Here is a 60,948-nt window from a genome sequence, read left to right as displayed (position 1 = left end):
AAATTTATCTTATAAAATTAAAAAAATTTTAGATCTAAGATCCTATTATATGATTATTACATGGCATTAGATCAGAAATTAAAATATAAAAAGTAAGAACTACATGTTGATCATATCAACATGTTTCTATACTACATCTAATGTATGTAAAATATAATAGATCAGATCTATTACCTTGCAAGTTAGACGTTCTAATTTTGCTGATCCAGACTTGAGGATGATGTTACGAGCCGCACATGCGTCCGGCCTCTAGGAGTCATCCACATGAGCCCACGAAGTCCTGATCAGAAGTCCTGATCCAAAAAATCAACACAGTATGCTAGTACTGCGCTAATCCTTCTTCGATGGTCGATCAGATGCCTCCTTCTTCTTGATTTGGACTCTTCCAAAGATGAGAAGTAGGAGAAGGATTTTTAGATGTGAGACACTCTCAGAAAACTCACAGATGGAGGAAGCGAAGAGATGAACCCAGCAACTCTAGAAGAAGACCCTCTTCTTCTTCTCTTTGCTCTAACCCAGACACCTAATTTTGTGTCTATTAGATCTTCATGCCCCAAGACTCTTTCTCCTTGATTTTTGGACGCCCCGAAGGTCTCTCAATGCTCTATAATCCACAAAAATTTCATAAAAAAATTTATTTTAAATAGAGAGATATGAAGAGTCCTTGTCTAGGTCAAATACCTAGTCAAGGATTATCCAAACAAGGCAAGACAAGGGGCGCCCAACTCTTGGGCGTCCCCTCCTTCTTTTTCTGCCGTGGACCACCAGCAAAGGGCACATATTATGTGCCATAAAAGTCACAAAAATCTCAAAAAAAATCTTAATAAAATCAGTGTCATAAGGAAAGAATTTTGGTTTTCTAAAACTCTATCTCATAGAATTTGAAATCCAAACTAATTCCTACTTTGACTTGGTCCACAACCACATTCCATGTAAGAGAGAAAAAGAGAAAAGTTTTGGACGTGCGTGAAGACCTGGAAGAGAGAGTTTTGTCGCACAAAATAAGAGAGAGTGGGCATGGGATAAGAGAGAGTGGACGTGGGGGGCTAAGGTGGCGCAAGGTGGAATCCTAGTCTTATTAGGATTCAATCTATGACTTGTTCAAATTTGGTTTCTCAAACCAAATCAAACTAAAACTAAATCAATCTAATTAAAATAGATCCTACCTCAGGAGAAAGAGAAAGCTTGCTGGTGTCGTCAGAAAGGAGATGGAAGGTCGTCGATCGGGCCGATCGATGTGGCAACTAGGGCTCACCAGAACGGCGAGCGGTGGCTAGGGTTCGGGAGAATGGGAGCGGTGGCTAGGGTTCGAAAAAAGGAAAGCTTGCTGATGTCACCAGGGAGGGGAGGGAAGGTTGTCGACTAGACCGATCGGTGCGGTGGCTAGGGCTCGACAGAACGGCGAACGGTGGCTAAGGTTTGGGAGAACGAGAGAAGGGGCTAGGGTTTGAGAGAATAATAATATTGTCTGGTGTTGCCGGGGAGGGGAGAGAAGGCTATCGATCGGGCCAATCAATGTAGCGGCAAGGGCTCGAGAGATCGACGAGCGACGGTAAGGGTTTGGGAGAACGAGAGAGGCGGCTAACATTCGAGATAAGGAGAATCGATTCGTGATGGCCTTAAATACTTCGATATAGCAATTGATATTTCGATCGCTAAAAACTAATTTTTTCGATCGAAATTTTGGTTGTTAAATACCAACCGTTATTTCAATTGAAAAAATAAAAAAATATATATATTTTAAAATAAATCATTTACAATATAATTAAAATTTATTTTTTTGAATTTAAAAATTATTTTTTAAAAATTAAGTTAAAATCAAAGTGGTAATTTTTTTAAAAATTTTAAATTTAAAATCGAAAAATCAGTTGCAAATATATAAAAAATTTTACAACCAAAAAATCGATTGCAAATATTTCTTCAAATTCAAAAAATAATTAAAATATTTTACGATCTATTTTTTTGTTGTAAAATATCAATTATAATTAAAAAATTGGTTACAAATATATTTAAAAAAAATGAAAATCTTGTGACCAATTTTTTGGTTGCAAAATAATAAATCATTTTGTAATCGAAAAATTGATAGTAAAATTATTTAAAAAATAATTAAATAATTAAAAATATTTACAACTGAATTTGCAATTTGTAAAAAATTAATATTTTATAAATTTATTTTTTTTATTCATCTTTTCGGTTGCAAAATCGATCGCAAAATGTTATGGTAGAAAATTTTACAGCTGATTTTGTGACTGATATTTTTTTGATCGCGACATTAATATTTATTCAATAATCGGATGCTAAATCGATCGCAAATTTGACGAAAAAATTTGATTGCAAAATCGATTGCAAACTCACTGTTTTCTTATAGTGACTTCAGCCTTTCCTCCCTTAAGAGGATCTTTGCCTTCATCCCTTGCGGATCTTCCCACCGCCCCTCTCTCTCTCTCTCTCCTTCCTCTTCTTTTCTTCCCCGAAGATGGTGTAGAGGCCCTACCCACTTCTTTTCTCTCCTCACATTGGGGTCGGGGTCTTCTCTCTCCCCTTCTTTCCGGCATTGTTAGAGTCGTTACTGGCACCCACCTCCTCTTTTTTTGTCTTTTTCTAGTGTAGGGCAACTGATCTACTCCTCGAACAGTTGATCTGACCAGCCGGTTCAGTCACCAGCCCCCCATCCCTAGGGCCGAGTTTCCCACCGACCATGGAGATCTCTACCTTCCTAAGGGGATCTTCCCATCCCCTTCTCTCTCCCCCTAGATAGTGCAGCCCTCTTTGCTTCTCTTCTCTCCACATACTGGGATTGGGATCTTCTCTCTCCTTTTTTTCTCTAACTTTGTTGGTGTCATAGCCGGTGTCTCCTTCATCTTCTCTCTTTCCTTTCCCGATGTTGGATGGTCGACGGACATCTTTTCTTCCTCTCGAATGGTTACTTTTTTCTCTTCAGCGGCAAGATGGAAGCTTTCCCTCTCCTCTCTTGGCCATTGAGATAGATACATGACTTTTTCTTCTCTCTTCCCTCTCATGATAGTGGACGGTTGATGAGCATCTTTTCTCCCTCCCTTTCTTTTGATGGAGTCTAGGTACATGATTCGATAAGTTGTTTTTTTTCCCACACATGCTCTTCTTCGGTGGCAAGATGGAAGTGCCTCAGTTTTAAAATTCAAAATTCAAATGACAATTGATAGAAATTTGGAGAGAATTGAATTTCAAATTTATGTTGAGAGAAATTTGAATTTGAAATTCAAATGTTGTTGGGATGTTGGGGTATTTTTTCTTCTTTTCACACCCTCTTTTGTACTTAATTTTTTTTTATTAATAAATTTGGATGGATTTTTTTCTCTCTTTATATCAAAAAAAATATTTTTCTATTTATATAATAGATTTTTAAATCATCATGAAATTTTTTTTGACTTTATTACAAATCTGTTAAGAAGGTGGCAGTGCCTGAGAAAGCAAAAATCGTACGTTGGCATGCTCTTAAAAACAGACTTTTTATGGGCATGGGAGAGGGCCAGAGGCCCAGCGAAAAAGAATTATTAGGGAGTCAGCACTGGATTTTCCTTGTGTGGTGCAAATGTTAAGTCCGCCATACATCCATTCATAAAATGTTCATGTGTGAAAATCATGAGGTCATCCTTGAAGACACACCTTAAGTTCTCTAGGTTGCCGACTAATCTTCCGGATCTCTACCCCTTTTGGAACCGTACAGAAAGTAAAGCTCCTTTGAGAAGAGCCTGGGATCAGGTTGCCATGGCGATGTGTCGGCAGGTTTGTTCGATACGAAATTCTACAATCTTTCTTGACAAAATATCTTCTCCTTCTGCGGTCCTCCATAAGCCAATTCTTGCTTTCAAACACTAGGGGAATCTTTACATTAATGGCAAAACAAAAGAGAGTCATGATCGGCTTATGAGTGCTCCTCTTTCTGTGGTCCTCCATAAGTAAATTCTTGCTTTCAAACACTTGGGGGAATCTTTGTAATGGCAAAGCAAAAGAGTCTTGATCAGCTTTTGACTGCTCTTGCTCCTTTCTACTCTGACTCATCCAAAACTTGGTAGATTTTGCTCTTTTACCCCTTGGACAGACTTTTTAATGCTTAAAAGTTGAGGGGAAAATATTAACGTAAATCTTTTACTGTATGAATTGAAAGGCAAGGCAATTTCTACCCGATGGGATCTGTTTCGACCGGTAGAGTGGAGGCATTAAATACGATGGGGAGCGAGTGCTGTTCGTCCTTCTCTCCGCACATGTGGGCTAAAGGAACCTGCACTCCTAATCTTTACGTGCAGTAAGAAAATTTACTGATCAGCCGATGTGGTGTATTATTAGTACCGTGAAATATGCCATTTAATGAAGAAATGATTGGTAGAAATATATATCTGGCGATTTTATTGCATGATTTTGCTAACTTACCGTGGCATTGCATTCCATAAAAAACCTCCATGACACAGCTAGCACGGGGAGACTGATGGAAACCAAGGGGTTTGGTGAGATACCATGCATGGGTCATAGCTAATAGCCTCTTTGAAGGAAAAAAATTATTAGCTGCGTGCAGCTAGCTACATGGCCATGCACGCAGCCAATAATTATAATGACCGCTGATTTCTATAGACTTCATGAATCATATCAAATGCATTTCTCAGTATATCATCATAAAAATAAAAATCAGTGACTATGATTAGTGAGGGCAATAATTCCTTGTTTGGAGGGCCGATCCCCTGCAGCTTTGGCCCAAAAGGGCGAAAGGCATGCATCAACATTAAATGACAGTCATTTCCCGGCCCCTTCCCTGGCTTTCTGTACCACGGGCATCTTTTATGTTTGCAGATAAACAGCGTGAACATGCCGTGGCCGAGGACATCAAGCAGAACCCTGTTCCAAATGAAACAAATCCACCGGTGGGGTATCATGGAAGTCCCGAGCCACTCTTGTTGGAGCTTTCCAGGGAGTCGATGTCGGCATAACTGGGGGTGATCAGACGACACTCTCCGGTCATGGATGGCTGATCACTGGTACGCGAAGTGGACCTGAAACGCTGGCCACCCATTACATCACAAAAAGCTGTGTCCACTACTTCCTCGCCAGAGGCTTCTTGAGACTCTTTAACCAAAAAGAAAAAAGAATAATAATAAAAAGAAAAGAAAAGGCTTCTTGAGACTTGCGTGGAAACCATGCCCAACAACAATGACACCTCTTCATTCTACTGCAGGTTATGGATCTCTGTCTGTCCATTGGATCCATGGAAGCCGAGAACTGTTGGAGTTTGGTTAGTATCAAGGCGCCAGCCTTCAATTTTTTTGTTCCCAGGTCTCTGTCTACCGTCTAAATCATTACCCTTATGACAGCCTTCGTGTCCCCCACAAAACGATGTCACGACAAAGCTGAGAGGCGTCCCTGCATGCTGGAAGGGAATGGAATTAAGGAGCAGTGCACAAATGCATGGATATTAAAGCAAGCGTGTGGAGGATATGTTCGCAAGGGTTTGGATATTTTTATTTAACCATGAAGAAGATAGTATCGTTACATCATCATGATTATGGCGATAAGCAATTAAAACACCATAGCATACATTCTCAAAAGCTCTGGATTTTCTCATGTACAAATGGTATATATTTCCCTAATCATGATCGTGGCAACCAACCTACAGAACGGTGTGAATACCCCATTATCATGCCATAACCATCTACTCTTTTTCTTAGCTATTTAAGATCCGTTCTATACATTCTTATTCAGCAAGTATTTTTATTTAAGATCATCTTTGATGTTATTTCAAATTTCTCGCATTCTTCCTTAAAATCATCATCCATATTATTTCTGGTCTCCTATTTTTCGTTCTACTATCTTCAATACAAATCAAAATATCTTCTTTCACTTGCACCTTCATAGATTTTCGTTGTGCATCTTCATACTGACTCGATTAATTTTTCACCATTTTATTCTTATTTTATGCAACTTCCACGGCTCTTCTAATATATTATTTTTTATTTTTAAATTATATCCATCTTAACATTTTCATTTCTGTAACACTCTACTTATTTTTATGTGCTTTTCAATGAACTTCAATTTCATGCAGGAAACTTGTTAGTCCTCCTCCCGATCGTTTTCAATGTTAAAGTCAATGCGGTCATGCATCCAAAAAAGTTTTGCTGTAGTTCCAATCCGATCATTTAAGAGAGAGCTCAGCACCGGGTATCCTAAACTATGAGATGCACAACAATGACGACAATAATTTACTTTAACCATCCACTCCTTCCTTGCACCACGAGTAAATAATTTACTTGTTACATTTCCATTTCAAAAATCATAGCACTGTTACGTCAAGGTTAAACGCCACCAACAACAAATATTCGTTGCACCTCGCAAGTTTGTCATATGGACACATATTCGCGGTGGGGCCGTTAGAATACCACGTGTCCACGAACCGTAGGACAGAGTGGATCATGGACGCGTTCCATTGGATTCCCAGCTGCTAGCTTCGCTTGGAGGTCCCTCCTTGACAGATGGCCCTTGGGAATGGCCCCCACGAAGAATACCCTGTGCATCCTCTTGCAGAAAACCACCTGAGAAAGATGATATGGATAATGCGAGCTTTTACCTAAAATTCTCTATGATAATATATAACAGCCGCACATTTGACATGAACATAAGCATTTGGACGATATTATGGGTCCAGACTGTTACGCGATTGAGTCCTCATGACATATGTTCGATTGCTGTCCATCAACGAATAGAATATTTTGCAATAAGGCATCATTTGCGATTTCTTATTATCTTGGGCAAATGTCATTGGGCTGGATTTGCTACAAGTGTTATAAAAGAGGAACAAATCCGGCCCATTGTCCATTGGGACGGGTTGTGTCTGTTGCACCAAAGAATGATTCAGCTTCCTTCGCACCAATCCATGATTTTTGTTTTTTTTTTTGGTAGAAAAAAAAAATCCAATTCATGCTTTAATGGTGTAATGGTCGCTTCGGATGGTAAAAATCAATCCGACCCACCAATCCGATCCGTATTTGATCCGTGTTAAACAGGTTCGGGTTTGGATTAAACGGGTTCGGATCGTAAATGGATCGACCTGTTTAACCCATTTAATAATCGAATCGAGTTCAGATTTTAGGTTACTGACCCGTTTAACTCGTTTAATAAATGGATTGAATCGGATCGGATCGGATTATAACCTGTTATTTATAACCTTAAGGTCTCCTGGTCCTGGGTCCTGAACTTAACCCGTTAACTAGCTTAACTCTTATTTTCTTTCATTCGATCGGACGAAACGTCTTCGCTCTTCCCATCTCAAGCTCGTCGCTCGTATCTATTCCCATTTTCCCTTCCTCCTCTAGGATTTCCATTCCATCCCCTCAAGGGTTTCCATTCCAACCCTCCTCAGTCCTCTCGGCCGACAATCCCCTACCGTCTTCCCCACCATCAGCAATAGGTGGCTGTCTACTACCGGCTCCTCTCCGTTCGCAGTCGTGCTAAAGGAAACTCAGACTCAGAGAAAGTTTAGGTATTCTCCTCCTCCTCTTCCTCAACCTCCTCCCTTAGATGGTGCTCCTCTAGTCCTCCCTGGTCTCCCCTCATCATGGGAGCGCGGTTGGGACCTGGCCTCCATCTTTTCTTTAGCTTCGGGATACCCGACATCACGATGACGGCAAACTCGAAGAAATCACGAGGATTTTTGCTTCGATCTCTGGGGTTGTATTCCCCTCCGATCTCTGTGGTTGGTGTTCGATCTAAATCTGAAGATTTTTTTCTTAGATTTACATTAGGGTTTCTAGGATTTCATAGTAATTTGATGATTCTGATCTATTATTCTGAGATTTCATAGTCATTTATGTATTGTCTTATTTATGCAATCGATTTACTGATTTTTTTTTTCTTGGATTTATATTAGGGTTCTTGGGAGGTTTGTCACAACTCGACTGGTTTAAATGTTTGTATAATTGTCTCATTTAAATCATTTATGTATTGTCTTATTTATGCAAACTGTTTGTGTGATCTGATCTTTACTTGGCTAGTTTAAATCAGTAATTTTTGTCTAGCTATTTTTGCTCTAATCTATGGGTTCTTGGCTCTCTGATGATCATTATTTACCTGATTAGATTTTTTTCTTGATTTACGTTAGGGTTCCTGGCAGGTTTGTATGATCTGATCTTTGCTCGGCTGGTTTAAATCAAAATTTTTGTTTAACTATTTTTGCTCTGATTTATGGATTCCTGACTCTCTGATGATCATTATTTACCTGCGATTTATTTAATGAATAGTATCTTGCATGTGTCATTTATGTATTGTCTCATTTATGCAATCTTGATTTTTTCTTGGATTTACGTTGGGTTCTTGGGAGGTTTGTATGATCTGATCTTTGCTCGGCTGGTTTAAATCAGAAAATTTTGTCTAACTATTTTTGCTCTGATTTATGGGTTTGTGGCTCTCTGATGATCATTGTTTACTTGATTGATTTATGGGTTTGTAGCTCATATAATCTTGTTTTTTAGGCCGCTACTATCTATTTAATTTAAACATATTATTGTTGATGGGATTTGGTTTCGATTTGATGTTGTATCCTATTTGAATCTTCTATATATATTATTGTTGCAGTATTCCTATCTTCTTTATTGTTATTAGGTTGCTATTTGAGAATATGTTCTGAATTCGGATATTATTTACAGTAAATATTAACTTAATATTATAATATATGTATTTTACGTTCTATAATACGATATTGCAGTTTTATGTTTGTCTTGTTTATATTTTTGGACATATATGTATTGCGGAGGCTATGATGATTTCTGGATATATATTTGATGACTCAACTATTTCTAACGGCAACAATCTTGGATGACCTTCTTCTATAGGCAACCGATTATGCTAATTTTGATTTACCCATGGATTAATTATCACTTTATCAGATCTGAGCCTCGTCTTCTTTTCTAGATATGCATGGATCTTTCTTTTTCATTCTTTTCGATGGCTAGTTGGCTACAACGTGGTGCAGGTGATGGAGAAGGCGAAGACAATGCTCATCAGTGATACCGGATGAGAGCCCCATCCTCTCTTAGGTCCTCTTGAGAATCTACCAGTGGTTCAGATTGCTGCTGGCCGTTGCTATCTTGCAGCACTTGCTTTTCACTTGCTGGCCATTCTTTCACACTTATCTTTCTATTTGGTATGCTTGTAAAGAGCTGATATATTTCTTCTATGTTATTATATAAGAACTTTGATACTGAAATTCTTCAATCAGCAAGCATTTGAATGTTTGACATTGGTAAATTAATTTTTATTGGCAGTAAGTTGATTGCTCATTGTTATCAATTTTTTCCTCTCAAAAATGGACAAACAGTTAATGTAAGTCTCATTCTTATTGTAATTATTATTATTATTGTAATTATTCTCACTCTTGTTGGTGCAAGTCTCAAGGTAAACATTTTGCAGAAATCAATTGCCTAAATTTTTGTTCATTTAGTGTTTGTAAATATCAATTAATTGATGTATTAATAGTCCAGGTATGGAAGATTAATTAGCTTCCCTATTTCTATTAATTATCTGAATTTTGTGGTGTTTGTTTATCTGTGTGTGCATATAATTTTCTGTCTGTATCTATGTTAATTTTGATTGTCTCTATATCTAAACAGGTTAAACGGATTGGATCGGGTCGGATAAAAAGGTTAGCTGTTTATTACGTAGATTGAATGATAAACGGGTTAAACCGGTCGGATCGAGTCGGATGAACAGGTTAACTGTTTAATAAATAGGTTAAATGGGTCGGGTCGGATGATTTGTTTATTAATGGGTCAGGTTCAGGTTTGAAAATCTGACCTGTTTAATAAACAGGTCGGGTTCAGGTTTGATATTTTCTAACCCGATCCGTATCTGATTCGATCCGTATCCGATCCGATCCGACTCAATTGCCACCCCTACTTTGAGATCTATGCACGCAGATGAATGAAAAGGGTTTGGAGTGTTTTGCGGTGGGCTTATGTGGTGTCTTGAAAGAATGATTGGTCTTCTCTCACAAAGTCAATCATTGGATTGTGCTCCACATAGATCTCAAAACACTCTAGATCCTTTCAGTCATCTGTCTGTACGGATCTCAAAGCAAGCATCGCATGATCCAATCATGGATTTGCAGGAAGGAAGCTGAATCTCCTGCACTAAAGATACAACCCGAGACCCTGTCCTTTAACATACCAAACCTCGATGTTAATCCAGTTGTCTTTCGGTCTGGTGGATATAAAATATCAATCGTATAGCCTGATTTAAAACAATTGGTCATAATCGAGAAAACATATTGGCAAAGTTGAGTAGGAAAATGTTAACATGATTTTGGCCGGATTGGTGCGAACGATTGCAAGATATGATCGTACTTACAAGAAAGCTCCCAAACGAACCCATTCTAAACTATTATCTTGATTCTAAACTATTAGCCCATCAAGCTACTTTGATTGTAATGATAGCATTCCGCATGGGTATATGGTCACAACTCAAGCTAGGCTGCTCAAAGGTTTGATTGTAGTTAGATCCTTCAGAAGAAGCCGCCCAATTGCGGTCAAAACTCAAGGAGGGAATCTTTATGGAGGAAAATAGCAAGTGGTAAGGACTCAAGCATGCCAGCAAAAGTGATGCAGATTTGCAGGAGTTGAGGCGGGGAGCTCTAAATAAATCCATTGCTTGTGCACGTTTTGATTAACACTTTAAATGCCATATGTTTCAAAAACGATGCAGACGACACCGAGTAAAAGTCATAATGTATCATTAAAAATGGAAAATATCCTTTCCTGAATATAATCCATACGTACCTTCCGAGAAACTTTTGTAGGAAAAACTTCCGAGCTTTTGTAGGAAAACCAGGGCTTTTGTAACAAGCACTTCGCTTAAATATGTTATCCAGTAGCCTTTTTTTTTCCCCTTCAAAAATGTTGTCCAGCGGCTCTGAATGATGAGATAGACGGAGAGAATGGGCTGCCATTGCAGCTCCACCAACTGAACTTCATTTTTTTTTTTTTTTCCTTCTTCATTTATTTATTTTTTTAGATGTGGAATGACAGCATGTATATGCCACATAATTATTTTTAAGGTCAGATTCAATTTATGCCTGATCTTGAGCTATTGTCTTTTGCTTTCTCTGGGTTTTTGGCCGCTTACTTTAGCTGAACAAATTACATCATCTGACAAAATTTAGATGAGACTAAGTATCATAATTTTGCTAGCTGCCGTAAATTGCACTCAATCTGATTTGGGAAGCATCTGGATGACTGATACGTCTCTTGAATTTTTGGTTGCCCATTCCTTAATCCATTTACTAGAATTTGATGAAAACATGTTTACAATCTTGTCTGATGTATGCCAGGTTAGCAGCTGATGCTTGGGCATAGCAGCGTGTGCTCTACTGCTATTGCCAGGAAGCTTGCCACAGAAGCTTATTATTTTTTTCCAAAAATATACATTTCAATATAAATTTAGAAACACCGCTAAAAGAGTGAGAACACCTCCGACAACTTGAAGGAACAAATGAAATTTCAACTCTAATGGCAGACCATTTCTCTACAATGTCATGGATATTCTCTTGAGTTTCTTGCTTGTCTCCGCATTGCTTTGTCTAAGCATTATATCATGGTCATGCATTTTTTTCCCTTTTTTGTTAAATCGAATATATTGTATCGTTCATGATAATCAGAAAATAAAATATTTAAAAATTCAGGAAAATATTTGTTGTAGAGTTCCATAATGTAATTACCATGTATTGACTGTACAAACTACTATTCAATCAGCTATACTATTGACTTCTTTGTAGATATTTGTTGCTTCAAGAAAAAACAAAAGTATACGAATCACTGGCAATCTACAAATGTTGAATCTGAAAGCTACCTAATATCTATCAATAAGTCTATGAATCTGAAAGCTGCCTAATATCTATCAATAAGTCTATGTTAAAAAATGTTGCTTATTTTTTCCTTGATGTCCAACACCAGTTTCGTCTCATCTATTTGCCCCACATCTAATTCCCAATCTGAGAATCCTGGTCGAGCGGACAAGGCCATCGGGTCGGGCTTGATCAATCCAGCTCAAACCAGGCCACGGTTTAAGACCAAGACCAACATCTAATAAGCGCGTGGACATATTTATCCTTACCATGTGAAGAACGGTCGGAAATCCTTCGGGCCCCTTCTAACTTTGACCATTGACCAATCCATTTCCCATAGAACGTCATCATGGGCATCTTTATCCGATAGAGCGTCATCACAAGCATTTTTATCCCGTCAATCAGACCGCCAAAAATCTAAATCAAAACATCCAGCTCCATCTTAACTTGCCCTCAAAGCTATGGTACATCATCACCTCCTTGGCTTACGTGGCAAGATTTGACTCCGTACAATTTTCCTTTACTCCTCTCAGCCATCTAACACGGAAGACCTCTCCCCCACGTCTCTTTCCCTAGCGGTCAAAAAAAAAAAGCCGGGTAGCTTCTTATTTCTGCCAATCAGACCTTTCCACCTCTCTTATATATGCCACGGACCAACCCTCCAATTCCCCTCATATCATTCAAAGAACTCTTTCATACTTCTCCGTTGGCACTCACCATCACCAATCATGGCCGTTAAGAAATCACGATTCCTTGGTCGGCTAAGAAGGGCAATTCAGAAGGTGAAGTTCTTGTTATCCTTCAACACCAGTAGATGGTTCTTGTCTTCTCTCCTGGGTTCCCCTGCGGGGCCTCGCCGGCTTAGCTTGAAGGGCCAGCCGGGACTTCTGGACTGCGCCGAGGATTACTACGAAGTCGGCTCTTCTTTCGGTCTCTCGAGAACGACGAGCTCAGCCTCAGGGGTGTCGAGGACTACCAGCTCGGCTTCGGAGATCTCGAGGACTCTAAGTGATGCATCGACAGGCGATGATATTGATAAGAGGGCGGAGATCTTTATCGCTAATTTCTATCGGCACATCCAGATGGAGAGGCAAGTTTCGCTGGAGCTGCGGTACTGCAAAGAGAGAAGAAGCTTGGAGAGGACCAGGTCAGATTGATGAAAGTTAGAGGTCTGATTGAATGGAAAAGTGATAAGGGATTCCTTCCATTATTACTTCTCTCTCGCTCAATTTTTTTTTTAAAAAAAAATTCATTCTTTATTTTGGTTTTGGGTTTCTATGTTTTGGCGTGCATATTTCTTGTTTTGGACTCTTTTATTGGGAGGGTGGTGGTGGTGAGGGCATGAATTTTAATGGCTTTTGCCACATGCTTCCTTTGACATACTCTTTTTCTTGTGGTTTTCTTGGATTTCAGTTTGGTTGTATGTGGTATACCATTTGGTGAATGAAAAAGCTTCAATCTTTATGCATATTTCAGTATAATATGATATATAAACTTATGGAGTATTTATTTATTTTTCTATCTCATCTAAGCTACTTTTCATAAGATTTCATCCCTGTTTATGTCTAAATTTGAGAGAGAAAGGAATGAAATTAAGATTTGGGAAAGCTGGATGGATTAAGCTATCGGCCCATTCCAGCAATGGGTCGAGTTAGTCTAAGTTTTATTAGTACATTTAAAAGATAATCTAGAAAATAGAAATTCTGGTTTGCCCGAGATCTTTGGTCCAGATTCAGGCAAGTGTGGCATTTAGTAGGGAAAAAAATTTAAAAAAAAAAATTTAGTTGGAGCCTAAGACCTTCATGACTCTCCGAGGTCTGTGAGAAGCTTGTATAGCAAGGTCACCAATGGGGAATTATTCATAAGGTCCATAGCTTAGTTATCCTACTGATGTAAGTGGGACTCTAGCCTGAAGGCAATATTGTACCACGGCTCATCTCCTGTCCATTGCGACATCATCAGAGAATAGAGCGTATGGGATACTCGTATGGCGTAGCCACTCTATATCTACAGAAATATTATCATGCACTACGTGCACCATGCCAATCATCAAGCTGTATTTTTATGGGACAATCATCAAGAAGAGTGCATGATAAATGGGATCCATTGGAATACATCTGGATGATTAGGGTGGTGCACAATCACATGGTACAAGATATAATTTACCCCATATCCCGGCACCTCAACAATGTATTTAGATATTCTGGCGCATAAACAGCAAGCCTTATCCAACAATTTGCCATTGGAATTGTTGTGTGCACTTTGACCCGGGCTCCCATTGGAAGCCAAGTCCGAAAAGAATTAAAGTATGACCCTCCACTGATTATAAATTATGGATATTGTCAGACTAACTTTGGCATCTGGCTTGAGTCCGCATCAGGCATTCATTTATGAGAAATTCTTTGTGCACTATCCGTGACGTAGAAAATCTGATAAATTATGAATATTGTCAGACTAACTTTGCATCTGGCTTGAGTCCGCATCAGCATTCATTTATGAAAAATACTTTGTGCACTGTTGCGGTGTAGAAAATCTCATGTGAAATATATTATTTTATTCAATTGATCATATAATCGATATTTTATAACACGTATTTAATATTTATAAATCATTTTTTCGTTTAAAAATTTTGTATGACGAAAATATTTTTACTTTTTAAAAAAATTTAAACATCCTGTGACATAATATTGTCCAAATATCATAATATGATCTAAGATATCATAATATGAAAGAGATATTTTTGTCCAATATTTTTCAATGCGTATTTAATATCTGCAGATCAGTTTTTTCGTTTGAAAATTTTGAATACGAAAATACTCTATTCTTTGAAAAAAATTATGATATTTTATGCATATTATGATATCTTGCATTATATTATGATATTTTATAGATAAAAATTATAATTTCTGGACGTAGGATGTCAAAATATGACATCGAATGTCATAATTTTTTCAAAAATAAGAAATTTTCGTCGTATAAAATTTTTAAATGAAAAATTGATTTTAGATATTAAATGTATATTGAAAAATGATGAGTATATGAATCAATCGGACAAGATGATGTACTTCACATCAGATTTTCTATGTTACCTGGTGTACAAAAATTTTGGTTTATTTATCAATGGAGATAATGTGAGATTGTACCACACAGTTTTTACAGCTTACCGATAGTGATCTTGTTGGGCCAAACTGACGGGCAAACTCCAGGCTTGGCCCCTCTTAGATTGAGCTCATGGAATGTCTGCCTAGTGCATGCACCTGAGAGAAGGGTGCCAACTGGCAGATTAAACCCTTTTGGCTGTTAGCCTATGAAATTGTGAGCAAATGAGAATTCTATACTCACGGCAAATAGGAGCAGGCTCTTGAAGAAGGCGAACACTTCCATTAGGGAGGCCAGGGATGTCCTCTTTGGTTTCTGGCTTTTTCTTCATTGGGGCTTGTTTTGATTGCAGTGGAGGAGATTTTTGATACGAGGGTAAAGGGAGGAAAGTTGAGAGTTCGACTTTGTTTAGGGGAAGAAAGGATGGGTTTAGACTATGGGATAGGAAAAAAGCTAAACCCTTTTGTGTTGGCCGAATGTTCTGGTTTTGCTCTCTTTCTTCTTTTTCTTAGAATATTTCTCTGGTGGTGTAGAGAGAAGAAGGAAAAGGAAGACGAATGATCGACGTAGAGCAGAGGAAGACAGCGGAAGAGAACAAACATAACAGAGAAAGGGTACCCTCTTCGAGAGGTAAACCTCAGAAGGGCCTTCAAAGAAGAGATGGGTCTCTTCCTTCTTTTGAAGAGGAATTTAGAGGAGCCTCCCCTCTTCTCCTTTATCAAGAGATTTTGAATGATTTCAACGATCTGGAGAAAAAATCTCTTTCAAAAGCCTGGTGATTTAGCAGGCCATACCTGTCAGCAGGAAGTAAAAAAAAAAGTGAAAAATCTCTTTTGCAGAAAAAGAGGGCTCTGAGGTTGGAGCTTTGTAGAGATGGATGAATATAAGCATGCTGAGGAGGTGCAGTACTGTGGCCGAGGTCCTTCTCAATCTCGTTGTCCTTTGAAATATTCGATGAGCTGCAAGCAAGATAGCGTCTATTTCCCTCATTTGTCCGTGTCGCTGGCAACAGCCCCCGTTTTATATTTTACTACATGCCAGGCCACCTTTCGATGTTTTTCTGGGAGAAAAACTATTTGACCCCCATGGACTGGCAGGTGATTCATACGAAGGAATTGTTTCAACCATGTCATCTGATTCAAGAGGAAAGTGTTTAGTTTGCCATCGAAATCGAAATCAAAATTAAATTAAAATAAAAATTTAAATTTATAAAGAAGAGTAGAGATTGAGTTCTATATATATTGAATCATTTTCGTTCCACTTCAGAATCGAAATTGAAGTGAAATTCCTCCCAACAAAACAGTTGGAACAAGAATAGTCCATTTCGATTTCGATTTCATACCTCATTTTTCTCAACCAAACACTCTCTTAGGTTGTTTTATCATGCAAATAAGCTACAATAATTATTCAAGTCTTGAAAATTTTATTTTTTATTTTTTATTTTTATTTTTTATTTTGATTTTTATTTTGATTTTTTTTTATTTGGCTGGGGTGAGGGTGGGTGGGTTCCAACTTTCAACTATTTAGTTTGACTCCTATATATTTAATGATATGGTTAGTATTTTTGCACCATAGAATGACTGACCTTCTTTCTTAATATGAACCATTGGATCGCATTCCCTTTAGATCTCAAAAATCTTTGAACACCATTCATCCATCTGCACAGATCTGAAAGTTGCCATTGCATGATCCAACGGTGGACTTGTGCAAAAGAAAGTCAATCCTTCTTTCATGCAAAGATACAACTCCTGTTCCCTGTCTTCCCTGCATTCTTACTCCATAGCCCTTCAGAATGCTGTCTTCCTCTCTATCACTAGTATCTCTTGGGCTTTTGGGTTCTTTCCCCTTGGGGGCATCACCTCATCGGAAGTAGAGAGGTTTTGTGCTGTCCACTAAACAACGTCCCAACAGTTAAGCCCAGAAAAGTTCTGAAATTAAGGAAAAGAATGTGCGCGCTCCGCAAACAAAAGGCTTAGAGATAAGCATAACAAAAGTTGAAACCATTGAAACAACCTCCATCCATTAATTTCAGTTCTAGCCTGCCTTCATACAAAAAGCTTAGGGGGTGAACAATGGAAGGAATAGGAAAAGGATGATGACCCAGTGATCTAACCGTATTGATGATTCTATAAAATCCCTAGCGATCAATTGGATCCTGAAGTATTGTCTAAGCAAAACCATGGTTCACTGGGCCTATTATAATATTTTAGGAAGCAATACTTCAGTGTTTAATTGCTTCCTAAAATATTATAATAGGCCCAGTGAACCATGGTTTTGCTTAGACAATACTTCAGTGTTTCTTTTTAAAAAGAATCTATAAAGAGTGAAAAGGTCTGTAAGCTGAAGGCCACAAAGGTTAAAAGGCTCCAAAACATCACATATGGGCCTCAAGTTTTTGGGAGAGAAGGCATATACTCCCTCGGACGCGTAACAACAGAAATACGTACACAATCTAACTAGTCTTTAACTAATTTCAAAGCAACAAACTAGAATGTACAGTTACAATCTCAACCTACCGTTCAAAATACCTGCAAATGGTAGTTCTTTCCAAGCCTTCAAATGGCTTTTCTTTGCTGCAGTTTATTGTTATATCTGGAAGCATCCTCTATTATAAAATTCACAAAACAGATACCGACGGCTTGACAATTTTAAGCCCAAGAGGTCATCATGTTCTCTAATCTGACAAAAAATGAACGAATATGATCAAAAAGAAAGAAGTGACACGGCAGTGACCATCTATATCTGTATGTGACTATATTTTGATCAAAGAGAGGACACCAAAGAGCATAAATTGTGAGGCTCCCAGAAGCGATCAGCAACTTGTTGCCTCAATCAACAGCAATGATCAGACAGCCAATAGAGATATACATGAGGAAAACCGGGTACAGGGCCAACGCTTTCCGTCGTGATGACACAGCTGTGCTCATGAAAGGGTACGCAGCCCAGGAACTCCATGAAAATGTTACCAACACAACCATCATCTTGATGATGACATTGCTTCCCAGCAAGCAGATTAGAGCTCCAATGTCCAGAGGAAACAGGCAATATCCCAGAAGACTGAGACTCTGAAAGAAGATGATGTGCCCACCCTGTCAAAAACAGTAGTGAGGTAATTTAGATGTCTGCTGATAAACAAATTGTAGTCATAAAAGAAAAGATGCTTACCAGCAGCAAAACATTCAACGTCAGAATTATGGCACCCGCTGCAAGTACTGCAAATGCAACAGCAAACACCTCCGACTAGAATTATCAAAGAAAATAATCAAAGATGTAAGCAAATGCAATATATATCACATAGAACTTGACATACAGTAAGTGAATTTAGATTGAGAAGAAACTCCTGATTTTGGCAGCATAAAAGGGAAATTGTATAGCCTTTAACCATCATTCCATATAAGAAAGCATACATATCTAGAAGTTCTACCTCTTGTCTGGATAATTACATTGCAGCCAACAAAGTGGTCCCTGCAAGATGGCTGCAAAAACTATGATATAAAACGTTAATGATAAAAAAGCAACCTTGTCAACTTCATTTTCTTGATAAAGAAATGGGCAGCTACTCTTAGTTGAAAAATTACTGTGAATTCTCTTAAACTCTGCTCCTCGTGGATATAGCATAACTTGTGTAACCCCTACCTGCACAAAGCTAAAGATGTGTACTTCCCCTAACCAACATTTCACTTGCAGCTCCACTACCAATACAATATCTTTAACCTTGTTACCTGCCAACACATCACTCTGTACTCCAAACTACCAACCTCATCACATTCAAACCTTTGCCCAGAATTTTCTTCTTAAAGGGAAACAGATAGAAAATGGATAACGAGATGATGATCAGTGGTGGCAATCAAGAAAAGAGTCAGGCCCAAGAGCAAAAGGGAACACCAGCAGAGGTGTGCACCATGCAGACAGAAGGGAAAGTAAAGAAACAGAAGGTACAAGATGATATCTGAGCATGAAAATGACCATGAGACCAAAACTTGAGACATAAGGGACTGATGCAGTTAAAATTGATATACAGATTGAACAAATGGAAAGTTGGTAAATTGTCACTTGAAATCCTACCAAAATGGCATTGTCCTTGCAAATGCTTTTATCGCAATGGCAACCACTATTTACTGTTTTTCATCTAACCCTTTTCAAAAACAAGCAATTATGCGGCTCCTGTACGTCAACTTTCTAATAATTTTCTAACCAGAAACACAAGTTTACCATCAATGTAAATTGCATAACAAAAGCAGCTCATAAAACAATAGCTTCAACTTTAAGACTATTAGATATGACTTCAACAATTTCATACAGAGAAACAAATTGATAAAAATTAGAAGAAATGCACAATTGAACACCTGAAGAATATTCTTCTGAAGCACTAGAAGAAACAATGAAACAGGTAGCAAAAAAAGAAGAACTGTTTTAAGTGTGCTGATGCATGTCATACGGGATTGCAGTCAAAGTATCAAGCAAAATTAAAAATATGAACCATTGCTCAATAAAATGGCTATTTGTTTAATACTGATAGCACCAACTAAAACCAGCAAATATACAAAAATAATTAGCATTGAGCATGTTTTGGTGCACAATATTGTTGTCTTCTCTTTTGATATTGATATACTAAAAGGATTATATATGTACGCCCTTTTCCTTAGAAGTACACCCTTTGTGACTAGTTAAATGATCCTTGTGAAGAAAAAAGTAGACAGTGTACCCTGCAGGAGTGTCTACATAAGCTTCTACTGACATTCATTAAAGTAGAGCAGACAAATTTGCATGAATGACACTAGACAGAACATCAAAAGGGAGCTAAAGATAATTAGCCTTCCAAAGATATTAATATTTGTGACAGTTTCAGGCTAATAGATGCATTACACACAATTAAGCAATTAACACAGCCAATTGTTGCAATAGATTTTTCATGAGAAGATAGGCACAGACCAACAAACAATTATCCAAACTGAAACAGGAACCATAATGTCAAACCTCATCACGACAAACACAAGTCATGTGCCACAACAATCACCTACATGACAGATTTCCCAATGACATGTAACCACCATTAATTAAGAACCACTCAGGCAACATCACATACACCTGAATGAATTACTTCATTCTTAGTGCATTACAGATTGTGAATGAAGAGCAGAACCCTTGGAAAAAGGTTAATTAGAGGAGATAATGACATATAAGATAATTGGTCATGGTGACAAGGTGCCCGTGGCTGTGAATTAAAGTGATAGCTGTAGTACATCCCAACAACAGACAAATTCAAACATTGTTTGGATCATGAGCATCTTGGAACCATCCTCCCAAGACTTTTAATTCCCCGCTTTCCTGATAAGCTTGATCTAAGCCCATGCAGCAAATTCAGTTCTATCATTGACATGTGTTGGACCATGGAGAACTCCACTCTGCCTACGTGATTCAGACTAAAGACTCCAATATAATTGGGGCTCGCAAAATCAAGATAAGTTGATTAACATAGTTTAAATGTTCATAACTTTTTAACATACCTTATCATAAAGGTATCAGTTCCTAATATCCAGTATCCATGAAACCAAGGGGCAATAAGAAGAATGCATTGTTGCCTTCTGTCTGACGATTACCAACTTTCTAGAGTTTCACAAAAAGCACAATAATTCCAACTGACAAAATGCACAAGCATAGAACACTCCAACCCTGAACTCAAGATGATTCTATAGAATTTTTGAATCTTCCAATACCTTTTGTGCTGTCAAGAACTTGGCTAACACCAGCAGGGGGCCCAACTCTCTTTCCTTAAGAATAAACCCCATGATGTGGTTATCTCTCAAGTTCACCTTGATGAAGCCCTTAGTAAAATCAAGGGTTCAGAATTAATAAAACCAGTAAAAACATGAAATTCTGCTATAGTGGCAAAACTCTACCCTTGGACATGGGTCCAAGTTCTGAAAGTGAGTCCTCAAGATATACAACCTAATAATTAAGGATAAGGACAATGAGAAAGGTAAAAAAAATAAGATATTCCACAACCCAAAAAAATTAAATTACAAGCCAGCCCCGAAAAGCAGGAAGTAATTACAAAAGACTCCCTGAAGCAAAGTACTATCCTCACACCAAAAGACCCCTCTGCAAGGTTGTAAAAGCACTTTAGCCAAATATGCCATTTGAGATGGCCAGCTCATTTCAGCGAAAGGCATGAACCTATCAACTTGTTATTCTCATTTCCATTAATTGTCAGCACATAAAAGAACTAAGATCACACAAAAAAGGGCAGCATGCATCTTCTTTTGACCCTTGGCCTATTGCCCAAGATTATCAATCACTTAACCAATTGATTCTATTGATATGGCCAATTCATTTCAAAAACAAGCATCTTGATGAGGAGGAGCTAACTTATCCAAAGACAAATCTTTTAAGAACTAAAACTAGGAAGGGCCAATAGATATGACTACTGAAATGAAATTCGCCTTTCTAGATATGACTACTAAAAGTAACAACCAACTTTTCACCTTTCTAGAGGAATGAGAAGACACTTAAGAAATTTCAAGACCCAACCCCAAACTTTCCTTGTGAAAAAGTCACAAAGATGTTTTACATGGAAGTTTTTGTCCTCATAAATGTAAATTTCACAAAGCTTAATTTGTTCTCTTCTTAATAGAAGTCTTCCCACATTAGGATAGTTTTGATGATTGCTCCAAACATATGTAGGCAAGCTAGACCAAAAGTTGGGTTAAGTATGATCTCTGTCATTCTAAGCATCAGATGAGAAAAGTAAAAAATTATAGTCCAAAATTTTGGGTTTGGTGGGTCATCTCTCTCTCTCTCTCTCTCTCTTCTATCTATCTATCTATCTATCTATCTATCTTTTTGCTTTTTTTGTAACGAAGATCAGATTGGGACACCTTCTAAGTTTTACATGATGAACAACATTACTTAATTTCTCTTCATCTAACTCTTCAAGTTCCTCTCTGAAAACCATCAATTATAGTAATATTCAAACCTTCCATCTAAACCTTTAGGGTACCACCTATAATAATTTATTATATTCTATAAATATCGCTTTCCCCTGTATTGTACAAAATTAATCCTTCTCCTCCCATTCACCACTTCATATTAGAAGTTAGCATACTGATCTCTGCCCCTTAACCAAAGCATTCTTATATAAAATGTCCAAGTCAATTCTTCACTTTTCCTGCTCCTATTTGTAACACAATATCTCTTTTAATCACAATCAGATTTCCATCTCCTCTCTCCATTAGAGACACATATCTCTTCTAGCATTTGATTGCTTGAATATTAATCAAGCTCTCAAATGCCTCTTTCCTCCAAATTCCTGGACTTCCTTTTCCAACTTTAAAATCCTGTACCATTAAACTTCAATGAATTCGCTCTCATTCTTCCAACTACACCCTTAATCCAACTCTAACCCAGAACAAACGAACCACATGCATTCAAACAAGAAGAGTTGGACGGACTCAATTGTCTACCAAGAAATTAAAAAGAAGAAAGAAAAAAAATGATCCAATATAGGCCAAGCAAGTCAATGGTCAAGGGTAACCATCAAACAAACCATTCCATTTTCATTATTCCTCTGTTTCTTTACTTCCTACATTGAGAAATAGAACTTTTAACCAACCGTTCCGGACACTATCCATTCTAAAAATTCAAAAGTATCAGAAACTAAAATTCAAATCGAAGAGTCGCCAGTTTTGCACATAAACCTTCGTCTGACAGTTTCAATACCCTAATATCATTATTCTTTTACCAATTACACGTTGTCCCTCAACCATTATTCCATACATACATACATACACACATAACCTATTGTTGTGGGTATATTTTAATGAAGATCCTTGCGTTCTTCCAAGATCTAAACAACAAATATGCAATAGATGGAAACAATCGAGAAAGAAAACATATAATAATCTGCATTTCTCTGTACCTTTTTCACCGAGGCCGACCAAGAAAGAACGAGCCCAAGAAAGACGATGAAGAAGAAGGGGCCCCACAGGTCCCAATCCCTGAGCGCCTTCCCCGGATCCTCCCGGTTAGGGTTCGGGAACACCACCAGCCTCAGGTTGGTCGCTATCCGAGTGAGATCCCTCTTGACGGTGTCCCAGATGGGCTCCGTCAGCGTGTTGGTGGGCGGACCAAGTCCATCGGTGGCGATTCCCTGGGGGGAGGGTCCGGCAGAAAATGACGGGACAGCGAAATGTGGCAGGGGCTTCTTGTTTGAAGAGGGCAGCGGGTGGAGGGCGGAGGGGACGAAGGGGGAGGAGGAGACGGGGATGGAGGCGCGGGGAGAGCTGGGTGGCCGCGCGGGAAGGATGGTAGCGGGGCCAAACCGGACGCTGTCGTTGATGAGGTTCTCGATCTCGTCGATGTCCGACTGGGAGGACTGGTGGAGGGGGGCGGCACCGCCGTAGGACATTTCGGCGTCGGTGGAGGAGGAGGCCGATAAGGACGGTTCCGAGGGAATTCGAGGGGCCAAGAACCCTAGAAGATTTGAGGTAGCGAGAAGAGGCGTCTCCGAAAGATCGCCATGGACGGTCGCATTCTCTTTCTTCCGCGTCGAAACCCAATAGTCAGAGAGCGTTATATACGATAATAGAGTTGATAAATAGACCCGCCTAATTTAAGAAGCACACGCCCCTCTGGTTTCTGTCATCTAGAGATTTGCATTTTGCTTAGAGGATGGGGAAGGTCAAAGTACACTAGTGTCGGCACACGAGTTACCGAATGTACTGAAGAGAATGAATTGGGGACTTAAATGTATAAATATACATAGTTATTTCTAATCTAACAGATGTGGATTTTTTTTTTTTTTTTTTTGCTCATGCTAATTTGAGTCTAATCCTGGAACAAATAATTACGGGTGCTTATTTTTTTATGTTAAAGTTTTAGTTTCAGATTAATTTTCATTTAATTCATTTGATCGTCCCACCTTATTTAATCTTTTTATAAACGGTCTGTTTACTAAAAATATTAACTCATTTCTCATATCAATCCAACTTATCCCATGTGTAACCTGCTCCTCTCTCTAAAATAGTTATAGATTTACCTTTTGCCCAATCACATATTGTATTGAATATAATAATGATTCGCTATATATTAAAATTTATAATTTTTTATATGTATATCTTTCTAAATATTCAAATTTACGTGAATATCCTTTCAAAATTGATATTTATATATATATCCTCATAAAATACTTATTTTTTTTATTTTTTTATATATGTACCCACATCATTTAACGTCGTTAAAAAATTAATAGTTTAAAATTTAAATGAATAAAATATCATTATAGGTAGATGTGCAAAAAAAAATTTATAAGGATATATATACAAATTAAAATTTCATAAGGGCATTCATGCAAATTTGAATGTTTAGAAGGATACACGTAAAAAATTTTAATTTAATTTTTATCTATTTTATTTATATAGATTCAAGCTTACTCTATAATGTAGTAACATATTACATAATATATCAATACGATGATGATATTATATAATATTTATATATTAAAATTTTATATTATATTTTATTTTTATGCAAGATGGGATGATTATGTCCATCTTATAACAATATGATATACCTTATGTACTTTATAAAGATATTTTTAATTAAAATTTTTAAAATAAAATATAATAAGATTATAAATTTTTATTGTTACATAATATCCAAATCCACAACTATATACATTTTATGCAAATGTACAAGCTATTCATTTAATATCAGATTTAGGTACTTTTCTTAGAAGCATATTATTATACATTAGAAGAAATATGGATGGTTACGATATGTTTATTTTTTAGATAAAATAATTTTGATCTATCATTTGATAAAAAGATTATTTTATCTATGTAAATTAATAAATTAAGTAAATTTATTATTTTAGTTATATATATTAATTTTTTTTATTAGAATAAGAAAAGAATTAACAAATCAAGAGAGGTGTATTTATGTTAATAGATTTTTTACGTGTATACCATTCCAAATATTCAAATTTATGTCAATACCCCCATAAAATTACTATTTACATATATATCCTTATAAATTTTTTTTTTGCACATCTATCTATAAGGATATTTTAGTCATTTTAATTTTAAATCATTAATTTTTAATGGTGTTAGATGATATGGGTATATATGCAAAAAAAGATATTTTATGTAAGTAGACATGTAGATATCAATTTTGAAAGGATATTTATGTAAATTTGAATATTTGGAAGGATATATATGTAAAAAATTCTAAAATTTATTTATATTTGATAGCCAATTTGTTGTTGTTGTTGTTGTTGTTTGATTCTTTAGGCCATGGCTTTTTAAAGTCACAAATGATTGGTCACCATGTCCCATTGCTTCAAAACCTATTTATGATTGGACATTTTGTTTAAAATGGTTTAAAGTGATGTAATACCTAGAAAAATTCTTTGAGGTGCTTGTTACGTGCACAAGGAAAGCTCATGATGCCTACAAATGTTGATTTACCAATTTATTTATCAACTAACCTCAAGTGGCCCATATTTGATCACCCAACCATTGGCTGACACATAGTACCAAAGGATACCTATTTTCATTGGACTCAATTTTCTCAGTTAATATAAATAAGAAAAAGCTAAGAGATAGCTCTTTACTTGACTCCACTCCAGACTCTAGAGTTCAATCCCATCGAGACAAAAAATCTTTACCAATAAAAGAACACTTAAGACATCAGGTATAGATAACATACATATAATACTCTACTATCTTATTATGAATCTCCTCTTTTTTTTTTGTTGTTTCCTAAAGTCATTTCCACTAACTTAAGTATTGGAGGGCTTTCGATTGGATCAGCTTGGGCAACTTTCAAGCTGTTCATCATAGATTTGATGTTTTTCTTTTCTTGCAAGTCCAACAACATCTCACTTTTCTGATCGAGTTTTGGCGGTAATACAGTCCTATCATATATGGCAACAAATTGTAAGTTACACCAATTTCCTTATGCCACGTGATAACAGCATCATTTGTAGGGTTATAACACTATAGCATTTCTCCACCAACTATCATCAAGTTTTTGATTCAACAGTTCTAGTTTAAGAGACATCACACGTCCTACCAAGTGATTAAAAAAGATTGGGTCATTCAATTACCATGATTGGTTAATAATTTCATTGGGATAGAGAACATGGAAGATGAAAACCAGGAGGGCGAGAGGGAGGATTAAGATAGCTATGGTGGAAAGAGTTGGTTTGGAAAGGGAAGGCTTCACGGCTGCTGGTGGTGGGAGCTTAGAGGGTTTACAAAGTGCGAGTAGGTTGGTTGTTGATTGGAAATGTTTAAGACACCCACTGAGCTGACTTAAAGTACTCAGTACTTGATGTCATCTTTTTAAGAAAATAACTAGTTATTGGAAGGAACGACTGCGTTGCGAACTGAATTTTAGGCAAGCGCATGTGGGGGACCCGACATGATTTCCTATCTCCTAAATCTTCGAGTACTACGTACTTAAACACCAAATCATTAGAAAGGCAACATGGAAAGTTGCAGAATTTAGGGCGGAGATAAGGCGAGAAACGGGGAATGTTAGGCTGGATCTAAGCTATGACAAATTGACATTTCCGCGTCCGAAGTTTGCTTTGGCGTGAAGGATGATAGGTTTCTTTTGTTATAGTTCAATCGCCGACCACCAAATCCAAGATTGGAAAGGTTTATATTTCGTGAATCTGGTTCCAAATTTTCTGAGCTCAACAAAGAATATTTATATGGATTGCCGCCGAACTTGACTCAAGCTCCACTTCAGCTGTTTGAGCTTGGCTTATATAAGCTTTGGAGTGTGCTTCATCATGCTAAGTCAAACCTTTCTATTGTTTTTACAACTGGCTCATTTTCAAGCATGGCTTGCTTGCATGTCAACCTTCAAAAAGCATTTGAGCTTGGCTCATTTTTTTTAACCAAGTTGAGTTAGGTTGATCCACAATTCCTATTTAGTCTTTCTAGTTCAACCATGGAAAAGGTAACTTACGTATAAGTAATTGACGAGTAAAACAGGGACGAACCCACTCAAGTTCCATTTTTTGCATATGCTGTCTAATTGCATCAGCAAGTACTAGGATGGATGTGACGATCTGATTAGCATTGATTGGTTTATCTGGAAAACCTTGCTATGCATTTTTTGCACCGGAAAGAGTAGTATAGTTTTGAATATCTGCCATATCATCCAAATACGAACATGGGAGGGGAGGCTATTAAATAAAATATAATATACCATATGCAAAATATATCATGTATGGCATGCAACACCTATCTTGTTTGATAACCATTCATCTACCTGATCAAATAGCATGGAAGTTATCCGAAGCTAATTTGCTCTCTGCGATGCAAATCACACGCTATAGAGGATCCGAATTTTGATAAAGATCGAACTGATCGAAAAGATGTGAGAAGAGAGATTTGTAATTGAAAATTTTCAAATGAGCCAAGTTTTGAGAAAGAAGTAGACAAATGGAACGAAGAGGATTCATGGCTTCCAAATTTTTATGATTGAAGATGGCAATCATCTTTTCTCTAATTTGATGCACATATGCATATCATTGTTACATTTTTTATTAGAAGAGATTTATGATCGGGTGATAAATAATGAGTGCAATAGCAACCAAACAGTGATGGTGCTAGATGTATGCATCATACCTATATCTCCTATATCATACTCCATCATGCAGTACACAAGCATATATATATATATATATATGTACCTCGGGTGCTCGTCTTGTGCGTGAGCTTGCTTGCGCTTACCATCGTCAATTTGCTGAATCCATTCTTTTTTTTTAATAAAATAGATAAATTAAATCAAATGAGTATAAGTAGATACGTGAGAATCATCAAACAAAATATTTAATAATGAAATAAAAAGATATTTCCTAGAATTTCATAATGTTGATTCCATATGATTGGCCATATAAAACATCATCTAATCAGCTATACTATTGATTTTCACACACACACATGTATATATATATATATTGTTGGATGGATGTCTGGCCAGGACACCACCTCCCAATATCCTTTCAGTACCACGCAATGCAGCAGGAAGAAAAGAAGAAACAAAACAAAAGGAAAAACAATCAAAATACGTGGATCAGCCACAAAAGGGCTCGCCTTCACGGGGCATGCAAACTTCACTATGAAAAGAAAATTTTACAAGAGGAGACCTCACCCTCAACCCTTGTACACCCAATTCTCTCACACATAAAGTTCCCCTCACAAAAGCTCTCTCTCTCTTGGAGACCCCCCTGAACCCCTGAAGAGCCTGGCGACCGCTGTCCAGGAGCCTCCTGCTCCTTCTCTCTCAGCACCCTAGCCTCTCTCTCTCCTCTGGTTCGTACGGCAGCGAGAAAACCCGAGCCCCACACCCTCTCTGTTACCTGATAGGGCCTTTTTAAGGCTTAAACCTAGTTTAAAACTTGATTAGAGAGGGATTAGGAGTCCTAAACAAAGCCAAAAAACCTCCTGGACCGTCGGATCAAGACTGGGAGCCTCCTCGGCCCTTAGATCGCGCTCCGATCCACGGAATAGTGCCGTGGACCGCGAGAAACGCGTGGGAAACGCTCACGCGGTCCACAGACCGCGCCGTGGACCACCCGGTCCACGGTGGACCGGGGCAAGGGGCCAGCTGGCCTGGGTCGCGCGTCCCGCGTGGGCCTGGTCCTGGGTCGCGCGTCCAGCGCGAGCCTGGGTCCCGCGTCCCGCGCGGGCCTGGGACGCGCATCCCGCGCGGGCCTGGGTCCCGCATCCCGCGCGGGCCTGGGACGCGCGTCCCGCGCGCCGCCGCCTGCGGCCGCGCCGCTGCTGCCCGCCGCCGGTCCTCCGCCGCCTCGATTCTCGTGCCGACTTCAAAAGCTCGTATCTCCTCCATCCGAGCTCCGTTTCAGATGATCTTGGTCTCGTTGGACTCCATTTTTCACCGCGAACCTCGCTGTGGGCTCAATGTGGGCTGAATCTCGAGGGCATCAAATTCTAACAATCTCCACCTCGACTCGATATTCGGCCTCCTCCAAACTCCGAGAGCTTCTGGATCTCCTCGCCCCCATGCCCTGGGGCAATCGCCTTCTGATCATGGATGGGCAAACATGGGAGTCGAGCCAGGCTGCTCGATCCCATCTCCGTCGTATGCTGTGCTCCTCCTGACCTGAGACCTGCTCGGGGCATCATCCTGCGGCAATAGGAATCTTACCTTGCGACGTCGCCTCTCGTCCTCCCGAGTCTCCTGTCTCGTGCCCGATCCGCCTCCTGGAGCTCCACCTCGCTCTGGGCTCCGCCTGGCTCCCGATGCTCCACCTCGCACTGGGCTCCCTGCCAGGTAATAATGTCCTCTGCTCCCCTTCTTCCCCTCCAGCACAATCCTATCGCCGCGTAGCACCCTCAGGATTCCTCCACCAGCTACCATCCTGTAGCCTCTCGAATCCAGTCTGCTAAGTGAGATAAGATTCCGCCTGAAATCGGGTATGTATCGGATCTCCCCCAATCTCCTCACTGCACCATCATGTGTCCTCCAGCTGACCGTCCCAATGCCTCGATCGCACAGCTCGATCCATCCGGCAGATATACAGTGCTCTCACTGTTCTCCAGGGAGTCAAACTGCTCCTCTCTGCAACACGCATGATAGGGGCATGCAGAATCTAATATCCACTGCTGGGAAGAAGTAGATACCTCGTCAGATATCTCAAAGACATCTCCATCTAAATCGCTGCCGGCCGTCGCTACAGCAGCCACCGTCCGATTTTTCAGTTGAGGGCAATCTCTGGCTAGATGCCCCAACTCCTCACACCGGTAACACCTGGTTTTGCTCAAGTCCCTCCTGGACTTAGACCGCCCTCGATGCGATCTCCTGTCGCTCCGTCTACCGCCTCCTGCACCTCCAGAAGCCACCAAAGCTGAGCTACCGCCACCTGAGCTCGAAGCTGAGTTCTCCCTCCTGAGAACCTCGTTCTGGAGTATCACCGCGGTGACCTCGTCCATCTTGATAGTGCTCTTCCCCACTAGAAGAGCAGTCACCAAGGACTCGTACGAAGAAGGAAGCGACACCAGCAAAACCAGCGCCCTGGTCTTCTCCTCAACGTTCTCGCCAACGCTGAGAAGGTCGGTGAGGATCTTCTGGAAGTGGCTCAGATGCTCCTGCACGCTCTGTCCCTCAGTCATCCGCAGTTGGTAAAACTGCCTCCAGAGGAAAAGTGTGTTGGTGAGAGACTTCGCCATGTACAACTCCTCGAGCTTCGACCACAGCACCGTCGGGGAAGTCTCGCTCAGCACATGGATCACCACCTCATCCGCCAGGTACATGCGGATGGTACTCACCACCTGCATCTGTAGCCGTTTCCAATCCCGCACCTCCATGGTGGTCGGCTTCTCATCCCACAAGAGAGCATCGATCAACCCCTGTTGGATGAGCACGTCCTTCACCCTTGCCTGCCACAAGGATAAATTGCTCTTACCATCGAACTTGTTGATCTCCATCTTGATTGTTCCTGTTTTCTCCATCTTCAGTCTTGCTCACCACCACTGCAATCTGCGTCCTTGTACCGCCTTGCTCTGATACCACTTGTTGGGTGGATGTCTGACCAGGACACCACCTCCCAAGATCCTTTCAGTACCACGCGATGCAGCAGGAAGAAAGAAGAAACAAAACAAAAGGAAAAACAATCAAAATACGTGGATCAGCCACAAAAGGGCTCGCCTCCACGGGGCATGCAAACTTCACTATGAAAAGAAAATTTTACAAGAGGAGACCTCACCCTCAACCCTTGTACACCCAATTCTCTCTCACATAAAGTTCCCCTCACAAAAGCTCTCTCTCTCTTGGAGACCCCCCTGAACCCCTGAAGAGCCTGGCGACCGCTGTCCAGGAGCCTCCTGCTCCTTCTCTCTCAGCGCCCTAGCCTCTCTCTCTCCTCTGGTTCGTACGGCGGCGAGAAAACCCGAGCCCCACACCCTCTTTGTTACCTCACAGGGCCTTTTAAAGGCTTAAACCTAGTTTAAAACTTGATTAGAGAGGGATTAGGAGTCCTAAACAAAGCCAAAAAACCTCCTGGACAGTCGGATCAAGACCGGGAGCCTCCTCGGCCCTTAGATCGCGCTCCAGTCTACGGAATAGTGCCGTGGACCATGAGAAATGCGTGGGAAACGCTCACGCGGTCCACAACCGCGCCGTGGACCACCCGGTCCACGGTGGACCGGGGCAAGGGGCCAGCAGGCCTGGGTCGCGCGTCCCGCGCGGGCCTGGGCCTGGGTCCCGCATCCCGTGCGGGCCTGGGTCCCGCACGCCGCCGCCTGCGGCCGCGCCGCTGCCGCCCGCCGGTGGTCCTCCGCCGCCTCGATTCTCGTGCCGACTTCAAAAGCTCGTATCTCCTCCATCCGAGCTCCGTTTCAGGTGATCTTGATCTCGTTGGACTCCATTTTTCGCCGCGAACCTCGCTGTGGGCTCAATGTGGGCTGAATCTCGAAGCGTCAAATCCTAACATATATATATACACATACGTACACACATGTACATATATATAAGCTCTATGAGCGGTGGCTGATGGTTGGACCACAAGTCCAACAATCACCGGTAATTGCATCCATTTGTCACGTTATAAACGTCGCTCGAAGTTTGGGCAGCCAGATATGGTTAATTTCTGGAATCATAATTTTAGATGGCATCCGGTTAAGTGTTATATTTCTTTTCTGATTCTCGAGCTATGCTAGACTTATGACTTCATGTTTTTCATCAGTTTTTGTGTACCTAAATAATTCTCAATACATTTCAAATTGTTTTCCAAACAGTAATTTTTGTGTAGGCGTACGTGCGCGTGTCCGTGAGAGAGAGAGAGAGAGAGAGCGCGCGCGCGAGGGAATGGAGTTGATCCATCCACCAGGGCATTTGAGTTTATAAACTAGTTATGCATCTAAGAGGGCAAGCAACAATACGACATATATATTAATAGATTGTTATTCTCCAGACAAATTTATTAATTTCTTGAGGGCGAGTATGGGTGTCTGATCTCTCTCACAAACAAATATATTATCCATTTGCAGTATTACAAACTACAAATGAAAGCGAAATTCTTTTTTTTTTTTTTTTTTTGGTGTGTGTGGAGAGAAGCTAAGGGAATTGCTTCAAGGGATGTGGCAGAGCTTGGAAGGCTTCTACGCATGAGTGACATTAAAATACCTGAGGGTCCTCGCCCAGCTCGACTTGTCCTTGAGCTGGTGCACCGCGACGGTTTCCGGCATGAACTCATGCATGCAGGGGTTGAGCCGTTCTTTCGGGTAGTTGTACATGGCCGGCTTCTCATTGAACCTATTCTTTCCTCGTTCTCCATCCTTCAACCACCCAGCCATCATCACCCTGTCCTCCGGCCCAACCGTATGGTTCCTGACCATCTCCAACATCGCAGTCCAGTAAACCAAGTCCCACGACAATACATACCCAATCCCCGACATGTAACCCTTATAAGGATCCGTTTCGTAGCATTGGATCACAGGCCCATAGTACATATCCTCCCTCGGTTTGTTCCTCAACGACTCCAGCAATTCTTGGAGCCTAATATAAATGCCGTCATCGGCCTTCATGACGTAGTCGTAAGGCCGGCCACCACCGTCGTTGGTGCCGTTGAGCAGTTTTGGAAGGCTAGAGAAGTAAGTGTAGGTTGCTCCAGCCCTTTCAGCTTCTATATATGCGGAGCAATTGATGTAACTTGCTCCAGCCCATCCATTTTCAATAAGAAAACAGAAAAATGATTCTAGTTTTTTTTTTTTTTTGGTAAGAATAATGATTCTAGTTGCTATGGTGTTAGTTGTTCCGGCCAACGGTCAAATTTTGGACCTACAAAGGGCTAGAGGTTTTCAACAAAACAAAAGAAGGTTGGTCTTTTTTTGAATCTAGGCAAGAAGTCTTAAATGTCAAGTGGCTAGTCGCACTCAATCGAAAGCGGCAAACACAATTTTTGATCTACAACTATTATACTAGTTTTTTTTTTTTTTATACAATAAGAGAATATTATTTCTCTGACATCGGACGGACATAACAATACAAGAAATTAGAGAACTGTACATCCCCAAAGGAACACAAAAATGAAACTTAAAAAAAAAAAAAAAAGGAGCGGTCAAGAAATATGATAGAACTTGGAAGGCTTCAACCCATCAGTAGCATTAAAGTACTTGAGCGTCCTGGCCCAATTCAAGTTATTCTTCACCTTGTGCACCAGAATGGTGTGCGGCACAAACTCGTGCCGGCAGAAGCTGCGGGGCTGCGAGTCCGGGTGGTCGTACATCGCCGGCTTGGCCGTATACCTGTTCTTCGCTTTGTTCCCATCTCTCAGCCACTCCGCCGTCAACCTGTCCTCCGGCCCGACCGTACGATTCCGCACCATCTCCGACGTCGAGATCCACTCGATCAAGTCCCACGACAATATATACCCCATCCCTGACATGTAGTCGTGGAATGGATCCATACTGACGCAAGGGAGCACAAACCCGTAATACATATCCTCCCTCGACTTGTTCTTCAATGACACCGCCAAGTTATCGAGTATTAGGTAGGTGTCGTCGTCGGTCTTCATGACGTAGTCGTAAGGCCGGTCATCACCCGCGGCATCGGTTCCGTTGAAGAGTTCCGGGAGGCTGGAGAAGTAGGTGTAGGTCTTGCCGTTGTCCATGTTCTCGGTGCAGTTGAGGATGATGATGTCGTCATAGCGCAAGATCTCGAGGGCGACGATGACTCGCTGGTCCTCCTTGGTGAGGTTGCAGAAGACGAAGCGGATGTCGATGTGAGCGGTGGCGAGTCTGGGCTGGAGGGAGTAGACAAGGCGAAGAAGGTGGCGGCGCTCGTAGAGGTCGGCGCGGGTGAGGATGCCGATGAGGAGACGGAAGTCGGGCTTCGGGGTGACAGGGCCGATGAAATTGGAAGAGGAGGGAGGTAAAGAGGGGCCGCAGGTGGTCACCACAAGGGAATATTGGAGCTCCAAATCCTTGGGGTAGAGGAAGAGGTAGATAAGAGCTAGCAGGGCTAGGGGGATGAGGATCAGGGAAATGATGGAAGGGAACGGTTTGGGGTAGGAGCGCCCCATGGCTGGTGGTGGGAGGCCAAAATGGTGGCCTTTTTAAGGTAGTAGCGGACTTCCATTAATTGCACCTTGGAAATTTTTTGTTCCGTTTTTGTGACTCGTTCTTTAAACAAAAGTAAGTGAACCTTTGATACTCATCTTCTAGCGATCCGGTATGCACATCTAAATCAACTGAGACATAATTTTTAGAGTATTACATTTATCAGCACATATTATATAATATAATGATACATATATTCATTAATTTTATAATATATATTATAAATTTTTTTAATATATATCTAGCAATGATGCAATAAGCACCTCCATATAAATTGATAAATTTTTAGTATGCACAAAAAAATTAACAATATCTATCATCATACCATGTAGTGTGTATCAATGAATATGACATTTAGAAAATTATATCAATTTATTTGGAGGTATATATTGATTTATAAAATGACTAATTTATTAAGTATATATTTCTGATAGTATATTATGTATTAGTGATTTTCATGTTCTGAAACTATATATCGATTTATCTAAAAGTGTACGTTAGACTATTATGAGATGTATATCAAAAGAATTTACATTATGTATCAAAAAGTCGATGAGTGTATATCATCGTAGCATATAGTATGTACTGATGAATATAATATTCTAAAAACTATGTATGAATTTGTTTCAAGATATGTATTCAGCTGCTGGATGACTAATTTGCTAACATATATCTAGTTGTATGCTATATATTGATAAATTTGATGCTTCAAAAATTATAAATTAATTTATCTGAAGATATGTATTGACTTATTTAATGATTAATTTATTTAGTATGTATCATTTAGTCATATAGCATGTATCGATAAAAAATATATTATAAAAATAAAGAAGAAAAAAAAATTATATTTTTTATTGTTAATTATAAAATTAATAATTTTATTAATAATAAAAATTTTTATTTTTTAAAAATTAATATAAAAAATATGATATATATATATATATATATATATATATATATAATTTTTTATGGTGTCTGGTCCATTTGATTTTGGTCCCTGGGAGTATAGGAGGCTGACGCGCATATTACGGTCCGGGGTTCCTTGACGGGACGTGGGTTGTGTACTTCGCGTGAAAGAAGGATTCACCTTCCTTCGCGCGAATTACGTACTGTTGCATCATCCAGTAATCACTTTGTGGTCTGTGCAGGGGATGAATACCGAGTTCAGAGCTGTTAGAATTCTGCGCGGTGGGTAATCCAACGGTGGATGCGCGTAGCATCCTACTTTTCACTTGCCCAAGCAAAATCCAAAATGATAGACCTTTCAAATCCAAGTAACAAAATGGTCAATGGCAATAGAATATTACCTTCCCATCAATAGAATATTGCCACTCTGCTCCCTGGCTTGCGAGGTGGATAGCCTTAGACTGCAAAAAAGAGAATCTCACCTACCTTGGTGGGTACTTGATATTGATTCGAGGTATTTGGGCCAATGTAAGACTTTTGGATGGCTGTCATGTGATACTTTCGGCCATCAAATATCTGAGAGAAAGTTGAGGAAGAGAGTATATCAGTGGTGTATCTTAGCATTTTCCCTTGGGCAAAATTGAAGAGGAACAGGAAGGGTGAAAAATGAAAAGGACAGCTTAAACGGGAGCAAGGGAATTGCCGGGGCCAAGATGTGTTGCAGTAAATGAGGACTCTATCCACAAAATGTTTTTAACGTGAAAGCATAAATACATGTCTTTTACTTGCTTAGGCTTCTCTTGGTTGGGATTTCACTTATATGTTTTGCATCTATATCAGTAACATTCTAGGGAACGAGTTTAGGTTGATCATTAACTAAAATGTATATGGAAAATAATATTAATTAATTAAGGTTCGAGTAAGGATTTCATGTTGGAATCAATAGCCACACTATAATTAAGCTTACCATGCCCTGGTGGTATGGAGAACTATGGTGCGGAAACGCAAGGCGTGGGAGTGAAAACACGGTAGCAAGGGGCTCGCAGGAAATAATATATTTTCTTTGATTTTTATTTTTTGATCTTTATATTTTTAATAATAAGTGAGAGAGTTGGAATGGAACAAGAGAGGAAACCAAATGTTCTCTTTTTTTTTCAGAAAAAATGATGGGCCAAGCTCCAAACGGGCCATTCAATTTCCGAAATGGTCAACCAGGGCCCGGCCGAAAACTGTCCCTTCTATTTGCAAGCCCGAGACAAACGTGATGGTAGTTACTGTGAGGCATGCGTGACACGGTGTTGATCCATCCTCCACCTCTAACTTTGAAACTTTACAGTCAGTATTTAAACAGATAAAATCGTAAATCACCTTAATTATGGAATTTTACGCAGTATGCGTTGTTCTCTGTTGCGAATTAGCCTTGGTCTCCTCCCTTTTATTTTCTGTTATAGTCATGTTTTTTGTTTGAATGTAAAATTCCATTTTAGCCTTTTCTTTGGAATTAAGGAGCTAGGAGTACTATTTGTGTCCCTTGGGACCGAGACGAATAGATCACAACCATTTCATTAAGGCTACGTTTTTAAATCAAAAATAAGCAAAAGTAGAAAAGAGCTAGTTAGTTCTTCCGGTACGAATAATTTTTTTTTAAATTTTTTCTATTTTTTGTTTGGCTAAGATTTTTGAAGCAAAATAATAGACAGGACCTTGGTCGCTGAACAACAGATATGAGGACCCCCTGGTGGAGTGATAAAAAGTTCTGCTCAATAGTATTTTGTGTGTCCGCGGGGGGGGGGGGGGGAGCGAAATAGATGATGTTGGTGCAGAATTTTATCGAAGCCGGAGTTGCTGGAGTTGAAATGATCACGGTCGTCGTCGGGACCTGCAAGGAAAGTCTAAATCGGAGTTGGGGGTGCTCCGACAAGACCCTCCGATACTCAAGTCAGTACTCTGCTTCAACAGAAATGGAGTGCTCGAATGAAAATTTTAGCAGAGTTTTGAGATAGAGTTTTGAACTTAGAGAAGAATGTATCTAGAGGTCCCTTTTTATAGACGGAGAGCGTAACTGATTGACAGCGACGTCTGTAACTGTCTGGTAGTGGGCTGTTCAGAGCCGCGTGGAGTTTGTTACGGAGAGTAGTGGCATCAGGGATCATTCAGGGCCACATGGAGTTTGTTACGGAGAATGAAGTGGTGTCCGTTGTCGTGACTTGCCAAAGAGTGGTAGAGCTCGGAGAGTGAAGTGGTATCCGTTATCGTGACTTGCCAGAGAGTGGTGGAGCCACACGGAATCCGTTGCAGAGAGTAGAGTAGGGTAGTGGCCATTATCATGATTTGCCAGAGAGTTCGGATCTGTCGGTTGGAGCTCGGCTGGGATATCTGATGGAGCGGAATGGCTCTCTATCCCATCGATTTAGGAGAAGCTCGGATGTTTTCGAGGCTGCTGATGAGTCTACTGTTGTCGGATGCCTCAAGCGCTGATGCTACAGGCGGGAGTCATCTGCTTTAGAAGCTCGGATGGAGACTTTCTATTGGTGAAGTCCGGTAGGAGTCTGATTGCTAAAGAAGTCCGTCTGAGATTCGCCTGATGTGGAAGCTCGTCTGAAGATTATCCGCCGGAGAAGTCCGGTTTCATGAAGAATCTGGTGGAGGATCGGCCGCAGTGGACTTCGGATGGCGTTGGGGAGGTTCGGCAGACACCGGAGGCAATCGGCCATTGTAGAAATTCAGCTGTCGGAGTCTGTCCGTCGTAGAAGCTCGTTCGATATCCATCCGCTATGGAAGTTCGGACGGAGTCTGGTTCTTGTAGAAGGTTGAAAGGAGACTACTTATTGTAGAAGCTCAATCGAAGATCGGTTGTTGTGGGAGCTCGGAGTAGCGACCTGGCCGGTGGATCCTGTCCCATTGTAGAAGCTCGTCTGGGATCCGACTACGAAGAAGCTCGGCTGAAGTCTACCTGTAATAGAAGTTTGAAGAAATTTATTGACAGTAGAGGCTCGAATGGAAGTTGCTTACAGTAGATATCCGAGGTAGACCGTCCGTTGTAGGAGTTCGGAGTAGACCGCTCGTAGTAGAAGTTCGGAGTAGACTGCTCGTAGTAAAGTTCGGCTCTCGCAGGAGTTCGGTTAGAATCCTGAAAGTGGTCGACCGTCGTAAAACTTGGATGGAGTCTGATTACTGTAGAAATCCCATTGTCGGAGAAGCTCGGATATTGACGAAGTCCGGAAGAAGTTCGGAGAATAGTTGATCACTGTAGAAGGTCGGCTGATAGTGAGGCCCAAAGACTTTGGAGCGGCCCGGTAGATGGATGGAGAAGCTCATTGTCGGAGAAGTCGGACGGTATTATGGAAGCTTGGACGATCAGGGGGTTCAGAGAGACGCCACACAAGGTCGGAAGCCGAAAAAGTCCTGGAAGGGTCAGTCCTTTACAAACTTCGGCTGGGGATATTTTATACCCAACACCAGTCCTCCTACTTTCGAGTTCGATTCCGAAAGAAGGAAGTAAGAGAAATTCTCACAACCGAAGTTGCCCCCCTCGATTTCCGCACTCGGTGGTTGTCAGATATTTTGGTGTTTGGCGCGCTGGTGCCAGAGTCTTTTCAAATCAAAGCGATCCGAAAAGATTTTTTCAGAATTTTCGCTGGAGCGTGGCTCTAGGTACGGCACAATAATGACTTTGTCAGCTGTCAGCCGTTTTCAGTAGCCTGTCATAGTGAGTGGGACACGCGGCAAGTATAGGTCGGCCAGAGGAGATCCACATCATAACTGTTCCGGGCCCTGTTGCCTATTTAAACACGTCCTCCTCCTTCAGGGGTTTCACTTTGCCTGAGAGAGTCCCTCGGTCCCCTCCTCTTCCCGAGAGTTCCAGCTTCCTTTAGCATCCTTCTCGGCCTTAGGCATCCTGGAGTCACTTTCATTGTCCTTGCCATCTTCCTGCACTCCTCGGGCCAACCTAGGTTAGTCCCGAAATTCTTGCCATTTTTTTGTTCTTTCTTCTTCGTATTCGTTCGTTTAGCTTCCTCGAGAGCTTGTTTGCTGTTTTTCTCAATTTTTTTTTGGATTTTTGTGGCTTCTATTTGATCCAAAATATTTTTCGATATCTCCTCTTCTAGCGGTTCTAGGAGTTCGTCTGCTCCAGTTTTCCAGAGTCCTTGTACCGTAGACGGACTCGTAGTCGAGACCGAACCTCGTCTGGTCTTTGCACCAGACACCATCCCCAGCTCTTTGACTTCGAATGAACTCTCACTGATAAGGATTCAGTATGGATTCCTTCGGAGTACAAGCTGGAGCTTCCCGGGCCAACTGACCAGGCTAGCGCCCCTCCTCCTGGCCGCTTCTGTCTGTACCAGGAGGCCTTCGTGCCGGACTTCGGCTTTCACTTCTGCCTTTTGTCATCGTTCTCTTTCGTTTTCTGAATATTTCTCTAGTCTCAGTAGCGCCGAACTCCTTTAGGTTTTTGATGGGATTTCTTTCTCTTTATAGTTTAGCTGAAATTCGGCCGACTCTTTCTTTGTTTAGAATTTCTATACCTTCAAACGTCATCCCTCGCAAAAGACTGGTGGAACTTCTCCCCTCAGTTCAGTAGAAAGGGTTGCTGAAAGGCACCCCCTCTTCTATCCACAACTGGAAGGAGAGGTTCTTCTATATCCGATGCCCACCTTGGAGCTAGGATTACCCCCTTGGGGCTCTTTGAGGGATTCCGTCCGTCGGGTTTCTAGCCTGGAAAAGGGACGACCTCGAAGCCTCCAAAAAGCTCAAGCCTATCAAGCCCCCCTCCTTTCCGAACTTCTGAAGAACAACTTTTGTTCAACGTCAGCCTGAGTCCTCTTAACCTTGTCGGTACATTTTTTTTTTTACTGCTTCCCCTTTCTCTTATTCCATCTCTGAGCCGTGTTGATCTTCTTTTATTGCAGACATGGACGCAGGCGTGGCTCGAAATTAGCCCAGGGTCTCAAGACCCACAAGAGAAAAGATGCCTCGATTTGGGGTCAGTGAAGAAAGCCAAAATAGAAGGACAAGCTCGGCCGTGCTGCTCAGGTGGCTGTTGCCGTTGACATCCCTTCCGATGTCGAACCCGAAGTCCCCCGAGCCCTTTCAAGGAGCCCCCGCCGAGGATCCCGCTCCAGAGGCTCGTCCCGAGGGGCACCCGGGGCCGAAGGGAGGAGGAGAAAGAAGATCCTGGCCCGAAGAGCCGCAGTCGCAAGGCTGCCGTTGAGGGGGCCGGCGGCTCCGAGGAAGACCTGGGGAAAATCTCTTCAACAACAGGGATTTAATAAAGAGGCTGGTCGAAGGGTGCATTCTGCCCGAGGTCGTCCAGAGGATCATCCTTGCTGATCCGAGCTACGGGTCTGGGACTCTCTGGATCTTTTCTCGAAGTAGTTAACTCACTTTTTTCTCCTTCTTACTTCTTTACTTAATTTATTCTTTAGCCTTTATATTGACTCCCCGCCTTTCTTGCAGATTGGACACCAGCTTGTCGCCAACGTCGAGGCGGTGAAGATCGCCAAGAGGGAGGCAGCTCGGGGGAGGAAGGTCGCCTGGCTGGGGCCGCCCGCCTCGAGGAGAAGATCGTCGAGGCCCTAAGTCTCCAGGAGGCACTGAAAAAGGAGGGACAAACCTCGTCCGATCTGAGGACCTCTTGGAGGAGGAGAGAAAGAAGGCTGAGGCCGAGGTCTCCGAACTGAAGGCGCAGGTTTTGAGTTGAAGGCACAGGTTTTCGAGCTGAAAGTGCGGATCCCATCCCTGGTCTCGGAGGCAGGGGCCCGAGCAGTGGAGGAGTTCAAGGCCTCCTCCGAGATGAGGATCTAAAGGTCCAGTTTGGTCAGGATGCCTTCATCAAGGGTTTCGAACTCTGTCAAGAGAAGGTGGCTGGAAGGTTTTCGAACTGGATCTCGGCTTCCTGGATGAGGCGTCCGATGATGAAGCCAACCATCCGAAGCCCTGCCGGTCCTCCTCCAGCTGGGACTCATCGACCGCTGCGGCCGTCGCTGCCGATCTTTCGGGGATGCCGAGCCCTCCACTTCTGCCCCAGAGGTCGAAACCTCTAGCTTTGTATTTTTCCTTTGTGGTGACTTTTCTTCGTTTCTTGTACTTGAAAATTATTTAATCAATGAAATCGGATTCTTCTTTACAGAGGGCTCCTTTTTTTTTCTGTATTCTTTTCCTTTTCTTTGTCTTCTTGTACTAATTGAGTCGTGACGCTTTTGTCTCCCAACGACAGTGTCCTGCTGAAGCTCTTCCTCTGCCACAGGGGATTCCTCTGAAGTTGATGATCCGAGACCTCAGAAGGAAAGTTCGTCAGTTGACGAAAAATCCAAGAAGCTGGAAGATGAACTTCACTGGCTGAGGAAGAGCCATTCGAAGTTACTGCGGAGGCTATTCGCTTTCAGGACCTCCACAGAAAGGGTCTCATGGAATACACCCGGAGGAAGGCCGACTTCGTGACGGAGCTTGAGGAATTCGAAAACGTGCCAGCGATCGATCTTGGACTCAGGCTTCCAAGATCAGCTCCTTGAAGTCGAGCTGACAGCCGCGCAGGAGAAGATCGGCCAGTTGGAAGGGAGCTCGTCCTGGCTCACAATCCAAGCCGACACGATCGAGACTGTCGAAGAAGTTCTCCGACCTTCAAAAGCAGCTGCAGGATGCTGAGGCGAACTACAACGCCTACCGAGTCGCTGGAGCGGACAAGTAGAGGACTACCGAAAGAAGCTCCAGACGGCGTCCGACGAAGTTGCCCACCTTCGGAGGCAGTTGTCTGAGAGAGTCCACTTTCTTTGCACAAGGCTCCGACGAGCTCCGCTCCTTGAGGGGGACCATGGCAGAACTGTCTGTGGCCCTTGGACGGGAGGAGGCCAAACTGCAGTGGCTGAAGATTCAGCTGGTCCACGAGCAGCAGGCGGTCAAAGATGCCGAGGCAGGGTCCGAGGTCCTAAGGAAGAGGCTTCGAGAGTCGGAGGATGACAGCCGGCAGTTCCACCAGATGTACCGGGATATGCTGCGAGAAAGATGGAACTAGAGGAAGAGGTCAAAACTTAAGCAATCCTAATAAGGACCGAAACCGAGAGCTCGAAGTCGGAAGAAGCTGGGCTTTCTTAGAGCTCCCCCTTTTTTTTTACTTTCATCCTTCCATGTATTCTTTTTCTTTTCTTGTCGTTTCTCTTTTTGGCCTTCAAGGCTTTGTAATGTATACTTCACTAATGAAATGAAAAAAAAATTTTCCATTATCTTGTCCATTCTGGTATTGAGTTGTCATTTACCGAACTTCTTTTTCTTTTGTGTTGTTTGACGCCGTCATTGTTTGAAGGTTTTCGATCGCCGCCGTGTTGATTTGTCTTTTTTGTTCGTGATCGTAGGTCTTTTCGAGGCCATTTGAGTTTGACGCTTCCTCCCGGTGCTCGAGCTTGGGGATCGATCTTCTCGTTACTTTGAGGAAGTCAATTTCTCCTCGGCCTGTGTCGAGTTCCTTTTAGTGACTGAGGATTTTTTGATAGGAGTATCCTTCCTCGTTGAGATGAGGTCCCTTGTGTCTTTGATGTAGTTTGTTTTTCACTTATCGCTGGTATAGTTCGTCGCTTTCCCTTTTCATCTCTCCCTCTCTTTTTTTGTGTTCGAGTGAGGATTTTTCTTTGCTCTTAACGGGGTCGTGAGAGCGTAGAAGAGCCGTTGAGGAGGCCTTCCTCCTCATCCGATCTTGATCGACTGGACCTTTGTTTGCATTAGGATGAGGTTCTCCTCTTATTTTCGACAGTCAATTTCAGCTCATGTTAGGACGAGATTCTCCTCCTGTTCCTAATAGGGCTGTGGGGGCACGTAAGGGCCGCTGCAAGGGCCTCTCCCCCATCCGGTCTTTAAGTAATCGGACCTTCAATTTTGCTCATGTTAGGACGAGATTCTCCTCCTGTTCCTAACAAGGCTGTGGGGGCACATAAGGGCCGTTGCGCGGGCCTCTCCCCCCATCCGATCTTTAAGTAATCGGGCCTTCACTTTGCTCATGTTAGGACGAGGTTCTCCTCCTGTTCCTAACAAGGCTGTGGGGGTACATAAGGGCCGTTGCGAGGGCCTCTCCCTCCATCCGATCTTTAAGTAACCGGACCTTCGACTTTGCTCATATTAGGACGAGGTTCTCTCCTATTCCTAACAAGGCTGTGGGGGCACATAAGGGCCGTTACGAGGGCCTCTCCCCCCATCCGATTTTAAGTAATCGGGCCTTCGACTTTGTTCATGTTAGGACGAGGTTTTTCTCCTGTTCCTAACATGCTTAATTTCGACTGAACGAAGGAGTTACTTTCTGTCGTTATAAGCTCATGCTAAAAGGATAAATATGCAAATACAAAACTTTTATTTAAGGCAAAGCTATTGGTAATATATTCGCAGATTTTTCGAATCCTATAGCCGCGGAAGATTTGCTCCCATCGGAGTCCTCCTGAGATGGAGTTGATGATCCCAATCGGAGGTCGATCTTCAGGCTGCTCCTCCCTCCTTGGCGGCTCTGGCTGTGGCAGGGCCCTAGGCCGGTCTTCCCTACCTTCAGGTCGACGTCGAATGAATCTGTCGAGCCGATCTCGTTTGATGAGCTCCTCGATCTCGTCTCGGAGCTGAATACACTCCTCCGTGTCGTGGCCGTGGTCACGATGATAGAGACAGAACTTGTTAGGATTGCACTTTTCGGGGTGTGTGCGCATCCTTTCCGGCCTTAGCAGCTGTTCTCTAACCTCCATCAGCACTTGAGTTTTCGATGTGTTGAGAGGGCGTAGCTATGGAATCTTCCCGGGGAGAGCTCCACTGAACTCTGTGGTCCGGGCTCCTCTGCCTACGAGCCTGGGGAGGAGTCTGGATACGCTTGTATCCGGAGGAAGTTCGAGAACGTGGCCGAGCTTCACTTGATCATTTTTCAACTGCGGGCTTGCTGGAGTCTCCCACCTGTCGCTGCTTCGTGGCCTCCTCGTCCTTCATCTTGAAGGCTTCTTCTGCTCGGACATATCTTTTGAAAATCAGTAAAGTCCCTGGGATATTTCTTTTTCAAAGAAAACAGAAGATCGTTCTTTTGAAGACCGCCCTTCAGGGCGGCCATCGCGATCGATTGGTCCAAGTTTCGGACCTCCAACGCGGTGACGTTAAAGTGGTTGACGTAGGCTCGGATGGATTCTCCATACTTCTACTTGATATTGATAAGGGACTTCGAACCTCTCCGGAGATACCGACTGCTAACAAAATGAGCCGTAAACTGGTGGCTCATCTGATCAAAGAGAAGATAGTACTCGATTTCAGCATCGAGTACCAGTTCCTTGCTGCTCCCTTCAAGGTAGATGGGAAAGCTCGACACAGGATGGCGTCTGGCGCGTCATGGAGCAGCATCATTGTCCGAAAGGCCTTCAGGTGGTCAACCAGATCCGAGGTCCCGTCGTAGCTTTCGAATTGGGGGAGCTTGAAGTTTGGCGGGATCAGTTCCTGCATGATCATTTGAGAGAAAGGAGGGTCAGTATAAATGCCCTCACCATAAATAGGGGGAGCGTGGCAGAGCTCTTCGATCCGTCGGTTCATCTCCTGGAGCCTTCAATCCAGGAAGTCCTCTCGACTGCGAGTCTCGAGGGTCTTCTGGCAGAGTGGAGGTAGGGATCCTCCGGGAGTGGAATCATGATTAGACTGGGGGCTATCAACCCTCGGATTCCCCTTTTCGGGGAAGACAAAGCGATTGGCCCAAGTGGCCCGTCTTACTGCCGGATTTTGGAACTCTGACGATGCTCTTTCCAACCGTACTGACGCCTGCGGCTGTTGTTGCTGCTGTATGGCCTGCACTGCTTTGGTGAGGCATCTGACCTGCTGAACCAGCAGATCGAATTGCTCCATACCGACCGCTGTTGTCGGAGGAGGAGGAGGAGCCTAGAAAACTGGAGGCGAGGTCGGAGCCCGAGATCCGGCCGTGGAGGTCGTGGATCGCCTGGTGGATGCCTTTCGGGGAAGCATCAAGTGGAGATCTAGTAGGAGAAGGAGAAGAAGATGTCGGAGAAGATGACCGGAGGCAGTTTCGTTGAGCACTCCTTTAAGAACAAGGGTACTGCGAAGACACACCCCTTCCTCTAGCGTCAATTCTGTTGGTGCAGAATTCCGCCGAAGTCGGAGTTGCTGGAGTTGAAATGACCGCGATCGCCGTCGGAACCTGCAAGGGAAGTCTAAACCGGAGTTGGGGGTGTTCCGGCAAGACCCTCCGACGTTCAAGTCAGTACTCTGCTTCAACAAAAATGGAGTGCTGGAGTGGAAATTTTAGCAGAGTTTTGAGATAGAGTTTTGAGCTTAGAGAAGAACGTATCTGGGGGTCCCTTTTTATAGACGAAGAGCGTAACTGATTGACAGTGACGTCTGTAACCGCCTAGTAGTGGACTGTTCAGAGCCGCATAGAGTTTGTTACGGAGAGTAGTGGCGTCAGGGGTCGTTCAGGGCCACGTGGAGTTTGTTACGGAGAGTGGAGTGGTGTCCGTTGTCGCGACTTGCCAGAGAGTGGTAGAGCCCGGAGAGTGGAGTGGTGTCCGTTGTCGCAACTTGCCAGAGAGTGGTGGAGCCACGCGGAATCCGTTGCAGAGAGTGGAGTAGGATAGTGGCCATTGTCGTGACTTGCCAGAGAGTTCGGATCTGTCGGCTGGAGCTCGGCTGGGATATCTGATGGAGCGGAATGGCTCTCTATCTCGTCGATCTAAGAGAAGCTCGGATGTTTTCGAGGCTGCTGACGAGTCTACTATTGTCGGATGCCTTAGGCGCTGATGCTACAGGCGGGAGTCATCTACTGTAGAAGCTCGGATGGAGACTTTCTGTTGGTGAAGTCCGGTAGGAGTCCTATTGCTAGAGAAGTCCGTCTGGGATTCGCCTGATGTGGAAGCTCGTCTGAAAATTATCCGTCGGAGAAGTCCGGTTTCATGAAGAATCTGGCGAAGGGTCGACCGGCGGTGGACTTCGGATGGCGTTGGGGAGGTTCGACAGACACTGGAGGTGATCGACCGTTGTAGAAATCCAGCTGTCGGAGTCCGTCCGTCGTAGAAGCTCGTCCGATATCCATCCGCTATGGAAGTTCGGACGGAATCTGGTTCTTGTAGAAGGCTGAAAGGAGATCGCTTATTGTAAAAGCTCGGTCGAAGATCGGTTATCGTGGGAGCTCGGAGTAGCGACCTGGCCGGTGGATCCTGTCCCATTGTAGAAGTTCGTCTGGGATCTGACTACGAAGAAGCTCGGCTGAAGTCTACCTGTAATAGAAGTTCGGAAGAAATTTGTTTATAGTAGAGGCTCGAATGGAATTTGCTTACAATAGATATCCAGGGTAGACCGCCTGCTGTAGGAGTTCGGAGTAGACCGCTCATAGTAGAAGTTCAGAGTAGACCGCTCGTAGTAGAAGTTCGGCTCTCGCAGGAGCTCGGTTAAAATCCTGAAGGCGGTCGACTGCCGTAGAAACTTGGATGGAGTCTGATTACTGTAGAAATCTCGTTGTCGGAGAAGCTCGGATATTGACGAAATCCGAAAGAAGTTCGGAGAATAGTTGATCACTGTAGAAGGTCGGCTGATAGTGAGGCCCAGAGAGTCTTTGGAGTGGCTCGGTAGATGGATGGAGAAGCTCATTGTCGGAGAAGTCCGAACGGTATTATGGAAGCTCGGACGGTCGAGGGGGTTAAGAGAAACGCCACACAAAGTCGAAAGCCGGAAAAATCCTGGAAGAGTCGGTCCTTTACAAACTTCGATTGGGGATAATTTATACCCAACAGATGGGGAGTATTCTTTTTCGATCCATCATCCGTCATGCAGGTATACAGCATTCTTTTCTCATTATACAAATCAATAATTTTTTTTAAGCAATTTCACTGATATACATCAATGTTATCCACCACGGTGGACGCATGGCTACCCTAGCTAGCAAACAAGAAGCAATTAGGGAATTCAGTTAATTGAAATCCATTGGACTCTTTTCCACTCAACATGTAGTCAGTTGTGAAGTAGTAGATCATTAAAACTGATATATTCCAATTCATGGTTGATCTTCAGATTTGTCAACTAATATTAAATTACGATGAGTCACTAAAATAGGAAAGCTAACTGATTGGAAATTACTATTGAATGGGATGTGTTGATCATTTGTTCGTGCAATTTGCCGATTAATGAGACCTTTGGTGAAAAAAGCAGATCACTTCTGTTTCATTTCATTTTTCAAAGATTAACAAAACCTTTAAGGATTTCTTTGATAGAAACTCCAAGTAGATTCATTCTTTGGAACGTCTCATAGTGTGTATGTTCAGAACAACAAATGTACTTTCTTCCATGTTGGCTTGTGGATTACGGTATTCTTTTGCTGCCTATTCATATCGCAACATGTGCTGTCTATTTATAGTATCTTGTGCTAATTCATGCTTAGATAATTTGATGCAATTATATTCCATCGCAGAGATTTTTATTTAATATTATCAGGTATCTTTAATATCTTCTTATGCTTACCATCACCATTTTGCATTTTTAACATAATTTTACAATGAAGAGTATTTAGCTTAATTGCTCAAAGCATATTTGTTCTTCAGGTTACAGCCAGGCCACATAAGTTACATAGACCCTTTTTGTTTGTTTCCATTGTAACTTGTGTATCTTTGAGGTTGCATGTTTTTATGTCTTGATGTATGCCAGTGCTTAACATTGTATTGTACAATCAATTTTAAGTTGACAGAGGTTACACAATATCATATTTTTGAACCTTGTCTAAAAGTAAATTCAGTTATGTAAGTTGTGCATGTGAACATTAAATATTGGTCCTAGTACATGCCTAATTGCAATTTGTAGGTGGCGATCAATGAAAATATAATTTGATGCAAATCGCGGTATCACTCTCTACATGTACTTTCTCAATCTACTCCAAACAAGATTGCTTCAAAACCTCTGGAGTCTAGTCCGGCATAGCTCCTCTACGGCTACCAACTTTGTTACCATAAGAGAGATTGTTCATGATGGGCAGAGAGATTAAATTTGTGCTTGCTAACTCTCTAATGCCACTAACTCTCTAATGCCAGAGACTACTTTGGGCAAAGTCTTCGCATTGATCTTGGCCTCAAAACTTGGAACACATGATTTAGAACCTGCAAACGCACAATATGGTTGTGCACGCCCAAACAAACAGAGTTACTAAATCATTATAAATGGCGTTTGACATATATCACTGAAAGAATTTCTTTTGCTACCTCAAGATGGACCTTTCTCTTTGCATGTATCCAGTGTAATTCTGTGGCTGATCAACTTACTACCTACTGTTAGGAAAACATTTGTTACCGTTCCCTGGTTGCTCCCTAGATGCTATTCTGGCAGTTTAATGAATCAGCTTTAGCTATCATTAGATGAAACGGACTTCATTTTGGCTTAAAAAATATACTTCATATTGTTATAAATTACTGACAAGTCATCCCTTTTGCTGTGAAATATTTCACATCTTTCATTTAGTTTATGATTCTTTTCACAATACTAAACTCATTTCAGGAGCATGTTTTGATTTATCTTATGTGTCAAGTCTTGGATTGTTTCTTCTAGATAAATTTATCTCAGAAGCAAAATTCTGCTCCAAGTTACCCAAGATCATGCTAATACAGGCAGTACTTAACAGAATAAGATAATTTTAAGCAGTGATTGTGTTCCAAAAAATTTCACTCTTCATTATTTCAATTAATCTACGTTTCCTTGGGCCGTTATATTCCCCTATCAATTTCATAATAAATGTATGTTGCAGGTGAATTATCCTTGTTTCTAAGGTCTCAATCATGTTACACGAGTAAAGATGATTTCTGCTAAATCACTCAGAGAATTCTGCTAGCTGAAAATCTTCCGATGCATTTACAAGCATTGGTTTAACAAAGTGTGCTTTTCTGGTCATATTATAGCAGAGCATGCATTGTGACATTAACCTATCATCTTCTTACATTCCATCATCTAGTTCTCTTCTTGCCGAAGGATTTGATGATTCATTTTAGATCTTGGAATTAATGGCTTTTATCATTTATAAGGTTAAAAGTATCCAATATATCTCTCATGATCATTGAAAATTCACAATTTGTTTATATGGTGTCAACTTACATATTGCCTTTTGGCAATCACCTTGAGTTTTTTTTTTTTTTTTTTAAATATTTAAAGTCTGCTGATCAATTCTTTTTTTCTGTTTGTTTCCATAAGTTCGTTCTATGAAGTTTTCTGTCAGTCGAGAACAAAGGCACGCTTAGGAGACATGTAACATTACAGTACCAATTAGCATTCATTCAACATGAAAACTAGCCCCTTCCTTCTATTCCACCAGTGGAAGTAGGAGTATCAATTCAATCCTAAGTCCTAACGAAAATATCTATGATCTATTAAGCATTATATTTACTTTCCATATTAGCAATGATTTTGTTTGACTAACCAGAAGACAAGTTCAAAGATGGCACCATCTCTTGTTAGGTTTCCTCAAAACCACCAAGTATATATAGCGACATGATCATCGTGGTATGTATCACTAATACTCTAAAACACTCAGAGAAAGCTTTAGTTTCCTCTTCTCATGAAAGAATGCATAAAAGAACTAGATGTGCTTGAAGCAAAGATCCTGTTTGAATGGTTGGGCATTTAGCAAACTCTTGTGATTCAACACAGTTCTAGTATGGTGTTTTGGACGCTCCAGTCAAGTGAATCAGGTGCATGAACATTAAAAATAGTTTTCAAACAACTACAGCAGTACTTGATCAGGCTTTCTTTTTTATAAAAAAAACTTACACCAGTAGGTATGAACAGAACATTCATATTACAATCTGACATGGTGAATCTGGAATTCAATCATCAAATGCCAGAATATAGCTGAATTCATGCTTAACCCTCAACCTAAGTCAAACATTGGGTTTTCTTATTACTAGAATTTTTCTGAAATCAAATAGAACACTCAAAAACTACTAACAGTAGATCAAAAGCAAGCAAGAATGCACCAATATATTAAAATCAATTGTTCACTGAAGCATTTCTACAGGCTTGTGTCGGGTTAAGCAGAGGACAAAGCAAACGGGCATCAGATGATAAATTCTAAAGGAAACTTCCGATATAAACAAACAACATCAAGTTCGTGAATGTACAGTGCTACCAAGCAATAAATCCTTCAAAAAGCCCTTCTTTTTTTGCTTATTGAAAGAAAAACAGAAGAGCGAAAAAGAAGGGCTTCCAGAAGATTTCACCTTTGTGCCTCCGCCCCAAAGACTCCTTCTCTCACAATCACGAACTCGCACGAAGCCTCCGGCAAATGGGGAGCGAACACCACCTCCATCTTTCTCTTCGTCCTCACCACGTTTCCACGGTCCCAATCGTCCGATTCGCCATTCTCCAAAGCCCTTTCGCCCCTCACAATCTCATCGCTCCTCGACAAAAGGATCCTCGAGTTGACACAATTCGCCCACGAGAGCCCCAGCGCCGGGCAAACCCGCCTCCCCGACGACCACATGGACCAGTAATTCTCCACCCGGAGGCCATTGGTCCCTTCCGAATCCGAGCCCCCCACTACGTCAACCACTTGCTTGGTGACCACCACAACCGCCCCGAACCGCCTGGCCTGCTCCTTGAGCTTGGTGGCGATCTGGAAGAATAGCGAGGTTCGGCGCTTGAGGTCGGCCGGGGTGTTGTCGAACTCGGAGTGGAAGAGTGCGGCGATGGAGTCGACGACGAGAAGGCGGACGGGAAGGGCAGATGGGCACCGGGCAAGGAGGGCGTCGGCGGCGGTGAGGTGGGAGAGGAAGTCGTCGGGGGAGTGGGCGGGGCGAACGAAGACGTGGTCGAGAGGGTTGGGGGCGGGGGAGGGTTGGAAGGAGGGGAGGAGGCGGTGGAGGCGGCGGAGAGACCGCCGAGGGCAGGGGGACGGAGGGCAGCGAGGAGGAGCTGGAGGCAGAGCTGGGTCTTGCCGGCGCCACTCTCGCCGGCAAGCTCGGTGACAGAGACGACGGGGAGGCCGCCGCGGAGGAGGCGGTCGAGGACGGGGCAGCCCAAGGTGAGCTTCTGGATGGGAAGATTGAGCGGGTTCTCGGGTTTTAAAGGAACCATCGCATTGCGTTCCTTCAGTCGGCTCCGGCAATGACGTGCGGCATGGGAGGGGTAATTGGTTTCCTTTTATATTATTTTTTGGTAAATCGTATAAATTAGACCATACGAGAATACGTCCATCCGTAAAGCTCACGAACAAAATAACTTTTAATAAAACTATAATCTTCTACGTGTACACGTGAAACCTTAATAGAAAGAGATGTACCCATCAAACGTCAGCAATCTTGCACAAAGGAGTGGAATCTGATATCAACAGATTACGGATCTGATGACGATCCAATGACTATCAAAAAAAATCTACCTCCAAATAAGTATGAAATGCACTCAATATTTATAAAACAAAAATCAACCTTTTGTATGCTGCACTCATTTCTGCTATTCAAATAGTTATATTAAATATCTTAATACCGCCAGCAGCTAATAGCACATCATTGCTACTGTCAATCATAAAATTTGCTTCACCAAATGCATCTTTCTCTTGGAACGCTGCCATTAGAACTGATCTTGAAAAAGTAAGGGATGGTGGCCTCTAAAAAAATAAGGAAACAATGAAGGTGCAAAAAGTATTTGGACAGATCCTTAGGGTGCTTTTACCGTTAATGTACCCTCTAAAGCAATATTTTGGAGAAACCTACGACCCTCAGTGAAAACTTTTAATAAAATGAACTAAACACTCTGCTTTATACCTTGAAATTGATATATTCATTTTTAACCAACCAACTATGATAAACAATATAATAGATCAAAACTGCTTCAGATTTTTTATCCTTAGAAGAAGATTTTTCTTTGATGATTTGTAGAAACTTATGTGAGGAAAACAGAAAAAAAGATGATGAATTCTGAAGTGGTGCCAGCCTCCATACCTATATTATCATTGTACATTGAAATATGACATAAAGAGTAAATTTATATTCATCAGAACATAAGTCACAATGGATTGGTATGTAAAACACTCACTGATGTAAAATATTTCTAAATGGAATCTAATACCAAGATATTTCTCATAGAAATAAAATAATTTTAGAATGAACACCTATCATCAAAATCCAAGCAATATTATAATTTGGTTGAGGTTTAGATAACAATAATTTATAAAAGCTAGATAGATTAATCTATCACAATTGTCATGATCACCTTAAATTAAAATAAATAATATTTTCTCCACCATCTCCTTTATGCAATAGTTGAGTAAGAACCGGCTAATTCCATGTCCCCTTGTCAGCAATTATAAGATCCTTTAACTAGAAAATCTTGTAACGAAATAGTATCAATAAGAGCAAGCCATCGAGCTAATGGGATAGATGACAATCATGGATCATGGAGCACATCAATTAATATACCATTGCAAATGCATTGATTGATCTATTTTTATTTTTTTAAATATGGGGAAGAGGGAGAGTTTGATCATTAATTGTTTATTTCTCTTCTCAAGTATACGAGGCTCTCATCGAATAATTCTTTTAATTCGAGGGTCTAATCTATCGGAAAGCCGGAGTGGGCAGCGGGCGGGAAGGAGGACTCTGTGGTCCCGAGGAATTCTTGGATAGACCCTAGTCATTTCAATTGTAAGCAAAGTTCTTGGTTGAGAGACCACCTATTTAAACATAAAGAGTACAGGTCTGAAATTGTTCTCCAGTTCAAGGACTTAAATCAAGTTAGAACAAGATCTAATTAGGCAAGCTAGGAGACTGATCCAGCTAACCCGAACTCAAATGACCAGATAGGTTCTTCAACTATATTTGCTACAAACCAAGAAATTTGCTTACAATTTCAGTCCTGCACTCTTCATGTACCACTCTGTCCAATTTTGTTTATCTTTATGTTCTTCAGCAAGCAAATCAGGTGACTGATTAGTTGGCAAATATAGCCTACAGTGAATAATTTTGGAAAGTATTGCAAGAGGGCTCTCCTCCAATTTTGGCTCAATCTATTAGTGCAGATGCTTTCGGCACCATCTTCATTTATTTGTAGTAAGTGTCTTCACTCCCTCTTACAACCCCCACCCTCCCTCTCCTACACACACGCACACACACACACAACACCCGCGCGCAGGCGGACGCACATTTCCATAGGATCTGGGCTGATAAGGAAAACCGGCCCCAGTAAAACAAATTCTAGCCGGTCCAGACAGGACCCAGAACGGTGTCCCGACCGGGCCGGGCGTGGCTCACCCACGTAAGTGCGAGACGTAGCTCAGGGGCGACGCGACGACGGTGCTCTCCACCCCCTTGCAGCTCAGCGAGCGCAGAAGCTTCCAGGGGCCTCTCCCCTCTTCGCGCCTCCACCCGCCACACTCCGCAAGCAGCGTCGTTCTCCGCTGCCTCTGCCGGTTCCGGATGTCCTTCATCTCCATCGCCGCCGGCACCCTTACAGACCCGAAAACGACCAGATACCACTTGGGCCTCGACCTCGGCGTCGCCGGAGGCGGAGGCGGTGGTGGTGCTGGCTGAGGGGTCCTCGGGTCCGTTTCCGAGGCCGCCCTTCTCAGACTCGGGTATTCCGCCGCGCGCCCCCCGCCGCCGCGGGGCCGGTTGATCCCGTCGAGCGACTCCGACCGCCGGTGATCGAAAGGTGCGTTTTTGGGGGCGGGGGCATCGCTCCTCTTTGTCGGAGACAACTGCGGAGGGGCCTTATAAGGGAGAAGGTTCCCCTTGAGGAAGACGTCCTCGGCGGAGCACATCTCCTCGGCGGCCGAGTGGTTGCCGGAGAAGAACTCGAAAGGGTCCGTAGGAGGAGGAGATAATTGGCAATCGTCGGACGAATTGGGGCCGTCGGACTCGTCATGGTCCGCCAGGGGGAGGTCGCAGAGGGAGAGAGAGGTGGAATCGTCGCCGTCGGATTCGTCGGATCGGGACGTTGAGGACTGCTCATCCTCGAGCTCCGCCGCCATGGAGAGGTGGTGAGGTCTCTCAGGCTCTTCGCTTAGCTTTAGGTATTCTCGAAGTTTTTGTCGGGGTGCGGTGGGAAGCGAACGCGGCAAGGTGCGGATGTTTTAAAGTAGAGCGAGGCCGGGGGAGGTTTCGGGAACGCCAATGCTTTCCGTCTCACTTGTTTTAAAATGACAAATCTGCCTTCACCGTAAGACCCTCAACTCTCCCTAAGGGTTCTAGTTCAAGAAAAGCTTGGGAGGTTGTGTTTCCGCTTGCACTTGTCTTCTGCTAGAAGCACTTATTTGAAAATTATAACTTGTAATCAGAAACAAATGGATAGGATGGAAGAGGATTTACACTGATGTTCCGTCATTTGACATTAATGAGGCTAGTTAACATGGTTAACTTCATTATATACTTATTTAAAAGTTTCTCTTCCGGAATTCATGCTCTTTTTTTTTTTTGAAAAAAAAATGATATATTGTTAAGAACAGGAAAAACAGGTTTTAAAAAGCAACAAGTTAAAAAATATTACATAAAGTGTTCTTCTTTTTTTTTTAATGATTGATTGATTTTTTTTGACCCTTCTATCTTCTCAATTTCACCATAACATATTATTTTAAGAATGATGCATTTCTCACGAGCAAATTTATAAGTGATATATTATTTTGATACTCTTTCTAAATTTTTATCACACTTGCTGTCTAAGATATGCTTTATCCTTTATTCTAATCTCAAATCAAATTTTTAAAGTAAAAAGGTATCTTTCAACTATCTTCATGATACGTTTTTATTGAAAGGTTTCTTAAATTTTATGAACACAACAATCTCCATACATGATAGCAACTCAATTTTTTATTAATATATCAAATTTTACGTTTGAATAATTAATCTTCGTGTTATGACATGCGATCTGCATGTAATAGTCAATAACCGCATCATCACATCAGCAAGGAAAGGGCAGCATGGTAATCTTCCTCGATCAAAAGAAAGTGTAAGGGAAACGGGTCACCATTAGATTCTGATGAGCGACGTTGACGTACTTGCGCGTCTTTTTTCTCTTCTACTCAAAGGTTTGAACTGGTCCGGTGGAACCCACCTTTGTTAGGTGATAGCGAGACGACCCTTGTCGGTTAGTACACGTTTTTTCGAATCACATGGTCCCACCTTTTCTTTGAACGAGAATTCCCATTTTAGAAAGCGAAATTCTTATTGCACCGCGCGTGACCAATCACTGCGCGCGGTGCTGAATTTCTGCACCGTGCGCGGTGCACAAAGAATCACTCTTTTAGAAACAACAGAGTGGAGATGGTCATAATGGGGAGTCTTTTGTTCCGTCTTTGTGGACTATGATATGCTGCGTTTTTGTTACTCGACCCTTCCACCTGCTTTCCTTTGCATTTGTTTGTCTTTTTTTTTATTTTTTATTCTGATACATGCTATGAAGACGTTGGCAATCGAAGGATCCTTATTGATTGAGGGGTTCAGAATTATTAGACGTACCATCCCGCTCCCAATGGATTCTTGAAGAGGCGGTCTGTTCGTGCGGCCTCTTCTGAGATTGGCTGCATTTTCTTCGTTTAATTGTATTGAATTCTTCATTGTTTTTCCGGTATATTAGAGAGAGATTAAGTTACGATCAATAAAAATAAAAATTAAAATAATTTAAAATCAAACTTAAGATGATTAAATTTTCAAAATATTTAATATATGATCGAAATTAAAATTAAAATTAAAATCAAAATAAAAATTTGAATCCATAAAGAACGATAGAATTTGAATTCTACGTAGATTATATTATTTTTATTTTATTTTAAAATTAATATTAAAATAATTTTTTTAATTAAATAATTAAAATGAATCATCCATTCTCCTTATCATTATAAACTCCTACACTTTCCAATCAAATACCTTTTAAATTCAATCCTCGCATTATAATTATCATCGGAGACGAATGAATTTCTTAAGCCATTCATCCTCCATCATCAGTGTACCGTAGCAATCAGATTTTTTTTTATTTTTATAGGCTCAATGCGTCCCATCAAAAAGTTTTTGAATAGGTTGCCTGCTGTATGTACAGATAAATCAATGGAAAGATATCATATTAATATTTTAAATTAAAAAAATTATGTAACCACCTTACATATCAGTGATGTGGCATACATCACGTAGGATATATAATATTTACCATGTTGGCTCAGCTATGGTCAGCCTACTTTCTACGCGTATCCTAAGCGTCTGCTATCAAGGGCAGTCCGCGTACTTTCTACGCGTCTCATGTCCGGCGTACTCAATGAGCAACGACTCCGCCGCTGAGTCCCTTCATAAATTTGCCGGCACGCATCCCGGGCCCGGCCTCCCGCTTTTCCATGTTCAGACGGTCAATTCAAGTGTGTCCTTCGATCTATCGTCCTTCTCCCTCCATTCCTTTCCGTTTCCTTCTTTCCTCCTCTCTCTCGTCCGGAAATCCTAAACCTAATCTCTTTAAAGAAATTTGAGGTCCCTCTTCTTTGTTTCTCCGCGAAGGATCCACGAACAGTGAAAGAGGACGATCTCTCCCGTCCAGAAACCCTAATCTCCTTCAAGAATTTTGTGGTCCTTCTTCTTCGTTTCTCTGCGAAAGGCCCAAGAACAAGGAAAGAGAAGCGCATTGTAAAGGAAATGCGGATCATGACATCCTTCTTCTTGGTACGTTGTTATGTGATCCATTCTTTATCTCGCTCCCGTATATTCTCGGTTAGGTGATATGTTCTGAGCCTTTGATTGAACTGGAGTGATCTTATTATTGCATTGCATTTCATCCTAGTTTCTTGCTTTACTGAAGTCAGAAGAATGTCTTGAGATGTCAATTATCCCTTGCATCTGAAAGCAAGGTGATTCTCAGTTAATTAGTTTATATATACTCAGTACTCTGTCTCAAAGGATCCAAGAACAGGGAAAGAGGAGAGCATTGTGGTGCTGGAGCCATCAATCGCATCGTTGCTGTTCCGTGGGCAACTCAGACCCTAGATTCTCTGCCTCTCCAGTGATACATTCAAATGATCCTTCCGGGGTTTTCGTTAATGTGATCCCCCTCTTTATCTCATTCTTATATATTGATTCTTGAAGAGATTAACCTCAAAAAAAGATTCTTGAAGAGACGACATGATCCTTTCTTATCTCGTTCTCTAATTATTGTTCGTACATCTTATTGACGCATTAAATTCCTAGTTTCCTTGTTATGCAGTTGAAGGAAGCAATCTTTTTACTGAAGTCAGGTGAATTCCTTGACGCATTAAATTCCTAGTTTTCTAGTTATGCAGTTGAAGGAAGCAATCTTTTTACTGAAGTCAGGTGAATTCCTTGATATGTGAAGTTCCCCGAGTCAATCTGAAAACAAGGTGAAGGTCGGTTTTCTTCTTCTTCTTCTTCTTTTTTTGGTACATTGTGCTTCGTCTTATCTGCAAAATCATACCCATAGAGAGTGTACCAGCTGTTGTTAACCGTCAATGCCTCATGACAGAATATTTTAACGCCATTCCCCATTCATGTTTGCTCTCTCATGTTTAATATTTGCAATGCTATTAATGCATGCTAGTATAGAGTTAACTAGCGATGCTTGTGTGTCTGGTTCAATCTTGCTCTTAGCCTAGAGTGAAAATATTGACTGCTATTTTGTTTTTTAGAAATTTTATTTCCTAACTTCATGTCACTCGAGATAATGTTGCTGATGATAGTTTTTGATTGCTGATGATGATAATAGTTTCGGTAACCTATATTCCGTTGACTGTTTCCTATTGTTCCACATTTTTGTATTTCCATATTGAAAAAGTAGTGTAATTCCACTGCACATATAAAACAGCAATCACATGTGCAACAAAAACTCCTGGTGAAGTCTTATCTACAACCAGAAGCAATGACCTACAATTGGTTTGGTTATCTATGCGCAGATTAAGCTGGGGTTAAGGAGCTCAACCTGAAATCCACGTGGAAGAACCCAAATGGGACAATTGGGAATATTGAAAATTCTGTATGCTTGGATAATCTGCCTTGACTGCATTTTAAAGGTTGTTAGTGCCTGGGTAACTATTTTTTCATGTAAACACGTTTTTTCTGCAGGTACAGTTTGAGAGCTACTTGTCTGTAAAAACATGCCACATTGTATGCCTGAGCATGTCTAGCCATATCATATATACCTGCCTAACTTGAAGTGTGCTGTTCTCATGATGGACAGGGCTCATATATTGGAAAGGGGTTTGGTGGGGGGTGGGGGGGGGGGTGTGGGCGCTGGGGGTACATGAAAGAATGCATTTGGTGATCAGTTAGAGCAACTGATGCAGTTTAAATTAGTATCTGGTAGAGGGAATCATGGTTCATGTTTCATTTTGATGAAGTTTTGTATTAAGAAAAGAAATCCTCAGCCCCCTAGGCTCTGATTCATCTTCTATTACTGTTCTATGTTTTTTGTTTCAGTGACAGTGAGACTTCCATCCTATGGTTGTACTTCTAGAGGGCAAAAAATGAGAGGTTGAACTGGAAAATTATAAAAGTTTTACTGGTGCTGCAGGAGTTGTCTTATCCAAGGCTTCAATGGATACTGTTTGCCAAAAGAATTTGTTAGTTTGTGTTAGCACCAAAATACTAATTTGAAAGAAATATGATGAAAGGTATGAATCATATTACCTCTTGCCATGTTATGAAATCCTGCACCCTACAGCTGCATTGAGATTTCTTGTGATCTTCTAAATATGTATGTGAGGCCTGGCCCAAGCAACGAATCCAAAGTCTAAAATAAAAAAAAAAAAAAAGGAAGGAAAATAGGGGAGAAGACTCCCGAACGGAGTCTTCTTCCTCCTCTCGCCGGCTCTCAATCGGAGTCGGAAACGATCTCCCTCCGGTCCTATTTAAGGAGGAGATCCCTCCTCTCTCCTTTCCACCGAAAATCCTAAGCTCAAACGGCGGCAATCGCCGGAGATTCCTCACGGAGACCCGTCGCTGTGCCGTCCAATTTCTCGCCGGAAAAACCTCGCCGGCGTCGGAGGTAAGCTTCCTCCCTTTCCTCTCTCCTCCCCCTTCCTTTCCGTGCCGATGTGCACGCTCGCCGGCGACCAAAGTCGCCGGATTTTATTGCGAAAAAAAATTTTTTTTTGTCGTTTTTCCGTCGCCGGTGGTCACCGTTGACCACCGGTTTGGCCTCCTCTTACCGCGGATCGCCTCTCCTCCTGCCGACGGCAGTCTCACGCCGACCACGCCGCCGGTCGACCGCCCAACGAGGGGACCTTAAGGTCCCCTGTTTCAGCCCAAAAGAAGCCCACGGGAGAAGAAGAAAAGAAGAAGAAGAAGGAGGAGGAAAAGAAAAAGAAAAAGAAAAGAAGAAGGAAAAGAAAAGAAAAAAAAAGAAAAGAAAAAGAAAAGGGAAAAGGAAAAAGGAAAAAGGAAAAAAAAAAGAAAGAAGAAAAATAAAATAATAATAATATAATAATAATAAATATGATTTTCTCTCCTCTCTCTTTCATGAAGAAAAAGAAAAAAAAAAGAGAAAGAAAGAAAAGAAGAAAGAGAAAAATAAAATTAATTAATAAATAATGAGATAAATAATAAAATATGAGAAAGAGAGTTTCTCTCTCTTCCCTCTCTCTCTTCAGCTTGAATTAGTATTTTTCTCTCTCTAGAATTGGATTTTCTCTCTCTAGAATTCTCTCTCTAGATTATTTCTCTCTCCTAAGATTTTTAGAATTTTGAGAAGAATGATGATGAATTTAAATGATTCTCGTAATGAATTTTTGATCTGTGATCGTCGGACGATACACCGACATCCACTTTGATCAGATCAGGTATTTTTAGATTTTATTTCTCATGATCTTATTTAATTATCCACATGATAATTTTAGCATGATTTGATCTGATCGATCAGAATTTGTTAAATCATATTGTCTGAAGAATTCAAGATGAGTTTTCTCTCTCTAAAATTTTCTCTCTCTAGAATTTTCTCTCTCTAAAATATTCTCTCTCTTGATTGATTCTCTCTCTAAAAAAGGTTAGTGAATGAAGAAATTTTTTTTAATAAGTCTGATCTGATTCTAATGAAGAATCCTGATCCATGATTGTCAGACAGCGTACTGGCACCCACCTTAATCAGACCATAAATCTTTAGTTTTGATTATCCATGATTTCGATCTAGCCATGATTTGATTTGATCATGTTGGTTTCACCAATTGAGATATTGGACCAATCGTAATGTTGGATTGTGTCACCTGATCAATTTGAATTGTACCTCATGAATTTTCTCTCCTCTGATTTTCTCTCTCCACTTGATTTTATGAAATCGATGAAGAAACTTCGATCCTATCACTTCGAATCTGATTTGATCTGATAGTCAAACTTTGGATCATTTAGGTCCTAATTAGATTTTGATTAGATAAAATTAGATGATCGGACCCAATCTAAATCGTTGAAATATGGTATTCGTATTCTTTCTAATTATTGAAATTGATTCTGTATAGGATTGTGGATGTTTGATCATGGGATATCGCGATATGATCTACGAACAGAATTTTTGAAAGAAAATTTATAGAATTATATGGATTTATTGGAATACGTTTGAGGTAAGTAGTGTTTACTTTTACTGAATTTATCTGATAAATTATGAATTAAATAAATTTATGCATGCTTGCGATTGTAATTATTTATTGAAATAATTGTTGAAAATTATTTATGATGAAAGTTAATTGTAGAAAATTATTTATGATTGAAGTTATTTGTGGAGCAATTATTATGATGATATATGATCTCAAAGAATGTTATAATTGATTTGACTCGAATATCAATTAATTTTATTATTCTTGAAAATAATATATGAATTGGAAGACAATATAAAATTGACAACCTGACTGTGTTGAGGACCCCGCCAATGGGGGCATATACGTTGGCAATTGACTGTCCTGAGGATTTATGTCGCCAGTGAGACCAGCGACATGTCGCCAGATAGACCAGCGACAAAACCGTCAGCTAGACCAGCGGTTCCAAAGGACTTGGCTGCCAGATGATTCGCAGCCCACCGCAAGCAGATACGCGGTATTATGAC

General features: G+C 41.4%; 4 protein-coding genes and 2 pseudogenes across 4 annotated transcripts; 1 reads left to right on the top strand and 5 right to left on the bottom strand.

The window, feature by feature from the left end:
- The first annotated feature begins 12,585 nt into the window (after positions 1-12,585).
- Positions 12,586-13,014, top strand: LOC105050788 (uncharacterized). Its single transcript, XM_073261952.1, has one exon. It carries the CDS (start codon positions 12,586-12,588, stop codon positions 13,012-13,014), a length of 429 nt encoding a protein of 142 aa, XP_073118053.1.
- A 4,460-nt stretch (positions 13,015-17,474) lies between these two features.
- LOC105050789 (protein YIP4b) lies at positions 17,475-23,513 on the bottom strand. Its single transcript, XM_010930942.4, has 3 exons — positions 22,875-23,513; positions 18,122-18,196; positions 17,475-18,045 (listed from the first exon to the last, which is right to left on the bottom strand). The coding sequence occupies exons 1-3, from the start codon at positions 23,361-23,363 to the stop codon at positions 17,785-17,787; spliced, it is 825 nt and encodes a 274-aa protein (XP_010929244.1). The 5' UTR covers positions 23,364-23,513; the 3' UTR covers positions 17,475-17,784.
- An 8,551-nt stretch (positions 23,514-32,064) lies between these two features.
- On the bottom strand, positions 32,065-33,003 carry LOC105050941 (uncharacterized; annotated as a pseudogene).
- A 50-nt stretch (positions 33,004-33,053) lies between these two features.
- On the bottom strand, positions 33,054-39,498 carry LOC105050791 (beta-1,3-galactosyltransferase pvg3-like). The gene is made up of 2 exons (XM_010930943.3): positions 39,486-39,498; positions 33,054-34,045 (listed from the first exon to the last, which is right to left on the bottom strand). The coding sequence occupies exons 1-2, from the start codon at positions 39,496-39,498 to the stop codon at positions 33,054-33,056; spliced, it is 1,005 nt and encodes a 334-aa protein (XP_010929245.2).
- Positions 39,499-49,835: 10,337 nt separating this feature from the next.
- On the bottom strand, positions 49,836-51,032 carry LOC105050792 (DNA repair protein XRCC3 homolog; annotated as a pseudogene).
- Positions 51,033-53,182: 2,150 nt separating this feature from the next.
- On the bottom strand, positions 53,183-53,905 carry LOC105050793 (uncharacterized). Its single transcript, XM_010930945.3, has one exon. It carries the CDS (start codon positions 53,903-53,905, stop codon positions 53,183-53,185), a length of 723 nt encoding a protein of 240 aa, XP_010929247.1.
- Between the last annotated feature and the right edge of the window lie 7,043 nt (positions 53,906-60,948).

This window comes from Elaeis guineensis, chromosome 8, assembly GCF_000442705.2.
Source record: "Elaeis guineensis isolate ETL-2024a chromosome 8, EG11, whole genome shotgun sequence".
In the NCBI taxonomy this organism is placed as follows: Eukaryota; Viridiplantae; Streptophyta; class Magnoliopsida; order Arecales; family Arecaceae; genus Elaeis; species Elaeis guineensis.
This window is presented reverse-complemented; position numbering and strand designations above follow the sequence as displayed.

Excerpts from the sequence above, each read along its gene's own strand:
- LOC105050789 (XM_010930942.4), bottom strand. The coding sequence starts at position 23,363 with ATGTCCTACGGCGGTGCCGCCCCCCTCCACCAGTCCTCCCAGTCGGAC. Across the intron at positions 18,197-22,874 it reads GGTCGGCCTCGGTGAAAAAG|TCGGAGGTGTTTGCTGTTGC; the intron begins GTACAGAGAAAT and ends TGATAATTCTAG. Across the intron at positions 18,046-18,121 it reads CGTTGAATGTTTTGCTGCTG|GGTGGGCACATCATCTTCTT; the intron begins GTAAGCATCTTT and ends TGTTTTTGACAG.
- LOC105050793 (XM_010930945.3), bottom strand. The coding sequence starts at position 53,905 with ATGGCGGCGGAGCTCGAGGATGAGCAGTCCTCAACGTCCCGATCCGAC.
- LOC105050788 (XM_073261952.1), top strand. The coding sequence starts at position 12,586 with ATGGCCGTTAAGAAATCACGATTCCTTGGTCGGCTAAGAAGGGCAATT.